At 61.7% G+C, this 68,246-nt stretch overlaps 2 protein-coding genes across 2 annotated transcripts; both read right to left on the bottom strand.

The window, feature by feature from the left end:
• Nucleotides 1-10,388: 10,388 nt before the first annotated feature.
• On the bottom strand, nt 10,389-13,528 carry LOC139829064 (uncharacterized). The gene is made up of 9 exons (XM_071814411.1): nt 13,394-13,528; nt 12,935-13,079; nt 12,700-12,837; nt 12,332-12,508; nt 11,748-11,903; nt 11,480-11,581; nt 11,012-11,114; nt 10,697-10,756; nt 10,389-10,609 (listed from the first exon to the last, which is right to left on the bottom strand). The coding sequence occupies exons 1-9, from the start codon at nt 13,456-13,458 to the stop codon at nt 10,476-10,478; spliced, it is 1,080 nt and encodes a 359-aa protein (XP_071670512.1). The 5' UTR covers nt 13,459-13,528; the 3' UTR covers nt 10,389-10,475.
• A 1,233-nt stretch (nt 13,529-14,761) lies between these two features.
• LOC139829051 (maestro heat-like repeat family member 5) lies at nt 14,762-18,741 on the bottom strand. Its single transcript, XM_071814405.1, has 9 exons — nt 17,513-18,741; nt 16,941-17,020; nt 16,618-16,743; nt 16,397-16,476; nt 16,162-16,282; nt 15,761-15,850; nt 15,265-15,369; nt 14,923-15,011; nt 14,762-14,855 (listed from the first exon to the last, which is right to left on the bottom strand). The coding sequence occupies exons 1-9, from the start codon at nt 17,667-17,669 to the stop codon at nt 14,762-14,764; spliced, it is 942 nt and encodes a 313-aa protein (XP_071670506.1). The 5' UTR covers nt 17,670-18,741.
• Between the last annotated feature and the right edge of the window lie 49,505 nt (nt 18,742-68,246).

Here is a 68,246-nt window from a genome sequence, read left to right as displayed (position 1 = left end):
CCTCCCACCCCATCACATACAGAGACTCATTTTTGTTTTCCAAGAGAACGTCCTGGCTGGAGGCCTCCTGGGTGCTGGATGAGTGTGCAATGAAGACCAGGGTCTCTGCCCAGGGGCTCTTGAGCAGTCAGCCTGACCCTGTGTGATTGGGTGGGCAGGGGCCAGTCCTGGGGTTCAGCTTTGTCAGCTGGAACCGCTCCTGGTGCAGAAGGGACTGTCAGCATCTGTACCCCCAGGCCTGAGAAACTGAGTTGGAGAGGTTTGGTGTTTCTACATCTGCTTCTGCCCTCCCACCCTGGGGAGTGTTGTTGGGTGTCAGAAACCCTCCGCATTTCTTCTGCACTCAGGGAGAACAGAGTGAGTCCTGTGAGACCAGAGGATGCCTGTGGGTCAGTGCAGAGTGAGGGCAGCTGCTCTGTCCCTCTGTCCTGCTCCAGCTGCCCTGGGCTGGCACCTTTCTGACATGGGGACTCATCACACTCCCATGTTACCCTGAAAAGCCACCAGGCACTGCTGAGAGCACAGGGATCCACCTCAGAGAACAACATGTCCAACCTTTCCCAAGGTCTCAGCACCCCACGTTTAGCCCAAGACACACACGGCTCAGTCCCCAGCCCTACAGACTGCATTGCCCACACCCCACAGGTCAGAGCAAAGCTGGGACACGTGTTCCCATGGACACACCTGCAGGAAAGGACCCACAAGATCAGGCTGTGACTCTGCAGCTGAAACTGCCATCCCCAGAGAGCCTGACAGCAAGAACAAGATCCCAACAGCAGTGACCCAGAGCAGGGGAGCAAGAAGGACAATGCGGTGAGGGTGGGTGTGAGAGAGGCCAGGGCAGAGGCAGCCGGGCACTCAGACAGCGTCACCCTTCCCCAGCTGTGCAGCCACCTCCCAGACACCAACATTGCCGGGCAGCTGCTCTCAGCCCCTGTGCTCTGCAGAGGAACTGGAGCTCTGGCTGCACAGGAGCTGCTTCATGCCTTGGAGCCCCCGGCCCTGAGGGCAGAGGCTTTGCTGGGTGGGAGAGGAGGCCAGGGGGCTGCTCACAGGAGGGATCTGCACTGCAGGGGATCACAGGGACTTTTCTCTGTTCTCCCTCCCATAACAATTCCGGGTTTAGTTTCCTCTCATTTCTGATCATTTCCCTGCTGCCTGGAGATTCTCCCCCTGGGAGGTGTTTCCCTGTCCATGTCTCTTCCCTGCCAGTGCTCACAAACCCCATCCCACCCTCTGTGCCCTCCCCCTGGCCCTACAGATCCTGCCTGTTCCCAGGGCACTGCCTGGGGGCATCTTCCTGTTTGTAGGCTGGAAAACAGGACAGGTCAGACTAGGCTGAGGGGTCCAGCAAAGGTGATGCAGGTGCTGTGCACAGGCAGAGGGGTGGTGAAGGGATGTTATGAGCCTTCTGGCAGATGTGCTGATCACTCAGAGCTGCAGTTCAGGAGTCTCAGTGACTTGTTTAAGCATTAGAGCTCATTTTCATTTTATCTTTTCCTGCTCCCCCACCCCTTGGGAGAGGAAACTGAAAAGACAGGCTCAGGAAAGCTCCTTATCTGTGTGGTAATCCTTGCACTGATCTTGTCCTTGAGGCATCCTCTTGGAAAAATGCTGGGGGTGATCTGGAGCTGTGAGCAGTGCTGACCCACACAGCACCCTCTCCACAGCAGAAACACATTCCTGCCCTATAGGGTTTGCTCCTTCATGCGACAGCTTCTCCTCTCAGTGTTGTTGGGATCACCCTGGGCAGGCTGAGCGCTGACCCTGGCAGGCGGCAGAGTCCCTGTCCTGGCACAGCCCTGGGGTGCAGGGACCCTGCTCTGTAGCACAGCCCTGGGCACCCCTGGGAGCTCCCCCTGCAGTATCCATCAGCAGAAGGTGCCATGATGCCCTTCCCCACTGACAGTGCCGCAGGGAAGCCCTGCTCTAGAGTGTGTTCTTCTCTACAACAGAGATACTGTGAGAGAGACCTGACAGATCCTGCAAACTGAGTCATGTACCAGCTTTAGGAGATCCCTCCAGGAAATGCATGATGCACAGAGACTTACCGTGTTAGGACTGTGAAGATTTGTCTCTCAGTGAGCCCTCAGCAACGAACCACCTACATTGCCTTTCCCCTCTCTCTGCCTGGCTCCTGTGCCCTCGGTGCTGCAGGCAGAGCCCTCAGCCCTGCTGCGCTGTGCAGAGGAGCTGCTCCTGGGCAGAGCTGTCTCTCTGCAGCGCTGCCGCTTGCCAGGAGCTCCCTCTGTCCCAGGAGCCCAGCCCAGCTCAGCAGCACAGGAGCAGCCCATGATGTCCCTTTCTCTGTCCCCTCTGGGCTCCCTCCACGTACCCCTGGGGCTCAAGAGGCACATCCTTTCAAACAGCCTCAAGTGATCAGTGATTCTCTCTCCTCTGAACAGACACTTCTTGCCAACATTGTGTTCTCTGTATTAAAAAATAAATCAGTATGAGAATCATGTTTTTTTGTCCCATCATTAGGCAGGACACAAGGAATGTTACAGCAAATTATCAAATTTCTGTAAACTGTGGATGGGAATTTCTTCATTTGAATGAGTTTAAGCATTATATTCTGGTTTTATACTCCTAGGTCTAGAGAGACATTCATCAATCTTTGGCCATGCCATGTCTGAGCTCTGAAGCAAAGCCTTTGCACACATGGGCTCTTGGACACTTGGTACCAGGTTTCCTGTGGCAGGTCAGAGCTGGGCTGGTGCCACAGCTGGGGTGGTCCAGCCCAGATGTGAGGCAATGGCCTCAGCCAGGGACCTGACTGGGGAGCTGGAGCTGTCAGTGCTGCAGACAGAGCTGTGACACGGGTGGAATGAACTGCCAGGCAGGGTGGCAGAAGTGAGTTCATCTGGTCTGCAAGGACAGCAGCCTCCAAGCACAGGACAGCCCAGATCAGAACTCAGTCTGGACCTCTAAGGCAATTCAAGGGCCCATAATGAGCTGTTACTACTGCAGGAACAGTTAAAGGAGAAACAAAGACACTGTGTGGCCACTGATGAATATAAGAAGAGTAGGAGGGAAGAATCCCTGTGTCCTCTTGTTCTTCCGCTTCACCAGCAAGGTCTACCAGGCCTCTGTGACTGGAGGCAGAACAACCAGCAGTGGATGGGATCAAGTCACGGGCCACTGGATCTAACACAACCCTTTCCAGCCTATGGGACAGCAGGGGCAGCATCCCAGGAGCTGAGACAGCAGGACGGTGTCACAGGGAGGCCACTCTCCACCATCTTGGAAAGCTCATGGACACTGGGGGGACTCCCTGACCACTGGCAGCTCTCACACAGTGTGTGCACTTTTCAGAATGGCCAATGGGTGAGCAGGGGAACTAAGGGCTGTGCCCCAGAGCATGTCCACTGGGACCCCATTTCTGCGTGTCTGGAAGAGAAGGTGACGGGGTTTACCCAGGGCAGGTTGTGCCTGTCCATCCTCTTTGTTTTCTGTGAGGAAAGGACAGGGTTTGGATGTGGGCAGAGCAGCTGTTATTATTATTATACTCCCCCAACACCATAGTTTGTATTGCATTCCCTGCTGCACTTGGTACCTGACTCGTGGAGCCCGGACGGTTCGGGCATTCATTTTTCCAGTGTCCTTCCTCCTTACAATAAGCACATTGATTTATACCAAGCTTTACAACAGGTCTTAAAGGAGTTCCCTGAACATTCCGAAAACCGCGCCCTCGGCCGCCTCTGGTTCCCCTGCTGCGGGCTTCCATTCCTATTCCCCTACCTTGCCCTTGGACCAGGGCCAACAAGTCTTGCTGAGAACGCCTCGACTGTTCCTTTTCTCTATTATTATAAACTTTCCAGGCTGTTTCTAACATAACATCCAGATCTCGTAGTTGTGCCCCCTCCAGTTTCTGTAATTTCTTCCGAATGTCATCCTGAGACTGTCCCAAAAAGACTAAAGCCAACTGAACCCTTGCTTGTTCCGTTTCAATATCTAAATCCGTATACTTCTTTGCAGTTTCTTTTAACCTTTCTAAAAAGGTTGAAGGGGATTCATTCTTTTCCTGCCTCACATTATACAATTTTGACCAATTCATTTGTTTCGGCATAGCAGTCTGAACACCGATCAATAACCAGTCCTGATATCTCCGGAGGAGAAGCTGACCACCCCCAGTATTATAATCCCATCGGGGATCCTCTTTTGGGAAATTTTCATCAACATTACCGCCCACTGTTCCATTCCGAATATCCTCCCTTACTCTATCTCTTGCTACCCGTATAACCATATCCTTTTCTGTAGAATACATCGAAGTGTCAAGAATCACTTGCAAATCATCCCAATCAGGATTCTGCGTTTTAATTATCATTTTAATTACCCTTGCAACCTTGTCTGGGTTTTCCTGGTAAGGACCAGCTGATTGTTTCCAGATCATTAAATCTCCTGGTGAAAATGGGACTTTTACATAAAACGGCTTTCCCCCCACTCCTACTGCTTGTCGCAGGGGTGCTATTACATTTGGCAGTCCACCCCCCTTTTGGGCTTCCTTTCCTCTGTTCCTAGTTCCGTGGGATATTGGTGTGGTTGTTACTCCTTTTGCACCAGTTGCTGCCCCCACATCCCCACTGGAATCGATATCACTTTCAGTAAGACGCACAGGTGCCGAGGGTTTAAGGGGTTTAGGTGCAGAAGGTTCAGTTTCTGAAGGCGCAACATCGAGACCCGGCAGATCTAATTTTAAAGCGTTACCGCTACTGTTCTCTACAGCCAAACACGTCATGCATTTCTGTTCTGCCGTACAGCCCATACATTTATCATTAGTACCGCTCCTCCGCACTAACATTAACCCACATTCCTTCCTCCAGTCCTGTTTTTGTACAAGATAGAAAAAGAGATCCACGTACTGTACCTCATCCCATTTACCTTCCCTTTGACAAAACCTCATGAATTCACTAATAGTTCCAGGTTCTAAAGTACCCTCCGGTGGCCACCGCACTTCATTAGGCAAGTCATACTCAGGCCAGCAGTGAGTACAATATTCAATTAATTTCTTTTTACTCATTGATTGTCCAAATCCACCCTCCTTCCAATGTTTCAACAAACAGTCCAATGGTGACATCTTTGTATCGCTCATATCAACACAAAAGGGTAACACACAGACGATTAACACAGAAAGGTAACACACAGATAACTTTACCAGAACAGCAGTAAAGACGGATCAAACCACCAGTTTCAACAGCAAATACAGATCAAATTGCTAAAACTGTAGACCAGGTCCTGAACAGCACAGATAACCAGATCAGGTGAGCGCAAATAACCAGACCAAACCAGGTGCCGAGCCTGCGGCGTAAATAACCAGAACCAGAACCAGATGCCGAACCTGCAGAGGTTTCCCTCTGTCTAACGGACGGCGGCCTGGGCAATACCCCGGGAGCTCCCTGCCCAACCGAGCGTGGCTTTCGCCGCGTCTGACCGGCAGGCTACCAAATGCCTGACCAGCAGGCTACAGGACCAGAACAGAACCAGACCAGATGGGTACCCAATAATCCAGGTAAAACAACAGATAAAGCACCTTCTTACCAATCAGAGGTCCGTCGTGAGCAGCGGAGAGCCGGTCGCGTCCGATGCACTCCCCAAGAATACCTCGGTGCCGGCCGGAGCAGGATCGAGACGCGATCCATCTCAGCAATGCTCACGAGGTCCCATCTGGGTCGCCAAAATGTCAGCAATCAGGACACATAACCACGGACGTAGTTCTATGCGGTGCTTTATTTCAGCGCTGGGAAACCAGGGGTTCGCACCCAAAGCTGGTTTCAAACAGCTGATTCAGACCATACCTTATTATACAAGTTGGTCACATACATATTCATTACACCCCTGACAACCATTAGCATATCCCACACCTATTCTAGCACAAACTTTCTATCTAAAAGATGCTATAATTATCAGTTATTTTCTACGGTACCAATTTTAAAAGAATATATCGTAAATCTATGTCCACCTTAAGAATAAGGCTCGGTTACAGTTACTTGCCTTATAAGAATATACCATAAATCTATGTCAGCTTTAAGAACAGAGTTTGGTTACTGATTACAAGAGTTCTATGGCTACAGGGCTGGTTGCCATCCTAATATTAATTCAACTGTAACAGATCCAGCGATATTCAGGGAAGACCCATCCTGTCCTGTTCCATGGAAAAAACATCTTGTAAGGTCGATTACTATCACTGGGGTTCCCACACCGCGGCTTTTGGGATCCGGCGCTCGGACAAAACCCATCCCCACCCCTGCAGGAAACACCGAGAGCGCGGCTGCAGCACGTTAGCGCCCCAAAACCCCCAGGCTGCCCCATAGACACCCTAGAGATCCCTCCAGGGATCTGGGCATGGGCTTGGGGACAGCGAAGCGGGGACGGAAAGAGCCGAAGTAAGGACGGAAAGAGCCGAAGGCGCAGCGCGGAGAGAGACGAAGCGGGGACGGAAAGAGCCGAAGCCGAAGGCGCAGGGCAGAGAGAGATGAAGCGGGGACGGAAAGAGACGAAGGCGGCGAGGCCGGAAAGAGCCGAAGCGGGTACGGAAAGAGCCGAAGGCGCAGGGCGGAGAGAGACGAAGAGGAGGCGGAAAGAGCCGAAGAGGGGACGGAAAGAGCCGAAGGAGCAAGGCGGAGAGAGATGAAGAGGGGACGGAAAGAGCCGAAGCAAGGACGGAAAGAGCCGAAGGCGCAGGGCGAAGAGAGACGAAGCGCGTACGGAAAGAGCCGAAGGTGGCGGAAAGAGCCGAAGGGTAACGAGCAGGGGCGGCACCACCCGAGCGTTGCCGGGGCGAGCCGAAGAGGAGGCGGGGAGAGCCGAGCGCTTCCGAACGGCATCGAAGACGGGCGGGGACACCCGAGCGCTTCCGAACGGCGCCGAAGACGGGCGGGGACACCCGAGCGTTTCCGAACGGCCCCAAAGAGCGTGCGAGGACACCCGAGCACTTCCGAACGGCACCTAAAAGGAGGCGGGGACACCCGAGCGCTTCCGAACGGCGCCGAGGAGCGTGCGAGGACACCCGAGCGCTTCGAACGGCACCTAAGAGGAGGCGGGGACACCCGAGCGCTTCCGAACGGCACCTAAGAGGAGGCGGGGACACCCGAGCGCTTCCGAACGGCACCTAAGAGGAGGCGGGGACACCCGAGCGCTTCCGAACGGCGCCGAAGAGGAGGCGGGGACAACGGCGCCATCTTGGCCGTCACGGAGCTGGAGGTCGTTAATGAGCTAATTAGCGCTAATGAGGGGATGGGGCTGATTGAGGAGCTGGATTGAGGTTAATGAGGTCGGAAAGCAATTAATGAACATCTGGAGAAGCAGCTCATTACGGAACCCAATTAATGAACACCTAGAGAAAAGCCGCTCGTTAAGGGCTGAATTAATGAGTGGGGGAATCTGTTCATTAATGAACCCCGTGGCTCGTTAAGGGCCAACGCTTAATTAACGTAGGAACCAATAAGCGCAATTCCTAAAGAGCGGGAGCCGCTAATTGGTGGGGTGGGGGTAATTAACCCATTGACCCCCAGAGGGCACCCAGGCGTTCGGGGCTAGGCCTGAGGGCGCCCCGCCCACCGGCCGCTGATTGGCTGAGCGATAAAGAGCGTGACTCCGCCCCCTCCGCGAGGCCCCGCCCCCTCCCGGCTCTTAAAGCGACAGTGACCCCAATAATTGATTGTTTCGGGAGTTGTCCCGGAGTTCGGGAGGGACCCAGGAGTTCGGGAGGCACCCAGGAGTGCACCAAGGGACCCAGGAGTTCAGGAGGGACCCAGGAGTACGGGAGGGACCCAGGAGTGCCCCAAGGGACTCAGGAGTTCAGGAGGGACCCAGGAGTTTGGAAGGGACCCAGGAGTGCCCCCAAGAGACCCAGGATTTCGGAATGGACCCAGGAGTGCCCCATGGGACTCAGGAGTTCAGGAGGGACCCAGGAGTTCGGGGAGGGACCCAGGAGTTTGGGAGGGACCCAGGAGTGCCCCGAGGGACCCAGGAGTGCCCCAAGGGACCCAGGAGTTCGGGGAGGAACCCAGGAGTTCGGGAGGGACCAAGGAGTCATGCGTGTGGATGAACAGAAGGGTGTTGGGGTTCTCCAGTGGGCTGGGGGAGACATAGAGTGCCCCATAGAGCCCCATAAGTGACCCATAGTGCCCCATAAGTGACCCATAGAGCCCCCTCAGTGCCCCATAGAATCCCATAAGTGCCCCAGAGAGCCCCATCAGTGCCCCATCAGTGCCTCACCCATAGGTGACCCATAGTGCCCCATCAGTGCCCCACAGAGACCCATAAGTGCCCCGTAGTGTCTCCGCACTGCCCCATAGTGCCCCACAAGTGACCCATGGAGCCCCATTACTGCCCCATAGAGCCCCATAAGTGCCCCACAAATGACTCATGAGCCCCATAAGTGACTCTTAGCGACCCACAAGTGCCCCCTAAGTGCCTGTTAGTGACCCCCAAGAGCTCCATGGCCATGGGGTGTCACTGGTGACGAGAGCACTGCTCCTCCTACTGCCACTGCTGTGTGCTCGTTGGTTACACTGACAGTGACCTCACACCCTCTACTGCCACTGCTGTGTGCTCATTGGTTACACTGACAGTGACCTCACACCCTCTACTGCCACCGCTGTGTGCTCATTGGTTACACTGACAGTGACCTCACACCCTCTACTGCCACCGCTGTGTGCTCATTGGTTACACTGACAGTGACCTCACACCCTCTACTGCCACCGCTGTGTGCTCATTGGTTACACTGGCAGTGACCTCACACCCTCTACTGCCACTGCTGTGTGCTCATTGGTTACACTGACAGTGACCTCACACCCTCTGCTGCCACTGCTGTGTGCTCATTGGTTACACTGACAGTGACCTCACACCCTCTACTGCCACCGCTGTGTGCTCATTGGTTACACTGACAGTGACCTCACACCCTCTACTGCCACTGCTGTGTGCTCATTGGTTACACTGACAGTGACCTCGCACCCTCTACTGCCACCGCTGTGTGCTCATTGGTTACACTGACAGTGACCTCACACCCTCTACTGCCACCGCTGTGTGCTCATTGGTTACACTGACAGTGACCTCACACCCTCTACTGCCACTGCTGTGTGCTCATTGGTTACACTGACAGTGACCTCACACCCTCTACTGCCACCGCTGTGTGCTCATTGGTTACACTGACAGTGACCTCACACCCTCTGCTGCCACCGCTGTGTGCTCATTGGTTACACTGACAGTGACCTCACACCCTCTGCTGCTGCTTGTTCTTCCAGAGCTGTTCTGGTTCCACTCCCCCACTCTCCTTCTCACCCCTTGTGTTGGTGCAAGGCCTGAGTGCTCTGGCAGCTTGGTCCCCGTCCTGCTGTGTGTCAGTGCTGTGAGCGCAGGCAGGGACAGGCAATGGGCACTGCTGTGACAGAGCTGGCCTCACAACAGCCTTTCCGGAGAGAAAGGTGATCTCCTATGGGCAGGATGGGAAGATTTCGGTCTTCGTACAGAGATTCTCCCAAGAACACGGCCACACAAGTGGCCACAGGTGCAACATCATTGTACAGCTGAACAGTGTGTGTGTGCAGGGCTGGTACAGCAGTGTCCTCTCACAGCCAGGCCTCCTGCCAGAGACCTGCAGGACCAGCAGAGCAGGGGCTGGGCTGTGCCCCTGTGCACTGGACACCCCACGGAAGGAGCCTCAGGTCAATCACCGTGCACTGTCCCCTCAAATCCACCATTTCCAGCCCTGGCCTCTCACCCAGAGAAGCTGTTCTTCCCTCCATGCATGGACACTGAATGAGTATTCAGCAGTCTGTGTTTGCTTTGTACAGCTGAGATGAGAGCATGCACACCGTGTACGTGAGGTGACATGAACCCAAGTGAGCACAAACACCATCAACTATTCCTTGGGGTTCCATGAAGGCCTGTGGCACAGACCAGGTCTTGAGGTCACTTCATGTTGGAAGAAGCATCCCATTGTTCACTGCCTGCATGCAGCACTGGGATGTGATTCCTTCACCCAAGGTCCTTGTGTCCATTCTTTCTGCCATGGGACATCTCAGATGGGTGCAGAGCAGGTGACGCAGCGCAGGGCTGAGGTGCCTCCCGTCCATTGGGAGTGGCAACGGGAGGCCAGAGGGAAAATGTGACTCCTGCCTCTGTGTTTAAAAGGGACGGACTCTGTCTCTGAACACTCCTGGGTGCAGAAGGAGTTCACGAGGCCAGCTCAGACATGGACGCCTGACAGACCCTGACATTTCTGTGTGTGACTCCAGGAACAAACCTCAGTGGCTCAGTGAGATTCATCTCAGTTGCTGGAATGGCTCATTGCAAGTGCTCCTGTCTGCTCCATCACCCTTGCTCCTGATCCTGGGTTGTGCTCTCAAAAGTACCAGAGCACTCAGAGAGGTTCTGGCGTCCTTGGAAAAGGCACACATCCAACCCAACTTCAAGAAGGGCTCTTTATTAAAATCCAGCCGTTTTCCTCAAGAAGAGCTGCTCCTCCAGCTGGTTTAGCGCCAGCAGCACAGGGCTCTCAGGCTCCATCGAGATCTTGGCCGCTTCCATGAAGAGCACACGGTGACAATGGTCTGGGTTGCCAGGGAGCTGATGGAGGGGTCAGTCTCCTCCTCCAAGGGCTGAATGGCTGCAAGGGAAAGAAGCAGAGCCCAAATGAGCTCCCATGTCTGCAGAGACCCCCAGGCGTCTCCTCCCGACCACGCTCCCTGCTCACCTCTGCAGATCTCAGCCAGACTCTCCTTGCTTGGGTCCCTCAGGTGCCGCACAGCCAGCCCTGGGCACAGAGCTCCATCAGCCCCTGCTCCCTCCCCTCCGCAGCGCCCACCCCAGGGGAGAGCAGGAGCCGAGCTGGTGGGACCGAGCGAGGCGGCCACCAGGGCCACCTGCGTGGGCAGGGCTGGGAGGGGAGGCCAAGGGCCTGCACGGGGCAGCCGGGGCTCTGGCAGCCACAGGGCTGCTCCTTGTGCCAGGGCAGTGGCGGGGACTGGGGCCGGGCTGCCAAAAGGGGGACCTGGGGGCTGTGACTCACCAATGAACCTCAAGGCGGCCTCTTGCAAGCTGGTCTGAGGGTCCCTCAGGTACGGCAGGCTCTGCCTCAAGAGCTCCTGAGCCCTGCTCCTGTCCCGCTCCAGCTGGAGAGAGCACACGGGTGTGAGCACCTCACTGTCCCTCCCCAGCTGGCCGGACCAGTCCCTCCTCCCAGGAACCCACATTCCCCTTCCCCTCCGACCATTCCCGTGTCCCAGCCAGGAGCCCTGTGGGGCTGAGGCTGAAGACAGACACAGGCCGAGGGGTCCCAGGGGTGCTGAGTGCCCTCCCTCCCGCTGGCTGCGGGGCAGAGGGAAGAGCCCTTGGGGGCTCTGTTCTTGAGTTCAGGGAACAAGGATGCAGCTCAGGGCTGCAGCAGGACAGGCGAGGCACATCTGCAGAGCCCACAGCACAGACATGTGGGGCAGCCCCGTCCAGCCTGGGCCCTGGGCCCTGGGGTTGTCCTCACCAAGCTCTCTCCAGTCCTCCATGTCTGCTGAGTCTGCACGAGATGTCTGAGCTGTTTCCACTTGAGGAGCTCTGCTGCATCCAGGAGGGCTTCCCTGGCCACCTACAGAACAGCAGAAGCTGGGAGATGGCACCACGGTTGGGGAAGGAGACCTGGTGTCCCCCTCCTCTGGGCTTTGTTCCCGGGGTGATTCTGCCCTTAGGGAGCAGGGGTCCCAAACGTCCAGGGGTCTCTTCCCTGCATCACCGCTCAGCTTTGAAATCCGCACCTTGGCCACGCTCTGCACTTGGTCACTCATGTGGAAGAAGAGAGGGAGCAGGCCAAGTCGCACCGTGTTCTTCATCTTTCTCTTGTCGTTCTCCACCACCATCTTCATCAGGTCCCTGAAGAGGCTGATGGAGATCTTTCTCAGCTGGCTCAGCTCCTGGGAGGGAGAAGCACAGTAGGACCTGAGCACCAGCAGCTCTCTGCCCACGGGGAGCAGAAGCTCCTGCACGGCTGATGTGAGGGGAGATGCTCCAGGGCGGCGTTGTGCACACTGCAGTTGTGGCCAGATCTGTGGCCCTGGGTCCACGAAAGGCCACTCAAGAGACTTGTTAAGCAGTGCCTGTGCGTCAAAGTGCTCTCCCAACCACCCAGCATCCCCCACCAGCTTCAGCAGCCATGGTGGGGAGGAGCTGTTGGAGCAGCTGGCAGGGAGCAGCTGGGCTGGGCTGCAGAACCAGAAACCATCCCACAAGAGCCCCGGGGAGAAAGCGGAGGAGAAGCCCCTGCTCCGCGTGGCCGGGCTGAAGGGCAGATGTCATTGCCCAGTTCTCATCCACTAGGCTCAGGGTTATACACCAGCCTTACGTCATCAAAGAAGGGCAGGAGAAGCTTTGCCAGCACCACGGCGATGGGGCTGGCCTCCTCCCTCTCCAGCTGAGCCATCACGTTTCTGAAGACCACCAGAGCCTTGGTCTTGATGACGTTATTGCCGTACTGCAGGACCCACGACAGGTCTGGCAGCATGACCTTCATTTTTCTGGCCTGTATGAAGAAGAGAGTTTCCCTCTTGGGACCAGGTCCATGTCTGGAGAGCTCCCCAGGCAGCCAGCAGGTCCCACCATGGCAGGGAGGGCCCTTGGAGCAGGCACCCCAGCCACTGCCAGCCCAGGCCAAGCCCGAACCCACTGCACCCTTGGCTGCCACCACGGCTCCCTTGGCATGACCCTACTCACCATCTCTTCTCTCTCTGACAGCGTCATCAAGCCCCTGAGCACCAGGGAGAGCACCTTTGGTCTTCGCTGCCTCAGAAACCTCATGATGAGGTACATTGGAGCAAACTCCTCATCTTGCAGGTCATTGCTGGCCAGGATCTGAAAGCAAAGCCAGCAGTGAGCGACCGGCAGAGCTGGTGGGGTTCCTTGCACCGTGCAGCTCCTGGGGCACCAGGAGCTTTATCCAGTAACTCACAGCCAAGCGAAGGATGGATGTGTCCTCCCAGCATGTATGTAAGACCCTACGGTGCCGGTCCTGGAGTTGGATGTGCAGCTCCTTCAACACGTTCTGCAGGGTCTGAGGCACGGAGAACATCACCTCCCACAGTGCCAGGGCAGTGCTGCGGGAGAGCGCTCTGTCAGCAGGGCAGCCTGGGCCACAGCAGCGTGGCCGGGCTCAGCGCTGCAGGACGGTGGGGATGCCCTGGGCAGCAGCAGAGGCTGAGCTGGTGCTCCCGTGGGGCTGGCAGGAGCACAGTGGGGGGCTCTGGGCTGCCTTGCTCAGCTGTGGCTGCTGCGGGCCTGGCTGACCCCCAGCACTGGGAAGCGTGGTGGGATGGAGGGTCCTGCTCCTTGGGGGTGTCCTGCAGGATTTGTTGGCTCTGTGTCCCTCTCCCCACAGGGAACAAGCCCTCATGGCTTTTGGGGCCAGTACCTGTCTGCTGGTGGTGCGATTGTCAGCAGCGTGGACACCACCTCCCCAGGGCACTTGTCAGCCATCCAGACAATTAGGGACACCACTCTCTGCCAGGCTGGGGCCGTGTTGATGCACCCCAGGGTTTTGTGGATGCAGCTTGTGATCTTTGGCACCTGGAGGAGACACAGGTGAGGATGGTGCTGCCACTGGAGTGCAGCCATTTCCTCACTGCCCTTCCCATCCCTCTCTGTCGCCTTCATGTGGCTTCACTTTACTGGGATTTGAGAGGAAGAGATGGATGGAGGGAGAACAAGGTCGGACAGGGCCGAAGGGCAATCCAGCCAAAGACCACTTACATCCACCAGCCAGAAATCGCAGTCTCTCTTGACCATGTCCAGCATGTTTCTGGCCGCCTTCTTGTCAAAGGTGCTGGAGTCGGTCAGTGCCTCGATGAACACCAGGACCATGTCTGTTCTCTCGGAAGGCTGGAGATGTTCTGCAAAGAGCTAAGGGAGGAAGGGAGGCAGCGAAGCCAAGTCACACCGAGTGCCCTGGTGCTGCTGCTTCGCCGGGCGGTGCCAGCAGCCCTGCAGAGACGCCCGGTGGTGCTGTGGGTGCTGCGGCAAAGCTGGCAGCAGGGGCGGCAGGGACTGCTGGGGAGGAGGAGGAGAGAGGCCCGGGGTGAGGGGGGAGAGTTGGAGTCATGGGCAGAGGGTGCTGGTCCTGCCGTGAACCAGGGCTTGCTGGTGGCCAGCAGGACTGGGGCTGCTGCTGGGACACTGGAGAGCAGCCCTCGCATGGTCCCTGCTCGGGGACAGCAGGAACCCTCTCAGCAGGGATAGGGAGGCCACAGCAGCCCCCTGAGTTTGGAGGCCTTTGCTCTCACAAGACCCCTGCTGGTGCCACAGCAAGGGGGGAGCTCATTACCTTGGTAATGTGAGGAGCGCTGGACGAAGAGGTCAAGGAGGCGACCTCGGCTTCCCAGTCCTCCTGGAGCTGTGCATTCTCCTCTGGCACCGTCACACCTAAAAAGCAGGGAAATACAGAAGAGCTGGTAAGACACAGCAGCTTCGCCAGTACCGGACAGAGCTTTGAACCTGGAATGCCCAAGCAGGGAGGTTATGACCAACAGTCAGGGGAGGAGGTGGTGGAGAGCAGTGCCACGGAAAGGCTGACCCTCCTCCAGTGCACATGTGCGAATGCTCCTGGCCCTGGAAACTCCAAGGCCCTAGAGCTCTGCATGCAGTGCCACAGTTCAGTCCCCCATGGCTGGAATAGCAGTGATGTGGGGGACGTCTCGCATGGCTGCAGTGCTGCGGGTCAGGAGCAGAGGAGGGACAGTGCTGGTAACATGGTGTTGTCTCCAGGAAGCAGCAGAAGAGTCCATCACAACACCCAGGAAGACAAGCAGAGGTGCTGGCTGATGTGGCTGTGCAGAGGGATGTATCCCACCACAGCTTCTCTTACAGTGTTGCTGATGCTTGAATTGGAAGAGGAAACAGAGAGTGTCCAAAGCCAAGCAGCTGGTCTCTTCTTCCTTGAATGACAGGAATAGGAGGAGATGTCCTAGCAGCTGTCCGAGGATTGGCATCTGGATCTCAGCACCGGAATCATCTCTGTCCTCATTCGGATCAGCCTGGACAAGGGCAAAGGAAGTGCAGAAGGGCTGAGGGTATGTGGGGCCAAAGCCCTGAATCCAGGAATGTGCCCAGGGCTGGATCGAGGGTGGTCAGAGCTTTGCAGGGCCCTGCAGACCCCAATCCCAGAACAGCCCCATGCAGGCAGAGCTGCCAGACCTGGGTTCCCTCGGTGCTCCTTGGGCAGTCCCGGCCAACACAGGACTGGGGCAGAGCTGGGTCCTGGCAGAGCAGGGAGTGCCTGGTCCTTACCTTCAGTGAGGAGTAGTTGGTCAGCAAGAAGCTCAGCAGCCTCATCCTGCCCACAGCCCTCTCCCGCACAGATGCCCTCTCAGAGGTGCTGAAAGTCAAGAGCATCTGGGAAGAGAGAAGCTGCTGGTGAGCCCTGGGAGCAGCCACCGCTCCAGCAGAAGCAGCACTGCTCAAGTCCAGGCTTGGACTGGCCTAGTCTATTAAGGCTTCCTATGATCTGGAACAAAGCCTGTAATGGGCTTCCTGTCCTCTGGCAGGCTTGGGACAAACGCCCCGGGCCAGCCCTGCGGCCAGGCAGGAAGGCGGATGCCACCCTCTGCGGCCACTGTGCTGCGGAAGAGCCTGGTGGGCAGCCCCTGGCTCCCCAAGGAGGTGGGCACCCTCCCGGCAGCGCTCTCTGCACGGCACGGGTGGGACTGTCACCTCCAGAGTGGACACCCCATCCCCCAGGGTGAGGAACAGCCCTGGTGAAGCCCACTCTTTGCACACGCCAGACCTGGAAGATATCCTGCATCTTCTCACTGACTTGAGAGGCAGGAGAGTTGAGCACCAACGCCACAAGCATGCTGTCCACAGCCTTCATGGTCTGCAAGGAAGACAACGAGTTATGGCCACGTTTCCTGCCATCCCCCTCACCCCAAGAGACTGATCTGAAGTCCCAGCACCAAGGGAGGACTCGTGCGCTGCTTCACGGTGCCTGGGAGAGACCCAGGGGCAAATAATCTGCTGCTGTCAGAGCAGCCCATGGCACTGGATGAGGCCAGGCCCACGGGAACGGGGGAAGGGACAACAGTGGGAAAGCAAAGCCTGTCTGGGATCTCTGGTCATAGCGCAGCACGGGGTGACCAGAGAGCAGCCCAGAGGGACTGGGGCTCCTGTAGCTCCCCCAGCACTTACCATGAAGTAGAGGTAAGGTTTCAGGTCCCTCATTTCCTCTTTTGGAGGAAGCATGAAGACGCTGGAGAAGCAGGCCTGGATGTGGCTCCTATCTTTGCCTTCCAGTACCTCCTCCACGAAGCTACAAAGAGAGAGGGGCCAGTAGGACATGGGTGCTGGGAGCAGTGCCTGGAGGTCTCGTACAGGTGGACACGGGGCTCTGGGGCAGGAGTCCCCAGGAAGGATGGACAGGTACCTCATGTCGGCCATGGCAAATGCGGCAATCCGCTGCACCACTGTGGGCAGTTGGTCCCTGGGCTCCTCTTCCAGCAGCACCTGCAGAGCACAGCCGGGATGGGACCTGGCAGCTGCCAGCACCCAGTGCCACCAGCCCCCGGCCCTGCCCAGCACTGTCCTCACAGGTGCCGGTGCCGGGGGCATTGCTCACTTCCCCAGCGCTGCCGGGTATCCCCTCACCTCGATATTCTCTACCAGCTCGTATCTCTGGCAGAAGAGGTCTAGGCCCTGGGACAAGTCGTTGTATGTTGCATCTCTGAAGATCATGGCAATGCATTTAAGGAACTCCATCTTCTGTTCCTCGTCCTGGCAGCCAGGGGACAGAGAGACAAACAGGAAGCATGAGATGAGGACTCGCGGCCAGCGGCACCGCAGCATGGGGTGCAGTGCCCATTAGAGACCTGGGAGCAGCAGCTCTGCCCAGCCAGCGCCCTCCAGCACCCCGCAGCAGAGCCCCTGCCAGCAGACGCCGGCACAGCCGCCTTCCAAAGGGCCGCGGTTACCTTGTCTGGGCTGCTGAAAAGGGACACGATGGAGTCCACATGTTCTGGTTCCACCTCATATGCGGGTAACGAATCGGCATCTAATAAAGGAGGAGAGCAGGGAGGGCTGCACAGAGGGTTTGCAGGCAAGAGAGAGCAGAGGAAGGAGCTCTGCCCCATGTCCATCCCAGTGCCCGCTGCCCCGGCACAGCCTCCCTGTGCGTGTGGGGGCTGGAGGGTGCCCAGCAGAGGGGCTGCGATGCTGGAGCCAGGCAGGATGGGGAAAGCCCCCAGTGCAGCGGGTGAGGAACTCGCTTCAGACAGGCAGGAAAGGTCCCCGTCCCGCAGCACGGTGCCTCCTGCCCGCCCAGCTGCCTCTCGCTGCCCGTGCCCTGCAGCAGGAGCTGGGTCCCCTCTGCCCGCAGAGGCTGTGCTGGGGCCGGCGCCAAGCTCGGAGCAGCCCTGGGCTTCAGGCAGCATCATCACCACCCATGGGAACCCCTGCCAGCGTGTGGGGAAACGTGATTTTGGTGTGGAGCGGGGAGCGATCGCGGGGCCCCACCCTGCCCAGACAATCAGGGCCCCTCACTCACCGATCTGCAGTGGCTGGACCGCATCCACCTGGTTGGGCTGCGGTGGAGATCTGACCTCCTGGGGACCCCCAACCTCCTCCTGCCAGGCCACCCGGGGGCGGCTGGGGGGTCTCTCCTGCCAGGCCAGCCTAGGTCGGATGGGGGGTCTCTCCGCCATTTTTCAGTCAATGGGGAAGGACTACGGATGAAGAAGGCGGACGCTTCGGCAAACGCCTCGGTGCTGCAGCTCTGCCAGAGGCAGCGGTGAAAGGTGTGGGATGCGCCCGTGTGCTCCTCGTCGGGGAAAGACGGGAGCTGAGCTCAGGAGCTCCCTGCTCCAAGTCTGCCAGGGGCAGCAGAGTCTGCCGGGGCAGCTAGAGCTGGGTTGTGGTTGGGCTCGATGATCTTAAGGGTCGCTTCCAACCAAGAAGATTCTCTGATTCTCTGAGAGACGTGGGCTACGCTCGGGGCTCTCGCCAGCTCCGTGCTCGCACCCTGTCCCGTCACTGTCCTGTCGGACAGTGTGGGCTGGGCCCGCAGCGGCGCTGAGCACATGCGGGGCAGTGGGTGTCACCAAGTGACGTCACAAAGGGCCCCACTGTGACCCTGTGCCTGGGCAGGGAGGGTCAGGATGTCCCTTGGGAGGCACAGGCCAGCTCAGCCCTGGGCACCTGGCTGCTGAGTTTCCATCCCAGTTTCTAAAAGCTCCAGCACCCATTGCTCTGAGCAAAGTCTTGAACAGTCTGCTGCACCGCTCCATGTTCCCAGCGGCTGGTGCATGATGGGGGTGTCACAGACACACTCAATGCCACGCTCCTTGCTCCAGGCGCCTATGGGGATGTTGCGGAAAGGATCCCGCTATCTGGCTCTGTTCTCTCTGGGCTGCCAGGGGTGGCAGATGCACTCGATCCCCCAGTCACCCCCAGCCAAACCAGAGCAGTTTGGTCCAGGCTCCAGAGGAGGGAAGGGGCTGAGCCGTAACCAGGCCAAGAACTCCTGCCAGGAGACCCACGGGGAAGCAGAAGAGCAGATGAACGCTGGTAATTTGTGAGCGCATGAGTCTCAGACACACTTTTCTTACTGTGCGCAACGTGACTGCGAGCCTATCACTTCACTCCATAAATACGACAGCCTGGATGAGCCCACTGTGAGCTCTCCCTGCTAAATAAGTGAGCTGTGTGGCAATGGTTTTGCTACTCAGAGATAAGTTTAATATTAATCATTTACCTTAAGTAGATGCACACTAAATATAATCAATTCTTTTAGGACATAAGCTGGTATGATTTTTAATATACTCTTTGCTTTTGTTACTTGGTAAGCTGGATTTGCTAAAATTTTAGGCTGCGAAGTTCTGCTCATATCTACCAAAAGCAACTCCAAACTACACTGATCACTTACAAGACAAGGCCCGTATTGCACTTCGCCGAGAAGAAAGGAATTTGCGTCCAGGCAAAACAGCACCTGCAAGGCTATGGACAATAAACAACGTCTACAGCTCAACACAGCAAAGCCCACGTGGAATCAGAGAAGTTTGCCACTGGAGCTTTAAACAGGGACTGCAGGGCGAACGGTTATCAGGGAGAGAAGAATCCTGACCGTGTGCTCCGTGAACGGGTACAGGCACCTGCAGAGAAGGTCAGCAGCACTGGGCTTGGCGTATTTCCCCCATTCAGTGAACGATAGAGTGAACCTGCCACGGAATTCACAGTATCACAGTATCACAGTATGTTTGGGATTGGAAGGGACCTCAAAAGATCATCCAGTCCAATCCCCCTGCTGGAGCAGGAACGCCTAGGAGAGGTCGCACAGGAACATGTCCAGGCGGGTTTGAATGTCTGCAGGGAAGGAGACTCCACAACCTCCCTGGGCAGCCTGTTCCAGTGCTCTGTCACCCTCACTGGGAAGAAGTTCTTTCTCAAATTTAAGTGGAACCTCTTGTGTTCCAGCTTGATCCCATTGCCCCTTGTCCTATCATTGTTTGCCACTGAGAAGAGCCCGGCTCCATCCTCGTGGCACTCACCCTTTATATATTCATAAACATTAATAAGGTCACCCCTCAGTCTCCTCTTCTCCAAACTAAAGAGCCCCAGCTCCCTCAGCCTTTCTTCATAAGGGAGGTGCTCCACTCCCTTCAGCATCTTTGTTGCCCTACGCTGGACTCTCTCCAGCAGTTCCCTGTCCTTCTGGAACTGAGGGACCACAACTGGACACAATATTCCAGGTGTGGTCTAACCAGGGTGGAGTAGAGAGGATGGAGGACCTCTCTGACCTACTGACCACCCCTCCTCTAATACACCCCAGGTACCATTGGCCTTCCTGGCCACAAGGGCCCAGTGCTGGCTCATGGTCATCCTGTTGTCCACCAGGACCCCCAGGTCCCTTTCCCCTACACTGCTCTCTAATAGGTCATTCCCCAACCTATACTGGAACCTGGGGTTGTTCCTGCCCAGGTGCACTTTCCCTTGTTAAATTCCATCAGGTTATCCCCCGCCCAACTCTCCAGCCTGTCCAGGTCTCTGGATGGCAGCACAGCTTCCAGTGTCAGCCACTCCTCCCAGCTTGGTGTCATCAGCAAACTTGCTGATAGTACACTCAATTCCCTCATCTAAATCGTTAATGAATATATTGAATAATATTGGCCCCAGTACTGACCCCTGAGGCACTCCGCTAGATACTGGCCTCCAACTGGACTCCGCACCATTGACCGCCACTCTCTGGCTTCTCTCTTTAAGCCAGTTTGCAACCCACCTCACTACTCTATTGTCCAGACCACACCTCCTCAATTTAGCTGTGAGGATGCTGTGGGAGACTGTGTCAAAGGCTTTACTGAAGTCAAGGTAGACCACATCCACCGCTCTGCCATCATCCATCCACCTTGGTACATTCTCATTAAAGGCTATGAGGTTGGTCAAGCATGACTTCCCCTTGGTAAAGCCGTGCTGACTGCCCCTAATGACCCTCTTATCCCTGATGTGCCTTGAGATGACACCAAGGATAAGCTGTTCCATTACTTTCCCAGGGATGGAGGTGAGGCTGACCGGTCTATAATTACCCGGGTCCTCCTTCTTGCCCTTTTTGAAGCCTGCAGTGACATTTGCTTTCCTCCAATCCTCGGGCACCTCTCCCGTTTCCCAAGACTTGGCAAAAATGATGGAGAGCGGTCCAGCAATGACTTCAGCCAGCTCCCTCAGCACCCGCGGATGCATCCCATCTGGGCCCATGGATTTATGGACGTCCAGACTATTTAATTGTTCCCTAACCCAGTCCTCATCGACTAAAGCAAACTCCTCCATTAACCTGGCTTCATCCGGGGTCTCAGGGGTACAGGGTTCCCCAGGACAGCCTCCAGCGGAGTAGACAGAGACAAAGGCGGCATTCAGCAATTCTGCCTTCTCTGTGTCTTCTGCCACCAGGGCACCCACCTCATTCATCAGTGGGCCTACATTGCCTCTGGTATTAGTTTTATCTGCTATGTATTTGAAAAAGTTCTTCTTGCTGTCCTTGACCCCTCTCGCCAGCTGTAATTCTAAGGAGGCCTTGGCTACCCTAGCTGCCCTCCTGCATCCTCTAACAGCAGCCTTATATTCCTCCCAAGTGGCCAGCCCCTGCTTCCATGACCTGTAAACTCGCCTCTTCTGCTTGAGCATACCCAACAGACCCCTATTCAACCACGCAGGCCTCCTGGCTCCCTTCCTCGACTTCCTGCGTGTGGGGATGCTCTGATCCTGAGCATGGAAGAAGCAATCTCTGAATGCAATCCAGCTCTCTTGGGCCCCTTTTCCTTCAAGCAGTCTTGCCCATGGGATTTCCCCCAGCAATTGCTTGGAAAGGCCGAAATTAGCCCTGCCAAAGTCCAGGGTTGCAATTCTACTTGCTATTCTGTTCCTGCCACACGAGATGCTGAACTCCACCATCTCGTGGTCACTGCAACCCAGGCAGCCCTCGACCTTTACTGCTTCGACCAGACCCTCTTTGTTAGTGAGGATGAGATCCAGCAGTGCACCTCTCCTGGTCGGCTCCTCCACCATCTGCATGAGGAAGTTATCATCAATGCGCTGGAGGAACCTCCTGGACTGTGGCTGGCTGGCTGAATGGTCCTTCCAGCCATTAATAAATACTGGCCATCATTAATAAATACTGATCGTTATTAATAAATGCTGATCACCATTAATAAATATTGATCCTTATTCATAATGCTGATCATCATTAATAAATACTTGCCATCATTAATAAATACTGATCATCATTAATAAATACCAATCGTTATTAATAAATACTGACCGTCATTAATAAATACTGATTGTCATTAATAAATACTGATCGTTACTAATAAATACTGACCACCATTAATACATACTGATCGCCATTAATAAATACTGACCATCACTAATAAATACTGATCGTTATTAATAAATGCTGATCACCATTAATAAATATCAATCCTTATTAATAATGCTGATTGTCATGAATAAATACTGACCATCATTAATAAATGCTGATTGTCCTTAATAAATACTGACCATCATTAATAAATACTGATCGTCATTAACAAATAGTGACCGTTATTAATAATTACTGATCACCATTAATAAATATTGATCCTTATTAATAATGCTGATCATCATTAATAAATACTGACCATCATTAATAAATGCTGATTGTCCTTAATAAATACTGACCATCATTAATAAATACTGATCGTCATTAATAAATACTGACCATCATTAATAAATGCTGATTGTCCTTAATAAATACTGACCATCATTAATAAATACTGATCGTCATTAATAAATACTGACCATCATTAATAAATACTGATCGTCATTAATAAATACTGACCGTTATTAATAATTACTGATCACCATTAATAAATACTGATCATCATTAATAATACTGACCATCATTAGTAAATACTGATCATTAGTAAATACTGAGCTCAAGGCTCAGGTTGGGCTCCAGGTCAGGCTCCAGGCTCAGGTCGGGCTCCAGGTCAGGCTCCAGGCTCAGGTTGGGCTCCAGGTCAGGCTCCAGGCTCAGGTTGGGCTCCAGGTCAGGCTCCAGGCTCACGTTGGGCTCCAGGTCGGGCTCCAGGGTCAGGTTGGGCTCCAGGTCGGGCTCCAGGCTCAGGTCGGGCTCCAGGCTCAGGTTGGGCTCCAGGTCAGGCTCCAGGCTCAGGTCGGGCTCCAGGTCAGGCTCCAGGCTCAGGTTGGGCTCCAGGTCAGGCTCCAGGCTCAGGTTGGGCTCCAGGTCAGGCTCCAGGCTCAGGTTGGGCTCCAGGTCAGGCTCCAGGCTCACGTTGGGCTCCAGGTCGGGCTCCAGGGTCAGGTTGGGCTCCAGGTCGGGCTCCAGGCTCAGGTCGGGCTCCAGGCTCAGGTTGGGCTCCAGGCTCTGACTGGGCTCCAGGCTCAGACTGGGCTCCAGGCTCAGGTCCAGCGCTTCCCCGCAGAGCAGCCCGGGGCTCTGGGCAAAGCCACGCAGCTCGTCGCCCAAGGGAAACAGGTCCATGGTCACCGGGCTCCAAACACCCCGGAGCAAAAACCAGAGCGGCCCCAGGACACCCGGGCTCCCAAAGAGCCTGGAAAAGGGACACAAAGAGTTAAATTGGGGGGGAGTGAAGTGGCTGCTGATGCTGAGAAACCCCCGGGGGTTCGGGGCTGGGGGGAAAGGGGGGATCTGTATGAAAACTGCTCTGGGGAAAAGGGGGGAAGGGGTTGGGCTGCACGGGAATGGGAGGAGGGACGGGAAAACGGGAGAGGGAAACGGGGGAAGAGGGAAAAGGGGGGAAAAGGGAAAAGGGAGAAAGAGGGAAAAGGGGGGAAAAGGGAGGAAAGAGGGGAAGAGGGGGAAAGGGGGGAAAGAGGGAAAAAGGGGGGAAAAGGGGAAGAGGGGGGAAAGGGGGAAAGAGGAAAAAGAGGGGGAAAGGGGGGAAAGAGGGGAAGAGGGAAAAGGAGGGAAAGAAGGAAAAAAGGGGGAAAAGGGGGAAGAGGGAAAAAGGGGGGGAAAGGGGGGAAGAGGAAAAAGAGGGAAAAGGGGGGGAAAGGGGGGGAAGAGGAAAAAGAGGGAAAAGGGGGGGAAGAGGGGAAGAGGGAAAAGGGGAGGAAAGAGGGAAAAGGGGGGAAGAGGGGAAGAGGGGGGAAAAGGGGGGAAAGAGGAAAAAGAGGGAAAAGGGGGGAAAGAGGGGAAGAAGGAAAAAAGGGGGAAAGAGGGAAAAAGGGGGAAACAGGGATAAAGGGGGAAAGAGGAAAAATATGGAAAAAGGGGGGAAAGAGGGAAAAGGGGGAAAAGACGGAAAAGGGGGTGAAAGGGGGGAAGGGAAAAAGAGGGGAAAGAGGGATAAAGGGGGGAAAAGAGGGGAAAGAGGGAAAAAGGGAAAGAGGGGAAAGAGGAAAAAGGGGGGAAAAGAGGGGAAAGAGGGAAAAAGAGGGGAAGAGGGATAAAGGGGGAAGAGAGAAAAGGGGGGCAAGAGGGGAAAGAGGAGAAAGGGGGGGAAAGAGGAAAAAGAGGGAAAAAGGGGGGGAAAGGGAAAAAGGGGGGAAAGAGGGATAAAGGGGGAAAAGGGGGCAAAAGAGGGAAGAGGGGGAGGAAAGAGGGAAAAAGTCTGTGGGGGGATTGATGGCGGATCTGCCCCAGCCCCGGGGTCTCTCCTGGAGGGGAGGGACGGGCGGGCTCCAGCGGGGGTGCTGAGGAGATGAGGGGACACGAGGGGACCCGAGGGACACGAGGGGACGATGAAGGGACCCGAGGGACGCGAGGGGACACGATGGGACATGAGGGGACACGATGGGACATGAAGGGACACGAGGGACCCGAGGGACGCGATGGGACATGAAGAGACACGAGGGACCCGAGGGGACGCGATCTCCTCACCCGGCGTTTCCCGCCCCGGCGCTTCCCGCCCGCCGGCGCCGCGGCCACGCCCCCTCGCCGCCGGCCACGCCCCCTCGCCGGCGTCACGTCCGGGAGTGTGTGGCGGGAAAAGGCGGGAGGGAGGAGAGGGAGGCGCCGCCGTTTTGGTGGAGGTTGTGAGGGGAACTGGGGGTCGGCGTGAGGGGCATTGGGGGTCGGTGTGGGGGGAGGAATTGGGGTCGGCGTCAGGGGCATTGGGGGTCGGTGTGAGGGGGGGATTTGGGGGGCAGTGTGGGGGTGGGGATTTGGGGTCGGTGTGAGGGGGGAATTGGGGGGCGGTGTGGGGGAGGAACTGAGGGTCGGTGTGAGCAGGACATTGGGGGTCGGTGTGGGGAGGAATTGAGGATCGGTGGGGGGGGCTTGGGGGGTCGGTGTGAGGGGGAATTGGGGGTCGGTGTGGGGGAAGTTGGGGGTTGGTCTGGGGAGGATTTGAGGGGTCAGTGTGGGGAGGATTTGGGGGTCGATGTGAGGGGCATTAGGGGTTGGTGTGGGGGGCAGGAACTGGGGGTCAGTGTGTGGGGGGGCATTGGGGGTCGGTGCGAGGGGGAATTAGGGTCCAGTGGGGGGGCACTGGGGGTCGGTGTTTGAGGGGGGAATTGGGGGGTCGGTGTGGGGGGGTCAGTGCAGGGGGGGCCTTGGGGGTCGGTGTGAGGGGGCATTGGGGGTCAGTCTGGGGAGGAATTGGGGGTCGGTGTGGGGGGGGGCATTGGGGATCAGTGTGGGGGGAATTGGGGGTCGGTGTGGGGGGGAATTGGGGTCTGGTGTGGGGGGGGGGACATTGGGGGTCGGTGTGAGGGGGAATTGGGGGTCGGTGTGGGGGGGAAGTTGGGGGTTGGTCTGGGGAGGATTTGAGGGGTCAGTCTGGGGAGGATTTGGGGGTCGATGTGAGGGGCATTAGGGGTTGGTGTGGGGGGCGTTGGGGGTCAGTGCGAGGGGGAATTAGGGTCCGGGGGGGGATTGGGGGTCGGTGTTTGAGGGGGGAACTGGGGGGTTGGTGTGCGGGGGCGGCCTTGGGGGTCGGTGTGAGGGGGCATTGGGGGTCAGTCTGGGGAGGAATTGGGGGTCGGGGGGGCATTTGGGGGTCGGTGGGGGGGAGCTGGGGGTCGGGGTTTGGGGGGAGCTGGGGGTCGGGTGGGGGGTGGATTGAGGGTCGGTGTGAAGGGAATGGGGGGGCCATGAGGGGAACGGAGGCGCAGAAACAACTTTACAGCCTCCGGAGCCATGAACCTCCACACCCCGCAGGGCTCCAGAGCAGCTGCGTTCGTTTCGCCGTCGGGCGCAAGGGGAGCGATGGTTCCACCCCTCGTGCGCCGCTCCGAGCGGCAGGAGCTGCGTTTAAATACAGCGAGGAGCTCGTGTCCCAACGACCCCGGAGCGCCCGCACACATCCAGAACCTTTCCCGCTCATCACTGCCGTAGTCTCCGCCTGGACGCCCCCTGTTCGCCTGCGCGGCGCCACCTGGTGCTCTGGAGGAGGGGTCTTTGGATGAAGGCTCCTTCAGCTTCCTCAGGTTTGGCTCCTTGTGTTGAATGGACTGGGACCCAAGCTCCAGGTCGGTTGAACCCAGCCTGGCACCCCCTTTTTGCTGTAAATCTCGGTTCTCTCGTCCCCTCGAGTTCACAGCTGGTGCCGTAAAACTCCTGATCCTGGCACTGCTGGGTTCTGGTTTCCTTACCATGAGTTCACCTAAAGCTCTGAACTAAGGGCTCGTGTGGCTCAGCCCTAAAGTGTTGGCTCGTTAGTGGGCACCCAATTATGTTTTGTTAACCCTTAAAATGTTCGTGCCCTCTATCAGACCCAGGAGTTCGGGCGGGGATTCAGTTCAGGAGGGACCCGGGAGTAACCCTAAGGACCCAGTAGTTGGGGGGTGTCAAGGGTTAAGATCGTGAAACTGTGGGGACCCCTAATGTCCCCAGGGGCCATTGTGACATCCTGGGGACCCTGCATTGTCCCCAGGGTGTTGTGACACCATGGGGACCCACTTTGTCCCCAGGGCCCATTGTGACGTCTCAGGATCCCCCATTGTCCCCAGGGCCCATTGTGACATTCTGGGGACCCCAAATGTCCCCAGGGCCCATTGTGACATTCTGGGGACCCCCTTTGTCCCCAGGGCCCATTGTGACATCCCAGAACCCCAATTTGTCCTCAGGGCCCATTGTGACATCCTGGGGACCCCCTTGTCCCCAGGGCCCATCGTGGCACCGAGGGGACCCCCCCCCCCCCCCTAGTCCCCAGGGCCCATTGTGGCACCATGGACACCCCCTTTGTCCCCAGGGCCCATTGTGACATCCCAGGACCCCACCTTGTCCCCAGGGTCCCTTCTGACAGGGTGGGGACCCCCCTTTCTCCCCAGGGCTCATTGTGACGTCCCAGGACCCCTCGTTGTCCCCAGTGCCCATTGTGACATCCTGGGGACCCCCCTTGTCCCCAGGGCCCATTGTGAAATCCGGGGAACCCCCTGGTCTCCAGGGCCCATAGTGGTACCGTGGGGACTCGTCCTGTCACTTGGGTCCATTGTGACACCATGGGGACCCCGCCTTTGTCCCCAGTACCCATTGTGACATCCTGGGGACCCCTTTGTCCCCGGGGCCCATTGTGACATCCTGGGGACCCCCCTTTGTCCCCAAGGCCCATTGTGACACCGTGGGGACCCCACTTCTTTCCAGGACCCATTGTGGCATTCTGGGGACTTCCTTTGTCCCCAGGGCCCATTGTGACATCCTGGAGACCCCCTTTATCCCCAGAGCTCGTTGTCGCACCATGGGGACCCCCTTTGTCACTGGGGCCCATTGTGACATCCCAGGACCCCCCATTGTCCCCAGGGCCCATTGTGACACCGTGGGGACCCCGCCTTTTCCCCAGGGCCCATTGTGACGTCTCAGGACCCCCTTTGTCCCCAGGGCCCACTGTGGCACCATGGGGACCCCCTTTGTCCTCTGGGCCCATTGTGACATTCCAGGACCCCACTTTGTCCCCAGGGCCCATTGTGACACCGTGGGGACCCCCCTTGTCCCCAGGGCCCATTGTGACAATTAAGGGACCCCCTTTGTCCCCAGGGCCCATTTTGACATCCCAGGACCCCACTTTGTCCCCAGTGCTCATTGTGAAATTCTGGGGACCCCCCTTGTCCTCAGGGCTCATTGTGACAGCCGAGGACCTTACTTTGTCCCCAGGGCCCATTGTGACATCCCAGGACCCCCCACTGTCTCCAGTGCCCATTGTGACATCATGGGGACCACCCTTTTTCCCCAGGGCTCATTGTGACGTCCCAGGACCCCTCGTTGTCCCCAGGCCCCATCGTGACATCCTGGGGACCCCCCTTGTCTCCAGGGCCCATAGTGGCACTGTGGGGACTCATCACTTGGGCCCATTGTGACATCCTGGAGACCCCCCTTTATCCCCAGGGCCCATTGTGACACCGTGGAGACCCCATTTGTCACTGGGGCCCATTGTGACATCCCAGGACCCCCCATTGTCCCCAGGGCCCACTGAGACATCCCGGCGACCACCCTTTGTCCCCAGGCCCATTATGCACATTCAGGGGACACCCCTTTGTCCCCAAGGCCCATTGTGACATCCTGGGGAGACCCCATTGTCCCCAAGGCCCATTGTGGCACCATGGGGACCCCCTTTGTCCCCAGTGCCCATTGTGACATCTTAGGACCCCACTTTGTCCCCAGGGCCCATTGTGACATCCCAGGAGCCACCGTTGTCCCCAGGGCCCATTGTGACATCCTGGGGACCCCCTTGTCCCCAGTGTCCATTGTGGCATCCTGGGACCCCCGTTGTCCCCAGGGCCCATTGTGGCACCATGTGGACCCCCTTTTTCCCGAGGGCCCATTATAACGTCCCAGGACCCCCCATTGTCCCCTGGGCCCATTGTGACACTGTGGGGATCTCCTTTGTCCCCAGGGACCATTGTGACACTGTGGGGACCCCCTTTGTCCCCAGGGCCCATTGTGACATCCTGGGGAATCCCTTTGTCTCCAGGGCCCATTGTGACGTCCCAGGACCCTGCTTTGTCCCTGGGGCCCATTGTGACATCCTGGGGAACCGCTTTGTCCCCAGGACCCATTGTGACGTCCCAGGACCCCCCCCTTGTCCCCAGGGCTCATTGTGATGTCCCAGGATCCCCATTGTCCCCAGAGCCCATTGTGATGTCCTGGGAACCCCCTTTGACCCCAGGGTCCATTGTGACACCATGGGGACCCCCTCTTGTCCCCAGGGCCCATCGTGGCACCGTGGGGACCCCCTTGTCACTGGGGACCCATTGTGACACTATGGGGACCCCCCTTTGTGCCCAGGGCCCATTGTAACATCCTGGGGACCCCCTTGCCTCCAGGGCCCCTTGTGACATCAAAGGATCACCCTTTGTCCCCAGGACCCATTGTGACATCCCAGGACCCCACTTACTCCCCAGGGCCCATTGTGGCACCATGAGGACCCCCTTTGTCACTGGTGCCCATTGTGACATCCCAGGACCCCCCATTGTCTGCAGAGCCCATTGTGACACTATAGGGACCCCCCTTGTCACTGAGGACCCATTGTGACACCATGGGCACCTCCCCTTGTTGTCAGAGCCCATCGTGACATCCCAAAACCCCCAATTGTCTCCAGGGCCCATTGTGACATTCAGGGGACCCCCTTTGTCTTCAGGGCCCATTGTGACACCATGGAGACCCCATTTGTCACTCGGGCCCATTGTGACATCCTAGGACCCCCCATTGTCCCCAAGGCCCATTGCGACATCCTGGGGACCCCCCTTTGTCCTCAGGGCCCATTGTGACATTCAGGGCACCCCTCTTTGTCCCCAGGGCCCATTCTGATACCATGGGGACCACTTTGTCCCCAGGGCCCACTGTGACATCCTGGGGACGCCCTTTGTCCCCAGGGCCCATTTTGACACCATGTGCACCCCCCTTTGTGCCCAGGGCCGATTGTGACATCCTGGGGACCCTCTTTGTCCCCAGGGCCCATTGTGACATCCTGGGGACACCCCATTGTCTCCAGGGCCCATTGTGAACATCCTGGGGACCCCCTTGTCCCCAGGGCCCATCGTGGCACCGTGGGGACCCCCCGTTGTCCCCAGGGCCTATAGTGACACCGTGGGTACCCCCTTTGTCCCCAGTGCCCATTGTGACATCCTGGGGACCCCCCTTGTCCCCAGGGCTTATTGTGACATCCTGGGGACCGCCTTTGTCCCCAGGGCCCATTGTGACATCCCAGGACCCCAAGTTGTCCCCAGGGACCATTGTGACACCGTGGGGACCCGCTTTGTCCTCAGGGCCCGTTGTGAACATCCTGGGGACCCCCTTGTCCACACGACCCATTGTGGCACCATGGGGACCCCCTTTATCCCCAGGGCCACTTGTGACATCCTGGGGACCCCCGTTGTCCCCAGTGCCCATTATGACATTCTGGGGACCCCCTTTGTCCCAGGGGCACATTGTGGCACCACGGGGACCCCCTTTGTCACCGGGGCCCATTGTGACATCCCAGGACCCCAAGTTGTCCCCAGGGCCCATTGTGACACCATGGGTACCCCCTTTGTCCCATGGGCCCATTGTGACATCCTGGGGACCCCCTTGTCGCCAGGGCCCATCATGGCACCGTGGGGACCCCCCTTTGTCCCCAGTGCCCATTGTGACATCCTGGGGACCCCCCCTTTTCCCCAGGGCCCATTGTGAAATCCGGGGAACCCCCTGGTCTCCAGGGCCCATAGTGGTACCGTGGGGACTCGTCCTGTCACTTGGGTCCATTGTGACACCATGGGGACCCCGCCTTTGTCCCCAGTACCCATTGTGACATCCTGGGGACCCCTTTGTCCCCGGGGCCCATTGTGACATCCTGGGGACCCCCCTTTGTCCCCAAGGCCCATTGTGACACCGTGGGGACCCCACTTCTTTCCAGGACCCATTGTGGCATTCTGGGGACTTCCTTTGTCCCCAGGGCCCATTGTGACATCCTGGAGACCCCCTTTATCCCCAGAGCTCGTTGTTGCACCATGGGGACCCCCTTTGTCACTGGGGCCCATTGTGACATCCCAGGACCCCCCATTGTCCCCAGGGCCCATTGTGACACCGTGGGGACCCCGCCTTTTCCCCAGGGCCCATTGTGACGTCTCAGGACCCCCTTTGTCCCCAGGGCCCATTGTGGCACCATGGGGACCCCCTTTGTCCTCTGGGCCCATTGTGACATTCCAGGACCCCACTTTGTCCCCAGGGCCCATTGTGACACCGTGGGGACCCCCCTTGTCCCCAGGGCCCATTGTGACAATTAAGGGACCCCCTTTGTCCCCAGGGCCCATTTTGACATCCCAGGACCCCACTTTGTCCCCAGTGCTCATTGTGAAATTCTGGGGACCCCCCTTGTCCTCAGGGCTCATTGTGACAGCCGAGGACCTTACTTTGTCCCCAGGGCCCATTGTGACATCCCAGGACCCCCCACTGTCTCCAGTGCCCAGTGTTCAGTGTTCATTGGTTACTGGCCTTTTGCGTTTGTTAGTATTTGGTTTATTATTTGTGAACGTTTTCTTGCAATAGTTGAGCCTTGCAGTAGCCAGCAGGCTCTGATTTAGGAGAAACATGGATGATCATTTTTTGCCCTGGTGCTCCATGCTCCCACGTTAGTGTGGGTTTCCTTTTGTGTGTGTGAGAGGTCTCCTGGTCAGAAGGCCCTGAGAGGCCCCGTGTTGGTCCATCTGGTCCTTGAGGGGTGTTGCATGTGGCCTGGACACAGTAGTTTGGAAGCTGCCAGGTCCCAGACAAGGGGTCTGCAGCCCCTCTGCAGCTTTGGCAATTTCAGCATGCGTCTGGGTCCCGTGTTGTTGCCTGACCCCCGTCCAGGCGCTGCAGGTCATTTCACAACGTGAAATGGAAACGCTTTTCCTTTCTGCTCGATTCCAGCCGTCCCTGTAGGCAGCGGCTCCTTGACTGCTTCACCTGAGTGTGTCCGTGAGCCTCGGGGCCATCCCACAGGTACGACCTGGGAACAAATGAGCGTTTCCATGTTAATTTTCCGTTCCTGTGAAATTTAGCTTGCTGCTTTCTTGGCTGACGCTCGGTCACGCAGAGGGGAAGTGGGTCCAGCTCAGTGCTGTGCCCCAGAGGGCTCTGCCTTGCAAAGCTCTTTGCCAACTGCTCCATCTCTGCGCCGCTCGCAGTGCCGGCTGCCGAGGCAGCAGCAGGTTGGGGCTGAGTTTAGAGCTGGGTGAGCTCCAGGGAGTCCTTTCTCCTGACAGCTCCAGGCCTGCTTAGTGGCCACTGAGTTTGGGTTTGGGTTAGGGTTAGGCTTAGGTTTTGGAGTTTGGGTTAGGGTTAGGCTTAGGAGTTTGGGTTAGGCTTAGTCTTAAGCTTAGGAGTTTGGTTTAGGCTTAGACTTAGGGTTAGGAGTTTGAGTTAGGATTTAGGGTTAGTCTTAAGGCTAGGAGTTTGGGTTAGGGTTAGGAGTTTCCGTTAGGGTTAGGCTTAGTGTTAGGAGTTTGGCTTAGGCGTCTGGGTTGGGCTTAGGCGTCTGGGTTGGGCTTAGGCGTCTGGGTTGGGCTTAGGCTTAGAGTTAGGAGTTTGGGTTAGGGTTAAGGGATTGGGATAAGGGTTAAGAGATTGGGTTAGGGTTAAGGGATTGGGTTAGGATTGGGTTTAGGGTTAGGAATTAGGCTTAGGTTTAGGATTAGGATTAGCGTTATGGTCTGGGTTAGGAGTTGGGGTTAGGAATCTTAACCCTCGACAGGGACAAAGGGGGTCCCCAGGATGTCACAATGGGCCCTGGGGACAACATGGTGCCCTGGGAATTCACAATGGGCCCTGGGGACAAAGAGGGGTCCTCTGAATGTCACAATGGGCCCTGGGGACAAATGGGGGTCCCGATGGTGTCACAATGGGCCCTGGGGACAAAGTAAGGTCCTGGAATGTCACAATGGGACCCAGTAACAAAGGGGGTCCCCATGGTGGGAAAATGGGCCCTGGGGACAAAGGGGGTCCCTAGGATGTCACAATGGGCTCTGGGGACAATGGGGGGTCCTGGGATGTCACAATGGGCCCTGGGGACAAGGGGGTCCCCCGAATATCACAATGGGCCCTGGGGACAAAGGGGGTCCCCACGGTGTCCCAATGATCCCTGGGGACAATGGGGGGTCCTAGGAAGTCACAATGCGCCCAGGGGAGAAAGCGGGGTCCTCTGGATGTCACAATGGGCCCTGGGGACAAGGGGGAGTCATGGGACGTCCAATGGGCCCTGGGGACAAAGGGGGTCCCCAGGATGTCACAATGGGCTCTGGGGACAAGGCGGGGTCCCCATGGTGTCACAAAACACCATAGAGACCCATAGGGACCGTAGAGCCTGTAGAGACCCATAGGGACCCATAGAGCTCCGTAGGACCCCATAGGGACCCATAGAGACCATAGAGGCCCATAGGGAGCCACAGAGCCCCATGGAACCCCATAGAGACCCATAGGGACCCATAGAGACCCAAAGGGACCCATAGAGAGGGAGGGTTTTAGGACCCTGGGGGTTCCATAGAGACCCATAGAGCATCAAGGAGCCCCATAGGGACCCATAGAGCCTGTAGAGACCCATAGAGACCCATAGGGACCCGTAGAGACCCATAGAGACCCATAGGGACCCATAGAGACCCAAGGAGCCCCATAGAGACCCATTAAGACCCATAAGGACCCATAGGGACCCATAGGGACCCATAGAGCCCCATAGAGGCCCATAGGAAACCACAGAGCCCCATGGAACCCCATAGGGACCTAGAGAGCTCCATAGGGACCCATAGGGACCCATAGAGCTCCATAGGGACCCATAGAGCCCCATAGGGACCCATAGAGAGGGAGGGTTTTAGGACCCCGGGGGTTCCTGCTGGGCTCAACTATGGCAAGAAAACCTTAACGAATAATTAACCGAATATTAATGAATGCAAAAGGCCAGGAACCAATGAGGAGTGAGCACTGAGCCCTGGGACAGCGGGGACAGGGACAGCGGGAATGCGACCCTGGGACCCATTGACCCCATTGACTCCCATTGACCCCATTGACCCCATTGACTGACCCCATTGACCCCCATTGATCCCCATTGACCGATTGACCCCCATTGACCCATTGATCCCCATTGACCCCATTGACCCCATTGACCCATTGACCCCATTGATCCCCATTGACCCATTGATCCCCATTGACCCCATTGACCCCATTGACCCCCATTGACCCCATTGATTCCCATTGACCCATTGACCCCACTGACCCCATTGACCCATTGATCCCCATTGACCCCCATTGAGTCATTGAGTCATTGAGTTCATTGACCCCCCATTGACCCCCATTGCCCCCCATTGATCACCATTGATCCCCATTGCCCCCCATTGCCCCCCATTGATCCCCATTGCCCCCATTGCCCCCATTGACCCATTGACCCCCATTGACCCCATTGACCCATTGATCCCCATTGCCCCCCATTGACTCCCATTGCCCCCATTGACCCCATTGACCCATTGACCGCATTGACTCCCATTGCCCCCATTGACCCCATTGCCCCCCATTGCCCCCCACTGCCCCCATTGCCCCCCATTGCCCCCCATTGCCCCCATTGCCCCCCATTGCCCCCATTGTACCCACTGCCCCCATTGTCCCCCATTGTCCCCCATTGCCCCCCACTGACCCCATTGCCCCCCACTGACCCCATTGCCCCCCATTGACCCCATTGCCCCCCATTGCCCCCATTGTCCCATTTCAGGTAAAAGAGGACATAAACAAGAGAGAAAAAACAAAACACAACACATTTGGGTACTCCTGGGTCCTTTGGGGCACTCCTGGGTCCCTCCTGAACTCCTGGGTCCTTTGGGGCACTCCTGGGTCCCTTGGGGTACTCCTGGGTCCCTCCTGAACTCCCCATAGACCCCCATAATTTCCCCCTTAGGGACCCAGGAGTGCCCCATAGTGACCCATAAGTGACTCATGGAGCCCCCTAAGTGTGTTCGGGTCCCTTCGGGTCCCTTCGGGTGAGTGCGGGCCCCACTCGGGTCCCTTCGGGTCCCTTCGGGTGTGTTCGGGTCCCACTCGGGTCCCTTCGGGTGCGTTCGGGTCCCTTCGGGTGCGTTCGGGTCCCTTCGGGTGCCTTCGGGTGCCTTCGGGTCCCCTCGGGTGCGTTCGGGCCCCACTCGGGTCCCTTCGGGTGCGTTCGGGTCCCTTCGGGTGCGTTCGGGTCCCTTCGGGTCCCCTCGGGTCCCTTCGGCTCCCTTCGTGTATCTTCGGCTCCTCTCGGAGCCGCCTCCGCGCACGCCACGCACAGTGGGCGTGGCCACGCACCCCCCCCCCCGCTTCCCATTGGCCGCCGCCTGAGGAAGGGGGCGTGGCCTCGCTCGCAGCCACCGCCGCGGCGGGAAACGATCGTGAGGCGGGAAAAGGGGAAGAAAGGGGGCGGGGGGAGGAAGAGGAGGGGCCGGGGGGGGGAGCGGAACACGGGTTTTGGGGTAAAAAGGGGGGGATTTGGGAGTTTGGTGCCTTTTGGGGCACTTTCGGGTGGGTTCGGGTCCCTTCGGGGAGACTTCGGGTCCCTTCGGGGAGACTTCGGGCCCCTTCGGGTGGGTTCGGGCCCCTTCGGGGAGACTTCGGGTCCCTTCGGGTGCGTTCGGGTCCCTTCGGGTGCGTTCGGCTCCACTCGGACCCCTTCGGGTGCGTTCGGGTCCCTTCGGGTGCGTTCGGGTCCCTTCGGGTGGGTTCGGGTCCCTTCGGGTTTGTTCGACTCCACTCGGGCCCCTTCGGGTGGGTTCGGGTCCCTTCGGGTGCGTTCAGCTCCACTCGGACCCCTTCGGGAAGACTTCGGGTCCCTTCGGGTGCGTTCGGCCCCTTCGGGTGCGTTCGGGTGCGTTCGGCTCCACTCGGACCCCTTCGGGAAGACTTCGGGTCCCTTCGGGTGCGTTCGGCCCCGGCCGGGACTCGGGCGCCGCTCGGCTCCGCTCGGGCGCCGTTCGGCTCCGCTCGGGCGCCGTTCGGCTCCGCTCGTGCGCCGTTCGGCTCCGCTCGGGCCCATTCGGCTCCGCTCGGGCCCATTCGGCTCCGCTCGGCTCTTTCCGTCTCCGCTCGTTTTCCCGCGCTTTCCCTCAGAGCGCGAAGCGAAGCGCGGGGACCCCCGGGGCCGCTTTTTTCGCGCTTTTCCCGAGGTGACAACAGCGGGGGCTTTGGGGACACAGCTCGGGGAGCCTCAGCGGGAGGGTTTTGGGTTGAAAAAGCGCTATTTTGGGTCAATTTTGAGGTGGTTTGTGGCCCTCCCGGCGGGGCAAGATGGCGGTTGCGGACATCGAGGGGCTGCTGGGTGAGTAATGAGGGGGAATTAGGGGTGATTAGCGCGAATTAGGGGGTAATTAGGGGGCAGCGGGGATATGGGGGGGTGGGGGGGTGTTAATTAGCGCTGCTGAGGGTGTTAATTGTTAATGAATGCAGAGGAGGAGCCGTTGCAGCAGCTGCACCCCGGGCTGGCCCCGCTGAGGGGGATTGGGGGGGTGGGAGCGGAGCTGGAGAGGGAGGTGAGACAGGTAAGGGGGCATTGGGGACAATGGGGACAATGGGGGTGGTGGGGACATTGGGGTCAGTGGGGTGAATGGGACATTGGGGGTAATGGGGATCAATGGGGTCAATGGGACATTGGGGTCAATGGGGTGAATGGGACATTGGGGTCAATGGGACATTGGGGTCAATGGGACATTGGGGTCAATGGGGTGAATGGGACATGGGGGTGAATGGGACATTGGGGGGAATGGGACATGGGGGTGAATGGGGACAATGGGGGGACACTGGGGTCAATGGGGTGAATGGGACATTGGGGTCAATGGGACATTGGGGGCAATGGGGTGAATGGGACATTGGGGTCAGTGGGGACAATGGGGAGATATTGGGGTCAATGGGGTGAATGGGACATTGGGGGTAATGGGGATCAATGGGGTCAGTGGGGTGAATGGGACATTGGGGTCAATGGGGGTGGTGGGGACATTGGGGTCAATGGGGTGAATGGGACATTGGGGTCAGTGGGGACATTGGGGCCAATGGGGTGAATGGGACATTGGGGTCAATGGGGGGACATTGGGGTCAATGGGGGTGATGGGGACATTGGGGTCAATGGGCTCAATAGGACATTGAGGTCAATGGGACATTGGGGGTGAATGGAGATCAATGGGGGTCAATGGGACATTGGGGACAATGGGGGGACATTGGGGGCAATGGGGGGACATTGGGGTAAATGGCGATATTGGGGTATTGGGGATATTGGGGTCAATGGGGGGACATTGGGGCCAATGGGGTGAATGGGACAATGGGGGCCAATGGGGTCAATGGGACATTGGGGCCAATGGGGTGAATGGGACATTGAGGTCAATGAGGACAATGGGAGGACATTGGGGTGAATGGGGATATTGGGGTGATGGGGACATTGGGGTCAATGGGGTCAATGAGGGGCAATGGGGATCAATGGGGCCAATGGGGGTCAATGGGACATTGGGGTCAATGGGGGTAATGGGGACATTTGGGACAATGGGGACATTGGGGATGTTGGGGAAAATTGGGGTCAATGGGGGCATTGGGGTCAATGGGGACAATGGGGTGAATGGGACATTGGGGCCAATGGGGGGCAATGGGGACCAATGGGGGCAATGGGGTGAATGGGACATTGGGGTCAATGGGACATTGGGGACAATGGGGGTGGTGGGGACATTGGGGTCAATGGGGTGAATGGGACATTGGGGTGAATGGGACATTGGGGTCAATGGGGACAATGGGGGGACATTGGGGTCAATGTGACATTGGGGTGAATGGGGATATTGGGGTAATGGGGTCAATGGGACATTGGGGTCAATGGGGGTAATGGGGACATTTGGGACAATGGGGACATTGGGGATGTTGGGGGAAAATTGGGGTCAGTGGGGGCATTGGGGTCAATGGGGACAATGGGGGGACATTGGGGTCAATGGGGTGAATGGGATATTGGGGTCAATGGGACATTGGGGACAATGGGGGGACATTGGGGTCAATGGGGTGAATGGGACATTGGGGTCAATGGGGACAATGGGGGGACATTGGGGTCAATGGGGTGAATAGGACATTGGGGTCAATGGGACATTGGGGACAATGGGGGGACATTGGGGTCAATGGGGACAATGGGGGGACATTGGGGTCAATGGGACATTGGGGTGAATGGGGATATTGGGGTAATGGGGTCAATGGGGGGACATTGGGGTCAATGGGACATTGGGGTCAATGGGGATATTGGGGTCAATGGGACATTGGGGTCAATGGGGGGGACATTGGGGTGAATGGGGGACATTGGGGGCAATGGGGACATTGGGGTCAATGGGATGAATGGGACATTGGGGTCAATGGGGACATTGGGGCCAATGGGGTGAATGGGACATTGGGGGCAATGGGGGTCAATGGGGGGACATTGGGGTCAATGGGGGGACATTGGGATCAATGGGGACATGGGGGTCAATGGGGGAACATTGGGGCCAATGGGGTGAATGGGACATTGGGGGGCAATGGGGGTCAATGGGACATTGGGGTCAATGGGGTGAATGGGACATTGGGGTCAATGCGAAATTGGGGGGAAATTGGGGGTCAATGGAACATTGAGGGTATTGGGGACATTGGGGATCAATGGGAGTCAATGGGGACATTGGGATCAATGGGGTCAATGGGACATTGGGGGCTCAGGGTGACCCCGCTGACCTCTGGTGACCCCCAGGCATGGGCGGGGCTGGCGCTGGCCCGCAGCCAATGGCTGCGCTGGGAGGGGCTGTGGGCGGGGCTCAGGAGCTGCTGCGCCAGGACCCGGCGGTGAGTGCCCCAAACCCCCAAAATCATGCCCCCCTGAAACGCTGCACTTCAAAACCCTGCACCCCTAAATCCTTCCCCCAAAACCCTGCCCCCCCAAACCCTACACCCCAAGGTCCTTCCCCCACCTCCTGGAACCCTAAACCCTGCACCCCAAAGAATTCCCTCCCAAACCTTGCACCTCCAAATCCTGCACCTCAAAGGCCTGGAAACCCAAGCCCTTCAACCCCATCCCTGCAACACCAAATCCTGTACCCCAAACCCAGCACCCCAGAATCCTGCACCCCAAATCCTGCCTACCAAACCTTTCACTGCAAACCCCTGCACCCCGAGGTTGTGCTGCCCTAAACACTGAACCCCCAAATCCTGCAGCCCCAGATCCTTGCCTCCCAAAACTCTGCACCCCAACATCCTGCACCCCAAATCTCTCACCCCCAAATCCTCCCCCCACCACCCTGCAGCCTCAAATCCTTCACCCCCATCCCCTGCACCCCAAAACTCCACACCTCCAAATCCTGAACCCTGAAACCCCGCACCCCCAAATCCTGTGCCCCAGTCCTGTGCACCCCACACTCTGCAACCTTAAATTTCCCCCCAAGCCCCTGCACCCCAAACGCTGCACTCTGAGACCTGACTTCTAAACCCTGCACCCCCAAACAGTGCACCCCCAAATCCTGCACCCCTAATCCTCCACCCTCTTAACACTGCACCCCCAAAACCTGAACCACCAAATCTTTCACCCCCAAAACCTTCCTCCTCCAAACCCTGCACTTCAAAATGCTGCACCCCCAAATCCTTCTCCCCAACACCCTGCACCCCCAGATCCTGACCCCAAAACCCTGCACCCCAAATCCTGTACCCCAAAGCCCTGCACTCTCAAATCATACATGCCCAGAACGTGCACCCTAATCTGTGCACCCCAAAATCCTAAACCCCTTAACCCTGCACCCCCAAATCCTCCAGACCCATGTGCCGAACCCAGCACCCCAAAATCTACCCCCCGAAACCTACATCCCCAAATCCTGCACCCCCAGGTCCTGAACAGCCAAAATCTGCACCCCCAATTCTGCCTCCCCAAGACCTGCACCCCCAGTCCCTGCTCCACTAAATCCTACACCCCAAACCCTGCACCCCCCACCTCCTGTACCCCAAATCCTGCCCCCACAAGTTGCACCCCAAAACCCTGCTACCTCACATCTTGTACCCCCAGATCCTTCCCCCAACACCCTGCAATCCCAAACCCTGCACCCCCAATTCTGGCGCTAAACCCTGCACCCCCAGAACCCTGCACCACTGAACCTTGCACCCCAAAACCCTGCTCCCCCAATCCTCCCCCCCAAAACCCTGCACCCCACAAGTTGCACCCTGAAATCCCTGCACCCCAAAATCCCTGCACCCCCAAATCCTCCAGCCCTCAAGTCCTGCACCCCTAGGTGCTGAACACCTGAACCCCTCACCCCAGACCCCTCACCCCAAAGCCCTGCACCCCCAAATCCTGCCTGTAAACGCTGAACTACAAGGTTCTGTACCCCAACAGCCTGCTCACCCAGATCCTGCACCCCAGAACCCTGCACCCCCATATTCTGATCCCTACAGCCTGCACCCCCAGCTCCTGCACCCCCAGCTCCTGCACCCCCAAAACCTGTACCCCTAAATCCTGCACCCTTCAACCCTGCAGCCCACAACGCTGCACCCCCAACCTCTGCAGCCCCAGTTCCTTAACGTGTGAAACCTGCGCCCCCAAGTCCTGCACCTCAAAACCTTACACCCGGAATCCTGCCCCCCAAACCATGCACCCCAAAATCAAGGCCCCTCAAACTTGCACTCAAAAGTCCGCACCAAGAAACCCTCCCCGCCCAGTTCCTAAAGACATGGAACCTGCACCCCCAAATCCCGCACCCCAAAACCCTGCAGCCCAGTACCCCAGACCACCAAATCTTGCACCTCCAAATCCTGCCCCCTTTAGCCCTGCACTTCAAACCCTGCACCCCAAATCCTGCAACCAAACCCTGCACCCCAAATCCTGCAACCAGCCCTTGTACCCCTAAATCCTTGACCTCCACATCCCGAATCTCCAAACGCAGCAACCCCAAAACCCTACACCCCCAATCCCTGCACCCCCAAATCATTGTCCTTCAAATCCCACACCCAACGCTCGTACACCCCAAGATCTTGCACCCCCACACACTGCACCCCAAATCCTGCACCCCCAAATCCTCCAGCCCCATGTCCCAAACCCCCAAACCCTGCACCCTCAAGTCTTGCACCCCCAAACCATTCTCCCCGAAATCCTGCAACCCCAAACCCCACACCTCCTGCACCCCAAAATTCGACACCTCCAATTCTAAACCCTTAAACCCTGCATCTCGCAAATCCTTCCCCCCAAAACAGTGCCCCCCAAACCCTGCACCCCAGATCCTGCAGCCCCTAACTCTGCACCCCAAACGCTGCACCCTCAGATCCTGCGTCCCCCAACCCTGCACCCCAAATCCTTTACCGCAAAATTCCCCAAACCTGCAAACCCAAATTCTGCACCCCCAGTTCCTAAACATGCGAACCCTGCACCCCCAAACATTCAGCCCAAAGCCCTGCACCCCCAAATCCTGCCGTACACAACCCTTCCCCCCAAACCTCTTCAACCCAAGGTACTGAAACCCTAAGCCCTGCACCCCAAACCTACATCCCCAAATCCTGCACCCCCAGGTCCTGAACACCCAAAATCTGCACCCCCAAATCCCTGAACTCTAAAAACCTGAACCCCCAATTCTGCCTCCCCAAGACCTGCACCCCCAAACCCTACACCACTAAACCCTGCACCCCCAAACCCTGTACCCCAAATCCTGACCCCCACAAGTTGCACCCTGGGGACAATGGGGGGTGCCCAGGATGTGAGAATGAGTCCTGAGGACAAGGGGAGCCTGACAGGGCCCGAGCAAACCCGACAGGGCCTGACGGAGCCTGACAGGGCCCGAGCAAACCCGACAGGGCCCGAGCGAATCTGACAGGGCCCGACGGAGCCCGACAGGGCCTGAGCAAACCCGACAGGGCCTGACAAGGCCCGACAGGGCCTGAGCAAACCTGACAGGACCCGACAAAGCCTGACAGGGTCCGATGGAGCCCGACAGGGCCCGAGCAAACCCGACAGGGCCCGATGGAGCCCGACAGAGCCCGAGCAAACCCATAAGGGCCCGACGGAGCCTGACAGGGCTCGATGGAGCCCGACAGGGCTCGACGGAGCCCGACAGGGCCTGAGGAAACCAGACAGGGCCCGACGGAGCCCGACAGGGCCCGAGGAAACCCGACAGGGCCTGAGCAAACCCGACAGGGCCCGACGGAGCCCGACAGGGCCTGAGGAAACCAGACAGGGCCCGACGGAGCCCGACAGGGCCCTAGCAAACCCGACAGGGCTTGACAAAGCCTGACAGGGCCCGAGCAAACCCGACAGGGCCCGAGCAAACCCGACAGGGCCCGACGGAGCCCGACAGGGCCCGAGCAAAACCGAAAGGGCCCGACGGAGCCTGACAGGGCTCGATGGAGCCCGACAGGGCCCGAGGAAACCCGACAGGGCCCGACGGAGCCCGATAGGGCCCGAGCGAACCCGACAGGGCCTGACGAAGCCTGACAGGGCCCGAGCAAACCCGCAAGGGCCCGACGAAGCCTGACAGGGCTCGATGGAGCCCGACAGGGCCCGATGGAGCCCGACAGGGCCCGGGCAAACCCGACAGGGCACGCTGGAGCCCGACAGAGCCCGAGCAAACCCAACAGGGCCCGACAAGGCCCGACAGGGCCCGAGCAAACCTGACAGGACCTGACAAAGCCTGACAGGGCCCGACGGAGCCCGACAGGGCCTGAGCAAACCCGAAAGAGACCGACGGAGCCTGACAGGGCTCGATAGACTCCAACAGGGCCCGAGGAAACCCGACAGGGCCCGACGGAACCCGAGAGGGCCCGAGGAAATCCGACAGGGCCCGACGGAGCCTGACAGGGCCCGAGCAAACCCGACAGGGCCCGACAGAGCCCGACAGGACCCGAGCAAACCCGACAGGGCCCGAGCAAACCCGACAGGGTTCGACAAAGCCTGACAGGGCTCGATGGAGCCCGACAGGGCCCGAGGAAACCCGACAGGGCCCGACGGAGCCTGACAGGGCCCGAGCAAACCCGACAGGGCCCGAGCAAACCTGACAGGGCACGAAGGAGTCCGACAGGGCCCGAGCAAACCCGACAGGGCCCAACGGATCCCGACAGGGCCTGAGCAAACCCGACAGGGCCTGACGGAGCCTGACAGGGCCCGAGCAAACCTGACAGGGCCCGAGCGAATCTGACAGGGCCCGACGGAGCCCGACAGGGCCTGAGCAAACCCGACAGGGCCTGACAAGGCCCGACAGGGCCTGAGCAAACCCGACAGGACCCGACAAAGCCTGACAGGGTTCGATGGAGCCCGACAGGGCCCGAGGAAACCCGACAGGGCTCGATAAAGCCCGACAGGGCCCGAGGAAACCCGACAGGGCGCGACGGAGCCTGACAGGGCCCGAGCAAACCCGACAGGGATCGACGGAGTCCGACAGGGCCTGAGGAAACCCGACAGGGCCCGACGGAGCCCGACAGGGCCCTAGCAAACCCGACAGGGCTTGACAAAGCCTGACAGGGCCCGAGCAAACCCGACAGGGCCCGAGCAAACCCGACAGGGCCCGACGGAGCCCGACAGGGCCCAAGCAAACCTGAAAGGGCCCGACGGAGCCTGACAGGGCTCGATGGAGCCCGACAGGGCCCGAGGAAACCCGACAGGGCCCGACGGAGCCCGATAGGGCCCGAGCGAACCCGACAGGGCCTGACGGAGCCCGACAGGGCCCGAGCAAACCCGCAAGGGCCCGACGAAGCCTGACAGGGCTCGATGGAGCCCGACAGGGCCCGGGCAAACCCGACAGGGCACGCTGGAGCCCGACAGAGCCCGAGCAAACCCGACAGGGAGCGACGGAGCCCGACAGGGCACGAGCATACCCGACAGTGCCTGACGGAGCCTGACAGGGCCCGAGCAAACCCGACAGGGCCCGAGCGAACCTGACTGGGCTTGACAAAGCCCGACAGGACGCGGGCAAACCCGACAGGGCCCGAGCAAACCTGACAGAACCCAACAAAGCCTGACAGGGTCCGATGGAGCCTGACAGGGCCCGAGCAAACCGGACAGGGCCCGAGCAAACCTGACAGGGCTCGATGGAGCCCGACAGGGCCCAAGGAAACCCGACAGGGCGCGACGGAGCCTGACAGGGCCCGAGCAAACCCGACAGGGCTCGACGGAGCCCGACAGGGCCCGAGCAAACCCGACAGGGTCCGACGAAGCCCAACTGGGCTTCAGCAAACCCGACAGGGCCCGAGCAAACCTGACAGGGTCCGACGGAGCCCGACAGGGCCCGAGGAAACCAGACAGGGCCCGACGGAGCCCTACAGGGCCCTAGCAAACCCGACAGGGCCCGAGCAAACCCGACAGGGCCTGACGGAGCCTGACAGGGCCCGAGCAAACCCGCCAAGGCTCGACGGAGCCTGACAGGGCCTGAGCAAACCCGACAGGGCCCGAGCAAACCCGACAGGGACCGACGGAGCCTGACAAGCCCGAGCAAACCTGACAGGGCCCGACGGAGCCCGACAGGGCCCGAGCAAACCTGACAGGGGTCGACGGCGCCTGACAGGGCCTGAGCAAACCCGACAGGGCCCGAGCATACCTGACAGGGGTCGACGGAGCCTGACAGGGCCTGAGCAAACCCGACAGGACCCGACAAAGTCTGACAGGGCTCGATGGAGCCCGACAGGGCCCGAGCAAACCCGACATGGCTCGACGGAGCCCGACAGGGCCCAAGCAAATCCGACAGGGCCCGAGCAAACCGGACAGGGCCCGACGGAGCCCGACACGGCCCTAGCAAACCCGACAGGGTCCGACGAAGCCTGACAGGGCTTCAGCAAACCCAACAGGGCCCGAGCAAACCCGACAGGGCCTGATGGAGCCTGACAGGGCCCGAGGAAACCCGACAGAGCCCGACGGAGCCCGAGAGGGCCCGAGCAAACCCGACATGGCCCGAGCAAACCTGACAGGGCTTGTCGGAGCCTGACAGGGCCTGAGTAAAACCGAAAGGGCCCGAACAAACCCGACAAAGCTCGACGGAGCCCGAAAGGGCCCGAGCAAACCCGACAGGGCCCGACGGAGCCCGACAGGGCCCCAGCAAACCCGACAGAGCCCGAGCAAACCCGACAGGGCCTGACGGAGCCTGACAGGGCCTGAGCAAACCCGACAGGGCTCGACGGAGCCTGACAGGGCCTGAGCAAACCCGACAGGGCCCGAGCAAACCTGATAGGGCCCGACGGAGCCCGACAGGGCCCGAGCATACCTGACAGGGGTCGACGGAGCCTGACAGGGCCTGAGCAAACCCGACAGGACCCGACAAAGCCTGACAGGGTTCGATGGAGCCCGACAGGGCCCGAGCAAACCCGAAATGGCTCAAAGGAGCCCGACAGGGCCCGAGCAAACCTGACAGGGGTCGACGGAGCCTGACAGGGCCTGAGCAAACCCGACAGTGCCCGAGCAAACCCGACAGGGCCCAACGGAGCCCGACAGAGCCCGAGCAAACCCGACAGGGCCCGACAAGGCCCGACAGGGCCAGAACAAACCTGACAGGACCTGACAAAGCCTGACAGGGCCCGACGGAGCCCGACAGGGCCCGAGCAAACCCAAAAAGGCCCGACGGAGCCTGACAGGGCTCGATGGAACCCGACAGGGCCCGAGGAAACCTGACATGGCTCGACGGAGACCGACAGGGCCCGAGCAAACCCGAAAGGGCCCGACGGAGCCTGACAGGGCTCGATGGAGCCCGACAGGGCCCGAGGAAACCCGACAGGGCCCGACGGAGCCCGACAGGGCCCAAGCAAACCCGACAGGGCCTGAGCAAACCCGACAGTGCCTGAGCAAACCCGACAGGGCCCGAGCAAACCCGACAGGGCCCGACGGAGCCTGACAGGGCTCGATGGAGACCGACAGAGCCCGAGGAAACCCGACAGGGCCCGACGGAGCCCGACAGGGCCCGAGCAAAGCCTGATAGGGTCCGACGGAGCCTGACAGGGCTCGATGCAGCCCGACAGGGCCCGAGGAAGCCCGACAGGGCCCGAGCAAACCCGACAGGGCCCAAGCAAACCTGACAGGGCCTGAGCAAACCCGACAGTGTCTGAGCAAACCCGACAGGGCCCGAGCAAACCCGACAGGGCCCGACAGAGCCTGAGAGGGCTCGATGGAGACCGACAGAGCCCGAGGAAACCCGACAGGGCCCGACGGAGCTCGATAGGGCCCGAGCAAACCCGACAAGGCCTGACGGAGCCTGACAGGGCTCGATGGAGACCGACAGAGCCCGAGGAAACCCGACAGGGCCCGACGGAGCCCGATAGGGCCCGAGCAAACCCGACAAGGCCTGACGGAGCCCGACAGGGCCCGAGCAAACCCGAAAGGGCCCGAGCAAACCCGAAAGGGCCCGACGAAGCCTGACAGGGCTCGACGGAGCCCGACAGGGCTCGAGCAAACCCGACAGGGCCTGAGCAAGTCCGACAGGGCCCGACGGAGCCCGACAGGGCCCGAGCAAACCCCAAAGGGCCCTACGGAGCCTGACAGGGCTCGATGGAGCCCGACAGGGCTCGACAATGCCCGACAGGGCCCGAGCAAACCCGACAGGGCTCGACAATGCCCGACAGGGACCGAGCACACTCGACAGGGTCCGACGAAGCCTGACAGGGCCAGAACAAACCCGACACGGCCTGAGGAAACCCGACAGGGCCCGACGGATCCCGACAGGGCCTGAGGAAACCAGACAGGGCCCGACGGAGCCCGACAGGGCCCTAGCAAAATCGACAGGGCCCGAGCAAACCCGACAGGGCTTGACGGAGCCTAACAGGGCTCGAGCAAACCCGACAGGGCCCGAGCAAACCCGACAGAGCCCGAGCAAACCCGACAGGGCCCAACGGAGCCCGACAGAGCCCGAGCAAACCCGACAGGGCCCGACAAGGCCCGACAGGGCCCGAACAAACCTGACAGGACCTGACAAAGCCTGACAGGGCCCGACGGAGCCCGACAGGGCCCGAGCAAACCCGAAAAGGCCTGACGGAGCCTGACAGGGCTCGATAGAGCCTGACAGGGCCCGAGGAAACCCGACAGGGCCCGACGGAGCCCGACAGGGCCCGAGCAAACCCGACAGGGCCCGACGGAACCCGACAGGGCCCGAGCAAACCCGACAGGGCCCGAGGAAATCCGACAGGGCCCGACGGAGCCTGACAGGGCCCGAGCAAACCCGACAGGGCTCAAAGGAGCCCGACAGGGTATGAGCACACTCGACAGGGTCCGACGAACCCTGACAGGGGTTCAGCAAACCTGACAGGGCCCGAGCAAACCCGACAGGGCCCGACGGAGCCCGACAGGGTTTGACAAAGCCTGACAGGGCTCGATGGAGCCCGACAGGGCCCAAGGAAACCCGACAGGGCCCGACGGAGCCTGACAGGGCCCGAGCAAACCCGACAGGGCTCGATGGAGCCTGACAGAGCCCGAGCGAACCCGACACGGCCCGAGCAAACCTGACAGGGCTCGAAGGAGCCCGACAGGGCCCGAGGAAACCAGACAGGGCCCGACAGAACGCGACAGGGCCCGAGCAAACCCGACAGGGCCCCACGGAGCCCGATAGGGCCCGAGCAAACCCGACAGGGCCTGACGGAGCCTGACAGGGCCCGGGCAAACCCAAGAGGGCATGCTGGAGTGTGAGAGAGCCCGAGCAAACCCGACAGGGCCCGACAAGGCCCGACAGGGCCCGAGCAAACCTGACAGGACCTGACAAAGCCTGACAGGGCCCGACGGAGCCCGACAGGGCCTGAGCAAACCCGAAAGAGCCCGACGGAGCCTGACAGGGCTCGATAGATTCCGACAGGGCCCGAGGAAACCAGACAGGGCCCGACGGAACCCGACAGGGCCCGAGCAAACCCGACAGGGCCCGAGGAAATCCGACAGGGCCCGACGGAGCCTGACAGGGCCCGAGCAAACCCGAAAGGGCTCGACGGAGTCCGACAGGGCCCGAGCAAACCCTACAGGGTCCGTCGAAGCCTGACAGGGCTTCAGCAAACCCGACAGGGCCTGAGCAAACCCAACACAGCCCGACGGAGCCCGACAGGGCCTGAGGAAACCAGACAGGGCCCGAAGGAGCCCGACAGGGCCCTAGCAAACCCGACAGGGCCCGAGCAAACCCGACAGGGCTTGACGGAGCCTGACAGGGCCCGAGCAAACCCGACAGGGCCCGAGCCAACCCGACAGGGCCCAATGGAGCCCGACAGAGCCCGAGCAAACCCGACAGGCTCCGTCGCGCCCTGTTGGGTTTCCTTGGGCCCTGTCGGGCTCCATCGAACCCTGTCGGGTTGGCTCGGGCCCTGTCGGGCTCCATCGGACCCTGTCAGGCTTTGTCGGGTCCTGTCGGGTTTGCTCAGGCCCTGTCGGGCCTGGTCAGGACCTGTCGGGTTTGCCCGGGTCCTGTCGGGCTCCGTCGGGCCCTGTCAGATTCGCTCGGGCCCTGTCGGGTTTGCTCGGGCCATGTCGGGTTTGCTGAAGCCCTGTGGGGTTTCCTCGGGCCCTGTCAGGCTCTGTCAAGCCCTGTCGGGTTTGTTCAAGCCCTGTTGGGTTTGCTCGGGCCCTGTCGGGTTTGCTCGGGCCCTGTCAGGTTCGCTCGGGCCCTGTCGGGTTTGCTCGGGCCATGTTGGGTTTGCTTAAGCCCTGTGGGGTTTCCTCGGGCCCTGTCAGGCTCTGTCAAGCCCTGTCGGGTTTGCTCAAGCCCTGTTGGGTTTGCTCGGGCCCTGTCGGGTTTGCTCGGGCCCTGTCAGGTTCGCTCGGGCCCTGTCGGGTTTGCTCGAGCCCTGTCAGGCTCCGTCGGGCCCTGTCAGGCTCCGTCGGGCCCTGTCAGGTTCGCTCGGGCCCTGTCAGGCTCCGTCGAGCCCTGTCGGGTTTGCTCGGGCCCTGTCGGGCTCCGTCGGGCCCTGTCGGGTTTCCTCGGGCCCTGTCGGGCTCCACCGAGCCCTGTCAGGCTTTGTCGAACCCTGTCGGGTTTGCTCGGGCCCTGTCGGGTTTGCTCGGGACCTGTCGGGCTCTGTCGGGCCCAGTTTGGTTTCCTCGAGCCCTGTCGGGCTCTGTCGGGCCCTGTCGGGTTTGCTCGGGCCCTGTCAGGTTTGCTGAAGCCCTGTCAGGCTTCGTCGGACCCTATCGAGTGTGCTCAGACCCTGTCGGGCTCCGTCGAGCCCTGTCGGGTGTGCTCGGGCCCTGTCAGGCTCCGTCGGGCCCTGTCGGATTTCCTCGTGCCCTGTCGGACTCTATCGAGCCCTGTCAGGCTCCGTCGGGCTCTTTCGGGTTTGCTCAAGCCCTGTCGGGCTCCGTCGGGCCCTGTCAGGTTTGCTTGGGCTCTGTCAGGCTCCGTCGGGCCCTGTCGGGTTTCCTCGGGCCCTGTCGGGCTCCATTGAGCTTTGTCAGGCTTTGTCGAACCCTGTCGGGTTTGCTCGGGCCCTGTCGGGTTTGCTCGGGCCCTGTCGGGCTCTGTCGGGCCCTGTCTGGTTTCCTCGGGCCCTGTCGGGCTCCGTCGGACCCTGTCGGGTTTGCTCGGGTCCTGTCGGGTTTGCTCGCGCCCTGTCGGGTTTGCTGAAGCCCTGTCAGGCTTCGTCGGACCCTGTCGGGTTTGCTCGGGCCCTGTCCGGCTCCGTCGAACCCTGTCGAGTTTGCTCGGGCCCTGTCAGGCTCCGTCGCGCCCTGTCGGGTTTCCTCGGGCCCTGTCGGGCTCCATCGAGCCCTGTCAGGTTTGCTCGGGCCCTGTCGGGTTTGCTCGGGCCCTGTCGGGCTCCATCGGACCCTTTCAGGCTTTGGCGGGTCCTGTCGGGTTTGCTCAGGCCCTGTCGGGCCTTGTCAGCCCCTGTCGGGTTTGCTCGTGCCCTGTCGGGCTCCGTCGGGCCCTGTCAGGTTCTCTCGGGCCCTGTCAGGTTTGCTCGGGCCCTGTCAGGCTCCGTCAGGCCCTATCGGGTTTGCTCGAGCCCAGTCGGGCTCCGTCAGGCCCTGTCAGGTTTGCTCGGGCCCTGTCGGGCCTTGTCAGGCCCTGTCGGGTTTGCTCAAGGCCTGTCGGGTTTGCCCGCGTCCTGTCGGGCTCCGTCGGGCCCTGTCAGATTCGCTCGGGCCCTGTCGGGGTTGCTCGGGCCCTGTGAGGCTCCGTCAGGCCCTGTCGGGTTTGCCCGTGCCCTGTCGGGCTCCGTCGGGCCCTGTGAGGTTTGCTCAGGCCCTGTCGGGATCCGTTGGGCCTTGTCGGGTTTGCTCGGGCCCTGTCGGGCTCCTTCGTGCCCTGTCAGGTTTGCTCGGGCCCTGTCGGGTTTGCTCGGGCCCTGTAAGGATCCGTCGAGCCCTGTCGGGTTTGCTCGGGCCCTGTCAGGCTCCGTCGGGCCCTGTCGGGTTTCCTCGGGCCCTGTCGGGCTCCATCGAGCCCTGTCAGGCTTTGTCGAACCCTGTCGGGTTTGCTCGGGCCCTGTCGGGTTTGCTCGGGTCCTATCAAGCTCCGTCGGGCCCTGTCGGGTTTCCTTGGGGCCTGTCGGGCTCCATCGAGCCCTGTCAGGCTTTGTCGGGTCCTGTCGGGTTTGCTCAGGCCCTCTCGGGTCTTGTCTGGCCCTGTCGGGTTTGCTCGGGCCCTGTCGGGTTTGCCCACGTCCTGTCGGGCTCCGTCGGGCCCTGTCAGATTCGCTCAGGCCCTGTCGGGTTTGCTCGTGCCCTGTCGGGCTCCGTCGGGCCCTGTCAGGTTTGCTCGGGCCCTGTCGGGATCCGTTGGGCCCTGTCGGGTTTGCTCGGGCCCTGTCAGGCTCCGTCAGGCCCTGTCTGGTTTGCTCGTGCTCTGTCGGGCTCCGTCGGGCCCTGTCAGGTTTGCTTGGGCACTGTCGGGCTCCGTCGGGCCCTGTCGGGTTTCCTTGGGCGCTGTCGGGCTCCATCGAGCCCTGTCAGGCTTTGTCGAACCCTGTCGGGTTTGCTCAGGCCCTGTCGGGTTTGCTCGGGCCCTGTCGGGCTCTGTCGGGCCCTGTCTGGTTTCCTCGGGCCCTGTCGGGCTCCGTTGGGCCCTGTCGGTTTGCTCGGGCCCTGTCGGGTTTTCTGAAGCCCTGTCAGGCTTCGACGGACCCTGTCGAGTGTGCTCGGGCCCTGTCGGGCTCCGTCGAGCCCTGTCAGGTTTTCTCGGGCCTTGTCAGGCTCTGTCGGGCCCTGTCGGGTTTCCTCGGGCCCTGTCGGACTCCACTGAGCCCTGTCAGGCTCCGTCGGGCTCTCTCGGGTTTGCTCGGGCCCTGGCGGGCTCCGTCGGGCCCTGTCAGGCTTTGTCAGGACGTGTCAGGTTTGCTCGGGCCCTGTCGGGCCTTGTCGAGCCCTGTCGGGTTTCCTCGGGCTCTGTCGGGCTCCAGCGTGCCCTGTCGGGTTTGCCCGGGCCCTGTCAGGCTCCGTCAGGCCCTGTCGGGTTTGCTCGGGCCCTATCGGGCTCAATCAGGCCCTGTCGGGTTTCCTCGGGCCCTGTTGGGCTCCATCGAGCCCTGTCAGGCTCCGTCGAGCCCTTTAAGGTTTGCTCGGGCCCTGTCGGGCTCCGTTGGGCCCTGTCGGGTTTGCTCGGGCCCTATCGGGCTCCGTCGGGCCCTGTCTGGTTTCCTCGGGCTCTGTCGGGCTCCGTCGGGCCCTGTCGGGTTTGCTCGGACCCTGTCGGGTTTGCTCGAGCCCTGTCGGGCTCCATCAGGCCCTGTCGGGTTTGCTCGGGCCCTATAGGGCTCCGTCGGGCCCTGTCAGGTTTCCTCGGGCCCTGTCGGGCTCCATCGAGCCCTGTCAGGCTTCGTCGGGCCCTTTCGGGTTTGCTCGGGCCCTGTCGGGCTCCGTCAGGCCCTGTCGGGTTTGCTCGGGCCCTATCGGGCTCCGTCGAGCCCTGTCGGGTTTGCTCGGGCTCTGTCAGGCTCCGTCGGGCCCTGTCGGGTTTCCTCGGGCCCTGTCGGGCTCCATCAAGCCCTGTCAGGCTTTGTCGAACCCTGTCGAGTTTGCTCGGGCCCTGTCGGGCTCTGTCGGGCCCTGTCTGGTTTCCTCGGGCCCTGTCGGGCTCCGTCAGGCCCTGTCGGGTTTGCTCGGGACCTGTAGGGTTTGCCCGCGTCCTGTCGGGCTCCGTCGGGCCCTGTCAGATTCGCTCGGGCCCTGTCGGGTTTGCTCGGGCCCTGTGAGGCTCCGTCAGGCCCTGTCGGGTTTGCTCGTGCCCTGTCGGGCTCCGTTGGGCCCTGTCAGGTTTGCTCGGGCCCTGTCGGGTTTGCTCGTGCCCTGTCGGGCTCCGTTGGGCCCTGTCAGGTTTGCTCGGGCCCTGTCGGGTTTGCTCGGGCCCTGTCAGGCTCCGTCAGGCCCTGTCGGGTTTCCTCGGGCCTTGTCGGGCTCCATCGAGCCCTGTCAGGCTTTGTTGAACCCTGTCGGGTTTGCACGGGCCCTTTCGGGTTTGCTCGGGTCCTGTCGGGCTCTGTCGGGCCCTGTCGGGTTTGCTCGGGCCCTGTCAGGCTCCGTCGGGCCCTGTCGGATTCCCTCGGGCCCTCTCGGGTTCCATCGGCCCTCTCGGGTTCCGTCGGGCCCTGTCGGGTTTCCTCGGGCCCTGTCGGACTCTATCGAGCCCTGTCAGGCTCCGTCGGGCTCTTTCGGGTTTGCTCAGGCCCTGTCGGGCTCCGTCGGGCCCTGTCAGGCTTTGTCAGGTCCTGTCAGGTTTGCTCGGGCCCTGTCGGGCCTTGTCGGGCCCTGTCGGGTTTGCTCGGGCTCTGTCGGGCTCCAGCGTGCCCTGTCGGGTTTGCCCGGGCCCTGTCAGGCTCCATCAGGCCCTGTCGGGTTTGCTCGGGCCCTATCGGGCTCCGTGGGGCCCTGTCGGGTTTCCTCGGGCCCTGTCGGGCTCCATCGAGCCCTGTCAGGCTCCGTCGGGCCCTTTCGGGTTTGCTCAGGCCCTGTCGGGCTCCGTCGGGCCCTGTCGGATTTGCTCAGGCCCTGTCGGGTTTGCTCGAGCCCTGTCGGGCTCCATCAGGTCCTGTCGGGTTTGCTCGGGCCCTATCGGGCTCCGTCGGGCTCTGTCGGGTTTCCTCGGGCCCTGTCGGGCTCCATCGAGCCGTGTCATGCTCCGTCGGGCACTTACGGTTTTGCTTGGGCCCTGTCGGGCTCCGTCGGGCCCTGTCGGGTTTGCTCGGGCCCTGTCGGGTTTGCTCGGGCCCTGTCAGGCTTTGTCAAGCCCTGTCGGGTTTGCTAGGGCCCTGTCGGGCTCCGTCGGGCCCTGTCTGGTTTCCTCAGGCCCTGTCGGGCTCCGTCGAGCCCTGTCGGGTTTGCTCGGGCCCTGTCAGGCTCCGTCGGGCCCTGTCGGATTCCCTCGGGCCCTCTCGGGTTCCGTCGGGCCCTGTCGGGCTCCGTCGGGCCCTGTCGGGTTTGCTCGGGCCCTGTCGGGTTTGCTCGGGCCCTGTCAGGCTTTGTCAAGCCCTGTCAGGTTTGCTCGGGCCCTGTCGGGCCTTGTCGGGCCCTGTCGGGTTTGCTCGGGCTCTGTCGGGCTCCAGCGTGCCCTGTCGGGTTTGCCCGGGCCCTGTCAGGCTCCATCACGCCCTGTCGGGTTTGCTCGGGCCCTATCGGGCTCCGTGGGGCCCTGTCAAGTTTCCTCGGGCCCTGTCGGGCTCCATCGAGCCCTGTCAGGCTCCGTCGGGCCCTTTCGGGTTTGCTCGGGCCCTGTCGGGTTTGCTCGACCCTGTCGGGCTCCATCGGGTCCTGTCGGGTTTGCTCGGGCCCTATCGGGCTCCGTCGGGCCCTATCGGGTTTCCTCGGGCCCTGTCGGGCTCCATCGAGCCCTGTCAGGCTCCGTCGGGCCCTTATGGGTTTGCTCGGGCTCTGTCGGGCTCCATCGGGCCCTGTCGGGTTTGCTCGGGCCCTGTCGGGTTTGCTCGGGCCCTGTCAGGCTTTGTTAAGCCCTGTCGGGTTTGCTAGGGCCCTGTCGGGCTCCGTCGGGCCCTGTCTGGTTTCCTCAGGCCCTGTCGGGCTCCGTCGGGCCCTGTCGGGTTTGCTCAGGCCCTGTCGGGTTTGCTAGGGCCCTGTCGGGCTCCGTCAGGCCCTGTCTGGTTTCCTCAGGCCCTGTCGGGCTCCGTCGAGCCCTGTCAGGTTTGCTCGGGCCCTGTCAGGCTCCGTCGCGCCCTGTCGGGTTTCCTCGGGCCCTGTCGGGCTCCATCGAGCCCTGTCGGGTTTGCTCGGGCCCTGTCGGTCTCCATCAGACCCTGTCAGTCTTTGTCGGGTCCTGTTGGGTTTCCTCAGGCCCTGTCGGGCCTTGTCAGGCCCTGTCGGGTTTGCTCGGGCCCTGTCGGGTTTGCCCGCGTCCTGTCGGGCTCCGTCGTCCCTGTCAGGTTTGCTCAGGCCCTGTCGGGATCCGTTGGGCCCTGTCGGGTTTGCTCGGGCCCTGTCGGGCTCCTTCGTGCCCTGTCAGGTTTGCTCGGGCCCTGTCGGGTTTGCTCGGGCCCTGTCAGGCTTTGTCGAGCCCTGTCGGGTTTGCTCGGGCCCTGTCAGGCTCCCTCAAGCCCTGTCGGGTTTGCTCGGGCCCTATCGGGCTCAATCAGGCCCTGTCGGGTTTCCTCGGGCCCTCTCGGGCTCCATCGAGCCCTGTCAGGCTCCGTCGGGCCCTTACGGGTTTGCTCGGGCCCTGTCGGGCTCCGTCGGGCCCTGTCGGGTTTGCTCGGGCCCTGTCGGGCTCCGTCGGGCCCTGTCTGGTTTCCTCGGGCTCTGTCGGGCTCCGTCGGGCCCTGTCGGGTTTGCTCGGACCCTGTCGGGTTTGCTCGAGCCCTGTCAGGCTCCGTCGGGCCCTGTCGGGTTTCCTCGGGCCCTGTCGGGCTCCATCGAGCCCTGTCAGGCTTCGTCGGGCCCTTTCGGGTTTGCTCGGGCCCTGTCGGGCTCCGTCAGGCCCTGTCGGGTTTGCTCGGGCCCTATCGGGCTCCGTCGAGCCCTGTCGGGTTTGCTCGGGCTCTGTCAGGCTCCGTCGGGCCCTGTCGGGTTTCCTCGGGCCCTGTCGGGCTCCATCAAGCCCTGTCAGGCTTTGTCGAACCCTGTCGGGTTTGCTCGGGCCCTGTCGGGCTCTGTCGGGCCCTGTCTGGTTTCCTCGGGCCCTGTCGGGCTCCGTCGGGCCCTGTCGGGTTTGCTCGGGCCCTGTCGGGTTTGCTGAAGCCCTGTCAGGCTTCGTCGGACCCTGTCGGGTTTTCTCGGGCCTTGTCGGGCTCCGTCGAACCCTGTCAGGTTTGCTCGGGCCCTGTAGGGTTTCCTCGGGCCCTGTCGGGCTCCATCGGACCCTATCAGGCTTTGGCGGGTCCTGTCGGGTTTGCTCAGGCCCTGTCGGGCCTTGTCAGCCCCTGTCGGGTTTGCTCGCGCCCTGTCGGGCTCCGTCGGGCCCTGTCAGGTTCTCTCGGGCCCTGTCAGGTTTGCTCGGGCACTGTCAGGCTCCGTCAGGCCCTATCGGGTTTGCTCGACCCCTGTCGGGCTCCGTCAGGCCCTGTCAGGTTTGCTTGGGCCCTGTCGGGCCTTGTCAGGCCCTGTCGGGTTTGCTCGGGACCTGTCGGGTTTGCCCGCGTCCTGTCGGGCTCCGTCGGGCCCTGTCAGATTCGCTCGGGCCCTGTTGGGTTTGCTCGGGCCCTGTGAGGCTCCGTCAGGCCCTGTCGGGTTTGCTCGGGCCCTATCGGGCTCCGTCGGGCCCTGTCGGGTTCCCTCGGGCCCTGTCGGGCTCCATCGAGCCCTGTCAGGCTCCGTCGGGCCCTTACGGGTTTGCTCGGGCCCTGTCGGGCTCCGTCGGGCCCTGTCGGTTTGGCTCGGGCCCTGTCGGGTTTGCTCGGGCCCTGTCAGGCTTTGTCAAGCCCTGTCGGGTTTGCTAGGGCCCTGTCGGGCTCCATCGGGCCCTATCTGGTTTCCTCAGGCCCTGTCGGGCTCCGTCGGGCCCTGTCGGGTTTGCTCAGGCCCTGTCGGGTTTTCTAGGGCCCTGTCGGGCTCCGTCGGGCCCTGTCTGCTTTCCTCAGGCCCTGTCGGGCTCCGTCGAGTCCTGTCGGGTTTGCTCGGCCCTGTCAGGCTCCGTCGCGCCCTGTCGGGTTTCCTCGGGCCCTGTCGGGCTCCATCGAGCCCTGTCGGGTTTGCTCGGGCCCTGTCGGGCTCCATCGGACCCTGTCAGGCTTTGTCGGGTCCTGTCGGGTTTGCTCAGGCCCCGTCGGGCCTTGTCAGGCCCTGTCGGGTTTGCTCGGGCCCTGTCGGGTTTGCCCGCGTCCTGTCGGGCTCCGTCGGGCCCTGTCAGGTTTGCTCAGGCCCTGTCTGGATCCGTTGGGCCCTGTCGGGTTTGCTCGGGCCCTGTCGGGCTCCTTCGTGCCCTGTCAGGTTTGCTCGGGCCCTGTCGGGTTTGCTCGGGCCCTGTCAGGTTTGTCGAGCCCTGTCGGGTTTGCTCGGGCCCTGTCAGGCTCCGTCAGGCCCTGTCTGGTTTGCTCGTGCCCTGTCGGGTTTGCTCCGTCGGGCCCTGTCAGGTTTGCTTGGGCACTGTCAGACTCCGTCGGGCCCTGTCGGGTTTCCTCGGGCCCTGTCGGGCTCCATCAAGCCCTGTCAGGCTTTGTCGAACCCTGTCGGGTTTGCTCGGGCCCTGTCGGGTTTGCTCGGGCCCTGTCGGGCTCTGTCGGGCCCTGTCTGGTTTCCTCGGGCCCTGTCGGGCTCCGTCGGGCCCTGTCGGATTTGCTTGGGCCCTGTCGGGTTTGCTGAAGCCCTGTCAGTCTTCGTGGGACCCTGTCGGGTTTGCTCGGGCCCTGTCGGGCTCCGTCAGGCCCTGTCGGGTTTGCTCGGGCCCTATCGGGCTCCGTGGGGCCCTGTCGGGTTTCCTCGGGCCCTGTCGGGCTCCATCGAGCCCTGTCAGGCTCCGTCGGGCCCTTTCAGGTTTGCTCGGGCCCTGTCGGGCTCCGTCAGGCCCTGTCGGATTTGCTCAGGCCCTGTCGGGTTTGTTCGAGCCCTGTCGGGCTCCATCGGGCCCTGTCGGGTTTGCTCAGGCCCTATCGGGATCCGTCGGGCCCTGTCGGGTTTCCTCGGGCCCTGTCGGGCTCCATCGAGCCCTGTCAGGCTTCGTCGGGCCCTTTCAGGTTTCCTCGGGCCCTGTCGGGCTCCGTCAGGCCCTGTCGGGTTTGCTCGGGCCCTATTGGGCTCCGTCGGGCCCTGTCGGGTTTGCTCGGGCCCTGTCGGGTTTGCTCACGTCCTGTCGGGCTCCATCGGGCCCTGTCAGATTCTCTCGGGCCCTGTCGGGTTTACTCGGGCCCTGTCAGGTTACATCAGGCTCTGTCGAGTTAGCTCGTGCCCTATCGGGCTCCGTCGGGCCCTGTCAGGTTTGCTTGGGCCCTGTCGGGTTTGCTCGGGCCCTGTCAGGCTCCGTCAGGCCCTGTCTGGTTTGCTCGTGCCCTGTCGGGCTCCGTCGGGCCCTGTCAGGTTTGCTTGGGCACTGTCAGGCTCCGTCGGGCCCTGTCGGGTTTCCTTGGGCCCTGTCGGGCTCCATCGAGCCCTGTCAGGCTTTGTCGAACCCTGTCGGGTTTGCTCAGGCCCTGTCGGGTTTGCTCGGGCCCTGTCGGGCTCTGTCGGGCCCTGTCTGGTTTCCTCGGGCCCTGTCGGGCTCCGTTGGGCCCTGTCGGTTTGCTCGGGCCCTGTCGGGTTTTATGAAGCCCTGTCAGGCTTCGTCGGACCCTGTCGAGTGTGCTCGGGCCCTGTCGGGCTCCGTCAGGCCCTGTCGGGTTTGCTCGGGCCCTATCGGGCTCCGTCGAGTTCTGTCGGGTTTGCTCGGGCTCTGTCAGGCTCCGTCAAGCCCTGTCGGGTTTCCTCGGGCCCTGTCGGGCTCCATCAAGCCCTGTCAGGCTTTGTCGAGCCCTGTCGGGTTTGCTCGGGCCCTGTCGGGTTTGCTCGGGCCCTGTCGGGCTCTGTCGGGCCCTTACGGGTTTGCTCGGGCCCTGTCGGGCTCCGTCGGGCCCTGTCGGGTTTGCTCAGGCCCTGTCGGGCTCCGTCGGGCCCTGTCTGGTTTCCTCGGGCTCTGTCGGGCTCCGTCGGGCCCTGTCGGGTTTGCTCGGACACTGTCGGGTTTGCTCGAGCCCTGTCGGGCTCCATCGGGCCCTGTCGGGTTTGCTCGGGCCCTATCGGGCTCCGTCGGGCCCTGTCGGGTTTCCTCGGGCCCTGTCGGGCTCCATCGAGCCCTGTCAGGCTTCGTCGGGCCCTTTCGGGTTTGCTCGGGCCCTGTCGGGCTCCGTCAGGCCCTGTCGGGTTTGCTCGGGCCCTATCGGGCTCCGTCGAGTTCTGTCGGGTTTGCTCGGGCTCTGTCAGGCTCCGTCAAGCCCTGTCGGGTTTCCTCGGGCCCTGTCGGGCTCCATCAAGCCCTGTCAGGCTTTGTCGAGCCCTGTCGGGTTTGCTCGGGCCCTGTCGGGTTTGCTCGGGCCCTGTCGGGCTCTGTCGGGCCCTGTCTGGTTTCCTCGGGCCCTGTCGGGCTCCGTTGGGCCCTGTCGGGTTTGCTCGGGCCCTGTCGGGTTTGCTGAAGCCCTGTCAGGCTTCGTCGGACCCTTTCGGGTTTGCTCGGGCCCTGTCGGGCTCCGTCGAACCCTGTCAGGTTTGCTCGGGCCCTGTCAGGCTTTGTCGCGCCCTGTCGGGTTTCCTCGGGCCCTGTCGGGCTCCATCGGACCCTATCAGGCTTTGGCGGGTCCTGTCGGGTTTGCTCAGGCCCTGTCGGGCCTTGTCAGCCCCTGTCGGGTTTGCTCGCGCCCTGTCGGGCTCCGTCGGGCCCTGTCAGGTTCTCTCGGGCCCTGTCAGGTTTGCTCGGGCCCTGTCAGGCTCCGTCAGGCCCTATCGGGTTTGCTCGACCCCTGTCGGGCTCCGTCAGGCCCTGTCAGGTTTGCTTGGGCCCTGTCGGGCCTTGTCAGGCCCTGTCGGGTTTGCTCGGGACCTGTCGGGTTTGCCCGCGTCCTGTTGGGCTCCGTCGGGCCCTGTCAGATTCGCTCGGGCCCTGTCGGGTTTGCTCGGGCCCTGTCAGGCTCCGTCAGGCCCTGTCGGGTTTGCTAGTGCCCTGTCGGGCTCCGTTGGGCCCTGTCAGGTTTGCTCAGGCCCTGTCAGGATCCGTTGGGCCTTGTCGGGTTTGCTCGGGCCCTGTCGGGCTCCTTCGTGCCCTGTCAGGTTTGCTCGGGCCCTGTCGGGTTTGCTGGGGCTCTGTCAGGCTCCGTCGAGCCCTGTCGGGTTTGCTCGGGCCCTGTCAGGCTCCGTCGGGCCCTGTCGGGTTTCCTCGGGCCTTGTCGAGCTCCATCGAGCCCTGTCAGGCTTTGTCGAACCCTGTCGGGTTTGCTCGGGCCCTTTCGGGTTTGCTCGGGTCCTGTCGGGCTCTGTCGGGCCCTGTCGGGTTTGCTCGGGCCCTGTCAGGCTCCGTCGGGCCCTGTCGGATTCCCTCGGGCCCTCTCGGGTTCCATCGGGCCCTCTCGGGTTCCGTCGGGCCCTGTCGGGTTTCCTCGGGCCCTGTCGGACTCTATCGAGCCCTGTCAGGCTCCGTCGGGCTCTTTCGGGTTTGCTCAGGCCCTGTCGGGCTCCGTCGGGCCCTGTCAGGCTTTGTCAGGTCCTGTCAGGTTTGCTCGGGCCCTGTCGGGCCTTGTCGGGCCCTGTCGGGTTTGCTCGGTCTCTGTCGGGCTCCAGCGTGCCCTGTCGGGTTTGCCCGGGCCCTGTCAGGCTCCATCAGGCCCTGTCGGGTTTGCTCGGGCCCTATCGGGCTCCGTGGGGCCCTGTCGGGTTTCCTCGGGCCCTGTCAGGCTCCATCGATCCCTGTCAGGCTCCGTCGGGCCCTTTCAGGTTTGCTCGGGCCCTGTCGGGCTTCGTCGGGCCCTGTCGGATTTGCTCAGGCCCTGTCGGGTTTGCTCGAGCCCTATCGGGCTCCATCGGGTCCTGTCGGGTTTGCTCGGGCCCTATCGGGCTCCGTCGGGCTCTGTCGGGTTTCCTCGGGCCCTGTCGGGCTCCATCGAGCCCTGTCAGGCTCCGTCGGGCCCTTACGGTTTTGCTCGGGCCCTGTCGGGCTCCGTCGGGCCCTGTCGGGTTTGCTCGGGCCCTGTCGGGTTTGCTCGGGCCCTGTCAGGCTTTGTCAAGCCCTGTCGGGTTTGCTAGGGCCCTGTCGGGCTCCGTCGAGCCCTGTCTGGTTTCCTCAGGCCCTGTCGGGCTCTGTCGGGCCCTGTCGGGTTTGCTCAGGCCCTGTCGGGTTTGCTAGGGCCCTGTCGGGCTCCGTCGGGCCCTGTCTGGTTTCCTCAGGCCCTGTCTGGCTCCGTCGAGCCCTGTCGGGTTTGGTCGGGCCCTGTCAGGCTCCGTCGCGCCCTGTCGGGTTTCCTCGGGCCCTGTCGGGCTCCATCAAGCCCTGTCGGGTTTGCTCGGGCCCTGTCGGTCTCCATCGGACCCTGTCAGGCTTTGTCGGGTCCTGTCGGGTTTGCTCAGGCCCCGTCGGGCCTTGTCAGGCCCTGTCGGGTTTGCTCGGGCCCTGTCGGGTTTGCTCGGGCCCTGTCGGGTTTGCCCGCGTCCTGTCGGGCTCCGTCGGGCCCTGTCGGGTTTGCTCAGGCCCTGTCGGGATCCGTTGGGCCCTGTCGGGTTTGCTCGGGCCCTGTCGGGCTCCTTCGTGCCCTGTCAGGTTTGCTCGGGCCCTGTCGGGTTTGCTCGGGCCCTGTCAGGCTCCGTCGAGCTTTGTCAGGTTTGCTCGGGCCCTGTCGGGTTTGCTCGGGCCCTGTCAGGCTTTGTCGAGCCCTGTCGGGTTTGCTCGGGCCCTGTCAGGCTCCGTCAGGCCCTGTCTGGTTTGCTCGTGCCCTGTCGGGTTTGCTCTGTCGGGCCCTGTCAGGTTTGCTTGGGCACTGTCGGGCTCTGTCGGGCCCTGTCGGGTTTCCTTGGGCCCTGTCGGGCTCCATCGCGCCCTGTCAGGCTTTGTCGAACCTTGTCGGGTTTGCTCAGGCCCTGTCGGGTTTGCTCGGGCCCTGTCGGGCTCTGTCGGCCCCTGTCTGGTTTCCTCGGGCCCTGTCGGGCTCCGTTGGGCCCTGTCGGTTTGCTCGGGCCCTGTTGGGTTTTCTGAAGCCCTGTCAGGCTTCGTCTGACCCTGTCGAGTGTGCTCGGGCCCTGTCGGGCTCCGTCGAGCCCTGTCAGGTTTTCTCGGGCCTTGTCAGGCTTTGTCGGGCCCTGTCGGGTTTGCTCGGGCCCTGTCGGGTTTGCTCAGGCCCTGTCGGGTTCCGTCGGGCCCTGTCGAATTTCCTCGGGCCCTGTCGGACTCCACTGAGCCCTGTCAGGCTCCGTCGGGCTCTTTCGGGTTTGCTCGGGCCCTGGCGGGCTCCGTCGGGCCCTGTCAGGCTTTGTCGAACCCTGTCGGGTTTGCTCAGGCCCTGTCGGGTTTGCTCGGGCCCTGTCGGGCTCTGTCGGCCCCTGTCTGGTTTCCTCGGGCCCTGTCGGGCTCCGTTGGGCCCTGTCGGTTTGCTCGGGCCCTGTCGGGTTTTCTGAAGCCCTGTCAGGCTTCGTCGGACCCTGTTGAGTGTGCTCAGGCCCTGTCGGGCTCCGTCGAGCCCTGTCAGGTTTTCTCGGGCCTTGTCAGGCTCCGTCGGGCCCTGTCGGGTTTCCTCGGGCCCTGTCGGACTCCACCGAGCCCTGTCTGGCTCCGTCGGACTCTTTCGGGTTTGCTCAGGCCCTGGCGGGCTCCGTCGGGCCCTGTCAGGCTTTGTCAGGACGTGTCAGGTTTGCTCGGGCCCTGTCGGGCCCTGTCGAGCCCTGTCAGGTTTGCTCGGGCTCTGTCGGGCTCCAGCGTGCCCTGTCGGGTTTGCCCGGGCCCTGTCAGGCTCCGTCAGGCTCTGTCGGGTTTGCTCGGGCCCTATCGGGCTCAATCAGGCCCTGTCGGGTTTCCTCGGGCCCTGTCGGGCTCCATCGAGCCCTGTCAGGCTCGGTCGGGCCCTTACGGGTTTGCTCGGGCCCTGTCGGGCTCCGTCGGGCCCTGTCGGGTTTGCTCGGGCCCTGTCGGGCTCCGTCGGGCTCTGTCTGGTTTCCTCGGGCTCTGTCGGGCTCCGTCGGGCCCTGTCGGGTTTGCTCGGACCCTGTCTGGTTTGCTCGAGCCCTGTCGGGCTCCATCGGGCCCTGTCGGGTTTGCTCGAGCCCTATCGGGCTCCGTCGGGCTCTGTCGGGTTTCCTCGGGCCCTGTCGGGCTCCATCGAGCCCTGTCAGGCTTCGTCGGGCCCTTTCGGGTTTGCTCGGGCCCTGTCGGGCTCCGTCAGGCCCTGTCGGGTTTGCTCGGGCCCTATCGGGCTCCGTCGAACCCTGTCGGGTTTGCTCGGGCTCTGTCAGGCTCCGTCGGGCCCTGTCGGGTTTCCACGGGCCCTGTCGGGCTCCATCAAGCCCTGTCAGGCTTTGTCGAGCCCTGTCGTGTTTGCTCGGGCCCTGTCGGGTTTGCTCGGGCCCTGTCGGGCTCTGTCGGGCCCTGTCTGGTTTCCTCGGGCCCTGTCGGGCTCCGTCGGGCCCTGTCGGGTTTGCTCGGGCCCTGTCAGGCTCTGTCAGGCCGTGTCGGGTTTGCTACTCCCCTGTCGGGCTCCGTTGGGCCTTGTCGGGTTTGCTCGGGCCCTGTCGGGCTCCTTCGTGCCCTGTCAGGTTTGCTCAGGCCCTGTCGGGTTTGCTCGGGCCCTGTCAGGCTCCGTCGAGCCCTGTCGGGTTTGCTCGGGCCCTGTCAGGCTCCGTCGGGCCCTGTCGGGTTTCCTCGGGCCTTGTCGGGCTCCATCGAGCCCTGTCAGGCTTTGTTGAACCCTGTCGGGTTTGCTCGGGCCCTTTCGGGTTTGCTCGGGTCCTGTCGGGCTCTGTCGGGCCCTGTCGGGTTTGCTCGGGCCCTGTCAGGATCCGTCGGGCCCTGTCGGATTCCCTCGGGCCCTCTCGGGTTCCGTCGGGCCCTCTCGGGTTCCGTCGGGCCCTGTCAGGTTTCCTCGGGCCCTGTCGGACTCTATCGAGCCCTGTCAGGCTCCGTCGGGCTCTTTCGGGTTTGCTCAGGCCCTGTCGGGCTCCGTCGGGCCCTGTCAGGCTTTGTCAGGTCCTGTCAGGTTTGCTCGGGCCCTGTCGGGCCTTGTCGGGCCCTGTCGGGTTTGCTCGGGCTCTGTCGGGCTCCAGCGTGCCCTGTCGGGTTTGCCCGGGCCCTGTCAGGCTCCATCAGGCCCTGTCGGGTTTGCTCGGGCCCTATCGGGCTTTGTGGGGCCCTGTCGGGTTTCCTCGGGCCCTGTCGGGCTCCATCGAGCCCTGTCAGGCTCCGTCGGGCCCTTTCGGGTTTGCTCGGGCCCTGTCAGGCTCCGTCGGGCCCTGTCGGATTTGCTCAGGCCCTGTCGGGTTTGCTCGAGCCCTGTCGGGCTCCATCGGGTCCTGTCGGGTTTGCTCGGGCCCTATCGGGCTCCGTCGGGCCCTGTCGGGTTTCCTCGGGCCCTGTCGGGCTCCATCGAGCCCTGTCAGGCTCCGTCGGGCCCTTACGGGTTTGCTCGGGCTCTGTCGGGCTCCGTCGGGCCCTGTCGGGTTTGCTCGGGCCCTGTCGGGTTTGCTCGGGCCCTGTCAGGCTTTGTTAAGCCCTGTCGGGTTTGCTAGGGCCCTGTCGGGCTCCGTCGGGCCCTGTCTGGTTTCCTCAGGCCCTGTCGGGCTCCGTCGGGCCCTGTCGGGTTTGCTCAGGCCCTGTCGGGTTTGCTAGGGCCCTGTCGGGCTCCGTCGGGCCCTGTCTGGTTTCCTCAGACCCTGTCGGGCTCCGTCGAGCCCTGTCGGGTTTGCTCGGGCCCTGTCAGGCTCCGTCGCGCCCTGTCGGGTTTCCTCGGGCCCTGTCGGGCTCCATCGAGCCCTGTCGGGTTTGCTCGGGCCCTGTTGGTCTCCATCGGACCCTGTCAGGCTTTGTCGGGTCCTGTCGGGTTTCCTCAGGCCCCGTCGGGCCTTGTCAGGCCCTGTCGAGGTTGCTCGGGCCCTGTCGGGTTTGCCCGCGTCCTGTCGGGCTCTGTCGGCCCTGTCAGGTTTGCTCAGGCCCTGTCGGGATCCGTTGGGCCCTGTCGGGTTTGCTCGGGCCCTGTCGGGCTCCTTCGTGCCCTGTCAGGTTTGCTCGGGCCCTGTCGGGTTTGCTCGGGCCCTGTCAGGCTCCGTCGAGCTTTGTCAGGTTTGCTCGGGCCCTGTCGGGTTTGCTCGGGCCCTGTCAGGCTCCGTCAAGCCCTGTCGGGTTTGCTCGGGCCCTATCGGGCTCAATCAGGCCCTGTCGGGTTTCCTCGGGCCCTGTCGGGCTCCATCGAGCCCTGTCAGGCTCCGTCGGGCCCTTACGGGTTTGCTCGGGCCCTGTCAGGCTCCGTCGGGCCCTGTCGGGTTTGCTCGGGCCCTGTCGGGCTCCGTCGGGCCCTGTCTGGTTTCCTCGGGCTCTGTCGGGCTCCGTCGGGCCCTGTCGGGTTTGCTCGGACCCTGTCGGGTTTGCTCGAGCCCTGTCGGGCTCCATCGGGCCCTGTCGGGTTTGCTCGAGCCCTATCAAGCTCCGTCGGGCTCTGTCGGGTTTCCTCGGGCCCTGTCGGGCTCCATCGAGCCCTGTCAGGCTTCGTCGGGCCCTTTCGGGTTTGCTGAAGCCCTGTCAGGCTTCGTCGGACCCTGTCGGGTTTGCTCGGGCCCTGTCGGGCTCCGTCGAACCCTGTCGGGTTTGCTCGGGCCCTGTCGGGCTCCGTCGCGCCCTGTCGGGTTTCCTCGGGCCCTGTCGGGCTCCATCGGACCCTATCAGGCTTTGGCGGGTCCTGTCGGGTTTGCTCAGGCCCTGTCGGGCCTTGTCAGCCCCTGTCGGGTTTGCTCGCGCCCTGTCGGGCTCCGTCGGGCCCTGTCAGGTTCTCTCGGGCCCTGTCAGGTTTGCTCGGGCCCTGTCAGGCTCCGTCAGGCCCTATCGGGTTTGCTCGACCCCTGTCGGGCTCCGTCAGGCCGTGTCAGGTTTGCTTGGGCCCTGTATGGCCTTGTCAGGCCCTGTCAAGTTTGCTCGGGACCTGTCGGGTTTGCCCGCGTCCTGTCGGGCTCCGTCGGGCCCTGTCGGATTCCCTCGGGCCCTCTCGGGTTCCATCGGGCCCTCTCGGGTTTCCTCGGGCCCTGTCGGACTCTATCGAGCCCTGTCAGGCTCCGTCGGGCTCTTTCGGGTTTGCTCAGGCCCTGTCGGGCTCCGTCGGGCCCTGTCAGGTTTTGTCAGGTCCTGTCAGGTTTGCTCGGGCCCTGTCGGGCCTTGTCGGGCCCTGTCGGGTTTGCTCGGGCTCTGTCGGGCTCCAGCGTGCCCTGTCGGGTTTGCCCGGGCCCTGTCAGGCTCCATCAGGCCCTGTCGGGTTTGCTCGGGCCCTATCGGGCTCCGTGGGGCCCTGTCGGGTTTCCTCTAGCCCTGTCAGGCTCCATCGATCCCTGTCAGGCTCCGTCGGGCCCTTTCAGGTTTGCTCGGGCCCTGTCGGGCTTCGTCGGGCCCTGTCGGATTTGCTCAGGCCCTGTCGGGTTTGCTCGAGCCCTGTCGGGCTCCATCGGGTCCTGTCGGGTTTGCTCGGGCCCTATCGGGCTCCGTCGGGCTCTGTCGGGTTTCCTCGGGCCCTGTCGGGCTCCATCGAGCCCTGTCAGGCTCCGTCGGGCCCTTACGGTTTTGCTCGGGCCCTGTCGGGCTCCGTCGGGCCCTGTCGGGTTTGCTCGGGCCCTGTCGGGTTTGCTCGGGCCCTGTCAGGCTTTGTCAAGCCCTGTCGGGTTTGCTAGGGCCCTGTCGGGCTCCGTCGAGCCCTGTCTGGTTTCCTCAGGCCCTGTCGGGCTCTGTCGGGCCCTGTCGGGTTTGCTCAGGCCCTGTCGGGTTTGCTAGGGCCCTGTCGGGCTCCGTCGGGCCCTGTCTGGTTTCCTCAGGCCCTGTCTGGCTCCGTCGAGCCCTGTCGGGTTTGGTCGGGCCCTGTCAGGCTCCGTTGCGCCCTGTCGGGTTTCCTCGGGCCCTGTCGGGCTCCATCAAGCCCTGTCGGGTTTGCTCGGGCCCTGTCGGTCTCCATCGGACCCTGTCAGGCTTTGTCGGGTCCTGTCGGGTTTGCTCAGGCCCCGTCGGGCCTTGTCAGGCCCTGTCGGGTTTGCTCGGGCCCTGTCGGGTTTGCTCGGGCCCTGTCGGGTTTGCCCGCGTCCTGTCGGGCTCCGTCGGGCCCTGTCAGGTTTGCTCAGGCCCTGTCGGGATCCGTTGGGCCCTGTCGGGTTTGCTCGGGCCCTGTCGGGCTCCTTCGTGCCCTGTCAGGTTTGCTCGGGCCCTGTCGGGTTTGCTCGGGCCCTGTCAGGCTTTGTCGAGCCCTGTCAGGTTTGCTCGGGCCCTGTCAGGCTCCGTCAGGCCCTGTCTGGTTTGCTCGTGCCCTGTCGGGTTTGCTCCGTCGGGCCCTGTCAGGTTTGCTTGGGCACTGTCGGGCTCTGTCGGGCCCTGTCGGGTTTCCTTGGGCCCTGTCGGGCTCCATCGCGCCCTGTCAGGCTTTGTCGAACCTTGTCGGGTTTGCTCAGGCCCTGTCGGGTTTGCTCGGGCCCTGTCGGGCTCTGTCGGGCCCTGTCTGGTTTCCTCGGGCCCTGTCGGGCTCCGTTGGGCCCTGTCGGTTTGCTCGGGCCCTGTCGGGTTTTCTGAAGCCCTGTCAGGCTTCGTCTGACCCTGTCGAGTGTGCTCGGGCCCTGTCGGGCTCCGTCGAGCCCTGTCAGGTTTTCTCGGGCCTTGTCAGGCTTTGTCGGGCCCTGTCGGGTTTGCTCGGGCCCTGTCGGGTTTGCTCAGGCCCTGTCGGGTTCCGTCGGGCCCTGTCGAATTTCCTCGGGCCCTGTCGGACTCCACTGAGCCCTGTCAGGCTCCGTCGGGCTCTTTCGGGTTTGCTCGGGCCCTGGCGGGCTCCGTCGGGCCCTGTCAGGCTTTGTCGAACCCTGTCGGGTTTGCTCAGGCCCTGTCGGGTTTGCTCGGGCCCTGTCGGGCTCTGTCGGCCCCTGTCTGGTTTCCTCGGGCCCTGTCGGGCTCCGTTGGGCCCTGTCGGTTTGCTCGGGCCCTGTCGGGTTTTCTGAAGCCCTGTCAGGCTTCGTCGGACCCTGTTGAGTGTGCTCAGGCCCTGTCGGGCTCCGTCGAGCCCTGTCAGGTTTTCTCGGGCCTTGTCAGGCTCCGTCGGGCCCTGTCGGGTTTCCTCGGGCCCTGTCGGACTCCACCGAGCCCTTTCTGGCTCCGTCGGACTCTTTCGGGTTTGCTCAGGCCCTGGCGGGCTCCGTCGGGCCCTGTCAGGCTTTGTCAGGACGTGTCAGGTTTGCTCGGGCCCTGTCGGGCCCTGTCGAGCCCTGTCGGGTTTGCTCGGGCTCTGTCGGGCTCCAGCGTGCCCTGTCGGGTTTGCCCGGGCCCTGTCAGGCTCCGTCAGGCTCTGTCGGGTTTGCTCGGGCCCTATCGGGCTCAATCAGGCCCTGTCGGGTTTCCTCGGACCCTGTCGGGCTCCATCGAGCCCTGTCAGGCTCGGTCGGGCCCTTACGGGTTTGCTCGGGCCCTGTCGGGCTCCGTCGGGCCCTGTCGGGTTTGCTCGGGCCCTGTCGGGCTCCGTCGGGCCCTGTCTGGTTTCCTCGGGCTCTGTCGGGCTCCGTCGGGCCCTGTCGGGTTTGCTCGGACCCTGTCGGGTTTGCTCGAGCCCTGTCGGGCTCCATCGGGCCCTGTCGGGTTTGCTCGAGCCCTATCGGGCTCCGTCGGGCTCTGTCGGGTTTCCTCGGGCCCTGTCGGGCTCCATCGAGCCCTGTCAGGCTTCGTTGGGCCCTTTCGGGTTTGCTCGGGCCCTGTCGGGCTCCGTCAGGCCCTGTCGGGTTTGCTCGGGCCCTATCGGGCTCCGTCGAACCCTGTCGGGTTTGCTCGGGCTCTGTCAGGCTCCGTCGGGCCCTGTCGGGTTTCCACGGGCCCTGTCGGGCTCCATCAAGCCCTGTCAGGCTTTGTCGAGCCCTGTCGGGTTTGCTCGGGCCCTGTCGGATTTGCTCAGGCCCTGTCGGGTTTGCTCGAGCCCTGTCGGGCTCCATCGGGTCCTGTCGGGTTTGCTCGGGCCCTATCGGGCTCCGTCGGGCTCTGTCGGGTTTCCTCGGGCCCTGTCGGGCTCCATCGAGCCCTGTCAGGCTCCGTCGGGCCCTTACGGTTTTGCTCGGGCCCTGTCGGGCTCCGTCGGGCCCTGTCGGGTTTGCTCGGGCCCTGTCGGGTTTGCTCGGGCCCTGTCAGGCTTTGTCAAGCCCTGTCGGGTTTGCTAGGGCCCTGTCGGGCTCCGTCGAGCCCTGTCTGGTTTCCTCAGGCCCTGTCGGGCTCTGTCGGGCCCTGTCGGGTTTGCTCAGGCCCTGTCGGGTTTGCTAGGGCCCTGTCGGGCTCCGTCGGGCCCTGTCTGGTTTCCTCAGGCCCTGTCTGGCTCCGTCGAGCCCTGTCGGGTTTGGTCGGGCCCTGTCAGGCTCCGTCGCGCCCTGTCGGGTTTCCTCGGGCCCTGTCGGGCTCCATCAAGCCCTGTCGGGTTTGCTCGGGCCCTGTCGGTCTCCATCGGACCCTGTCAGGCTTTGTCGGGTCCTGTCGGGTTTGCTCAGGCCCCGTCGGGCCTTGTCAGGCCCTGTCGGGTTTGCTCGGGCCCTGTCGGGTTTGCTCGGGCCCTGTCGGGTTTGCCCGCGTCCTGTCGGGCTCCGTCGGGCCCTGTCGGGTTTGCTCAGGCCCTGTCGGGATCCGTTGGGCCCTGTCGGGTTTGCTCGGGCCCTGTCGGGCTCCTTCGTGCCCTGTCAGGTTTGCTCGGGCCCTGTCGGGTTTGCTCGGGCCCTGTCAGGCTCCGTCGAGCTTTGTCAGGTTTGCTCGGGCCCTGTCGGGTTTGCTCGGGCCCTGTCAGGCTTTGTCGAGCCCTGTCGGGTTTGCTCGGGCCCTGTCAGGCTCCGTCAGGCCCTGTCTGGTTTGCTCGTGCCCTGTCGGGTTTGCTCTGTCGGGCCCTGTCAGGTTTG

Source organism: Patagioenas fasciata, chromosome 13 (assembly GCF_037038585.1).
Source record: "Patagioenas fasciata isolate bPatFas1 chromosome 13, bPatFas1.hap1, whole genome shotgun sequence".
Lineage (NCBI taxonomy): Eukaryota > Metazoa > Chordata > Aves > Columbiformes > Columbidae > Patagioenas > Patagioenas fasciata.
This window is presented reverse-complemented; position numbering and strand designations above follow the sequence as displayed.

Bases quoted from the DNA above. Each gene is read 5' to 3' on its own strand.
- LOC139829064 (XM_071814411.1), bottom strand. From the start codon at position 13,458: ATGGCTGACAAGTGCCCTGGGGAGGTGGTGTCCACGCTGCTGACAATC. The intron at 13,080-13,393 runs GTACTGGCCCCA...GCTCTCCCGCAG, and splicing joins ATCGCACCACCAGCAGACAG to CACTGCCCTGGCACTGTGGG. The intron at 10,610-10,696 runs GTGAGCAGGGAG...TTTCCCTTGCAG, and splicing joins TCTGGCTGAGATCTGCAGAG to CCATTCAGCCCTTGGAGGAG.
- LOC139829051 (XM_071814405.1), bottom strand. From the start codon at position 17,669: ATGGCGGAGAGACCCCCCATCCGACCTAGGCTGGCCTGGCAGGAGAGA. The intron at 16,283-16,396 runs GTACCTGTCCAT...CTCTCTTTGTAG, and splicing joins TTTGCCATGGCCGACATGAG to CTTCGTGGAGGAGGTACTGG. The intron at 14,856-14,922 runs GTCATTCAAGGA...TTCCAATTCAAG, and splicing joins GGACATCTCCTCCTATTCCT to CATCAGCAACACTGTAAGAG.